Source organism: Pteropus medius, unplaced genomic scaffold, assembly GCF_902729225.1.
Source record: "Pteropus medius unplaced genomic scaffold, Ma_sr-lr_union100, whole genome shotgun sequence".
In the NCBI taxonomy this organism is placed as follows: Eukaryota; Metazoa; Chordata; class Mammalia; order Chiroptera; family Pteropodidae; genus Pteropus; species Pteropus medius.
In genome coordinates, this window is record NW_024348242.1 from 5,873,065 (window position 1) to 5,932,275 (window position 59,211).

General features: G+C 47.4%; 2 protein-coding genes and 1 pseudogene across 2 annotated transcripts; 1 reads left to right on the forward strand and 2 right to left on the reverse strand.

The window, feature by feature from the left end:
* Window positions 1–1,284: 1,284 nt before the first annotated feature.
* On the reverse strand, window positions 1,285–1,403 carry LOC120616154 (uncharacterized; annotated as a pseudogene).
* Window positions 1,404–10,037: 8,634 nt separating this feature from the next.
* On the forward strand, window positions 10,038–35,379 carry CCDC63 (coiled-coil domain containing 63). The gene is made up of 10 exons (XM_039879494.1): window positions 10,038–10,111; window positions 12,980–13,169; window positions 18,376–18,495; window positions 19,435–19,616; window positions 20,397–20,578; window positions 21,297–21,520; window positions 26,545–26,619; window positions 30,064–30,256; window positions 32,932–33,135; window positions 35,197–35,379. Exons 1-10 carry the CDS (start codon window positions 10,053–10,055, stop codon window positions 35,349–35,351), a joined length of 1,584 nt encoding a protein of 527 aa, XP_039735428.1. The 5' UTR covers window positions 10,038–10,052; the 3' UTR covers window positions 35,352–35,379.
* Window positions 35,380–37,162: 1,783 nt separating this feature from the next.
* Window positions 37,163–44,287, reverse strand: MYL2 (myosin light chain 2). Its single transcript, XM_039879495.1, has 7 exons — window positions 44,249–44,287; window positions 42,873–42,962; window positions 41,150–41,225; window positions 39,943–40,047; window positions 39,336–39,414; window positions 39,200–39,248; window positions 37,163–37,543 (listed from the first exon to the last, which is right to left on the reverse strand). Exons 1-7 carry the CDS (start codon window positions 44,249–44,251, stop codon window positions 37,445–37,447), a joined length of 501 nt encoding a protein of 166 aa, XP_039735429.1. The 5' UTR covers window positions 44,252–44,287; the 3' UTR covers window positions 37,163–37,444.
* Between the last annotated feature and the right edge of the window lie 14,924 nt (window positions 44,288–59,211).

Below are 59,211 nucleotides of genomic sequence, written 5' to 3' on the forward strand. Positions count from 1 at the left end.
TTTTTTTTTTTTTTTTTTTTTTTTTTTTTGCCGTTGACTTATTTTCTTAGGAGGATTCTCTAGATTTAGGTTTCCTGGGCTGAAGGGTATAAACATTTTTATTGCTTTTGCTGTTTGAGGCCAAGATACCTTCTGATGGATGTATAGATTCCTTATCACTTCTTTCTTTCAAAAGTCTGCCTCTGAGATTATAATTGGTGATTCTGGCTTCAGTAGGAAGGAAGCCGAGAGGGGCCAGGTCTAGATCCCATTGGGGAGGAATCTGAAACTCTAAATACTGACAATGCCTGCTCCCTTGGTATATGACAGTTGCAAATGACAGAATCCTCCCTGGCTGATTTAGGCAGACATGGAGTTTATCGAAGGCAATTAGGCAGCCCACAGATTCACTGGCGGGCTTGTGCTTCTGCAGCAGGAACAAACTCAGCTTCCCTGCCACTGGGCTCAGGCACGTTAGCTCCTGCTCTGTGCCCTGGATATTCAGCCAGCACCTATCTCAAAAATTCCCCAGCAAACTTTCTCCACATCTCACTGGCCACCCCAAAAGCTCGGGTGGGCACACTTTCTATAAGATTCAGTGTTTTTCACCCAATTCTGGAACATAAACCAGGATTTTCTCAGCAAGGAAGACGTGACAGAAGGACTTTTTGTGCGTGGCCAGCTTTTGAGCAGTGTATACAGTAAAGTAAAATGGTTGCCTCACCCCTGACTCCAACACCCAACACCTATTAGTCAGTCTTTTGTTTCCCAGGGAATTTTGTATCCAACATGGTGATTAGGCCACTTAACAGGGCTGAAGAAAATGGAGCAGGGCTAGCATATGGGTGGCCTTTGCTGAGTTACCCCGAAACAAACTAAGCCAGTACCAAGAGCACCAGCGAAGTAGGGACACCCTAAAGTTTTTTCCCCCGAAATAATTTGTTATTTCATTTTAAAAAGCATCATGGCAGAAGTCAGAATCCTGTTGGATTGCCTGACGCATATCTATGGATTAGTGCTGTTCTTATGTTGAATGTCATAGGTGGGGTGAAATATTTTATACTCTTTTCAGGCTTTAAAGTCCTTAATTTGGCCCTGGCAGTCTGAAGAAGTTAATGCTCAGAGAGGTCAACTGACTTTTTTAAAAGCACACAGCAAATCAGTGACAGAGCCAGAACTAGAACCTGGATGGGTTTTTGTTTGTTTGTTTGTTTTTTGTTTTTTTTTTAGACAAGGCAACCCTTGGTTGATCTCACAGATTGCAAGAACCTTGTCAGTTTACAATCCCTTATTTTTCATTTTTTACGCCTATAGCACCTGGTCTTCCTAGGGGGTCTCCCATGCAAGTACTAACCGGGCCCAACCCTGCTTAGCTTCTGAGATCAGATGGGATTGGGCTTGTTCAGGGCGGCATGGCCATAGACTTAGAACCTGGATGCTTTAACACCTTGTCTAGTGTTCTCTCCATTATACCCCTGTGCCCTCCCTGCCTGTGCCCCATTTTTTGAGAATTATTTTCACAGTCCCTTCAGAGGGGCTATTATGCCACTTAATCATGGCCTCCTGGCCCACGTGTTTGGGTCAACAGTGGAAATCAAATGCAGACTGGGTGAATTGGATTCTCTTCCTAGGAACTTAAGATTAGGACACTGATTTTTTTTAAAACTGGATTCCAAAATGGGAATTTTTGAGAAACAAGCTGATTGGAAGAGGGGAGAGCAGAGAAGAGAGTCTTTAAAAATAAGAGGCCAGGTCGAGAGATCAGGTGGTGAGAGAGAGAGAGAGAGAGAGAGAGAGAGAGAGAGAGAGAGAGCGCGAGCGAGAGAGCGAGCGCGCGCGTGTGCGCGTGCGCTAGAGAGAGGTACCGCCTTGGTTTCTGACAGCTTTCTAGGTCTTGGTTCTTGTTCTCAGGGGGATTTGCCTCCAGATTACACATAATTACCCTCTATTCATATTTAGCATGCTTTTGGCTGTAAGTAATAGAAATTGCAATCCAGATTGGCTTAAACAATAAGAAAACTATTCATTCCTTTAACACGAAGTGCAGAGCCTAGGGGGATTTCAGGCATGGTACGATTAGAGTTCCAGCTACATTCTTGTGCAATTCTCTCTTGACTCTTCCCTCCATTATGTGTTGGCTTTGATCTCATACTGGCTTTCCTCTTGGTTACAAGAGGGCTGCTAGCAAAACAAGGGCAACATACTTCCCTATTCCCGTCCATGGAGCTTGAATAAGCATCTCCCCTGCACTCCTGGACTGTAAGTCCCCCTTTCTGTCTGATTAGGCCACTGTCAGTTATATGCTTATTCCTGGACCAGTTGCAGTCTCCAGGAGGATGCTATATACAGATTGGCTTAAACTTAGATCCTGAGTCTAATCATTCGCAAGGAAGATGGGATAGCTGTGATTGGCTAACAGTAATCGAGATCTCTTGATTCTCAATAATGAAGTGTGTGAGAATTAACTTCTCCTGGTCACATAGGCTGAATGGGAGAAGGATGGTGACCTGGATAAATTGGGATTTGCTAGGACAGAGGAAGGGGAACAGATGCTAGAGGCAAAAAAAAAAAAAAATCCTTTTGAATTATTGAAAGTGGGTTTCTGATTTTTTATTGTTACAGAGTCACTTGGACAATAGACTTCCTAGTCTGTGGCCAAATGCCCTTGCCCAGCCCCTCTGCAGCTTGATTCTAATTTCCTCCTCCGTTCTGTAGCCTCTGCTGTCGCCAACATTTCTCTCTGCTGGCTCATCGTTTTGGCAAGCTGGCATCTTATTCTGCTCCAAGCCCTGCTGATGGAGCTAAAGATCCCTTTAGCAGAATTGATTCTGGCATGTTCTAATTTTAAAAGCCTTGTGCCTTTCTGCATGGGAGATGCTAAGATCTGTGCCCATAAAGTCAGAGAGAGTAAATTTTTCTGAGGAAAACCTATTTTTAACAAGACCTGAACTTAATTGAACTTAGTCATTTTTCAGTTGTTGACAGTTGAAATGTGCGAATCAGTGGGCTGCGTTTGGAGCTGAGGGCTAGAGTGGCCCCTTAAATATCAAAATGATGGTAGATATCAGCTTCCAGAACTGCTCAGGTTTGGAGCTGTGGTTTTACTCAGGGTTGTGGTAAAACATGAGGCTTTAGAGACAGACAGCCCTGGGTTCAAATCTTGGATCCCCCAAGCGTCAGTTGCCTCATCCGTAAAATGAGTATGGTTATATTTGTCCCAAAACATTTTGTGAGCCTTGAGAAGGAATATATCTGCCAAGAAGTACTCCTTATGGTTAACTAGGCACAAATTCATAACCAGAGTCAAGCAGCCATTACTGACAGAGGCCTCCCAAGCACCCTGGATTTCAGGGAAAAGCCAGAGACTGAGCTATCTATCAGCTTCCTGCTGGCAGAGTCAACCCTTACAGAACTCCTGGCATCATCTTTCGACCAATGGGCTGAGACCTGCCTGGTCTAATCTATATCCTCATTTGCATTTATACTCTTTAATCAGAGCTCCTCCATAATGACCAATTAGAATGCACCTTTCCAACTAATCAGAACAGTGCTTTTGGATCTGTCAGGCTGTGCAAATTTGGATTCCTCAACTGCATAAAAATGAACCAATTGGGAAACAGGGTGGGAACTTTCTCTATAAAAGATGGGCTCCCCCTTTCCTGGAAGATCACTTTCTATTTCCACAGGTGGTTGCTTTTCCCTGAATTTGCAAATTGTTCACCTGAATAAAGTTTCTCCTTTTTCCTCACCTCAGACTGGGAACTTTTGTTGACAACTTTGTGTGTCATCAAGGTCTGATATGAGGCTACTCACCATCTTTATTTATTATTCTTGGCATTAACATTCATATGTTTCCTTGCAGAAATGTTACCGTATTTGGTTTTGACGTGTTACCCAGACCCCACAGGTACTATAGTGTAAGACTAACTTCCTTCGTGGTTACAACACGGCTTTCAGCACCAGTGCGGGCAAAATGCTTCCTCGTGTACCATTTTACCTTCCTGAAACCAAAAATGTGGTAGTTTCTAATACACATCTTGTCCTAAGAGTTTAGGGATAAGAGAATGGAGGTCTTAGGATGACTGAGCTACCCTCCAAGGGACTGGAGGTTAGGCTAAAATCACGCATGAAATGATACCCCAACCAATTTTCAGCGATGTGGCGTTTTAGAAGAAGTGGTATGTAGTGTTCCGTGTGTGTGTGTGTATTATTGTGTGTGTGTGTGTGTGAGCGCGCGCACGTTTATCTTTTCTTTAAACTACCAGAATTAGTTAGGCCAGTGAAAAATGCTCGCACCAGGAGGGAGTCCCAGGTGACCTGGGTCAGACTGGGGTTCCCGTGTCATGCTCGCAGAGGGTGCGCGTGGTGCCCCTGAAGAAGACTAGTGGGCAAATTCTCCTGCATTGGTGAAGTTGTCTTTTGAATTACTTCTCTCTCTCCTTCTCCCCACCTCTTTTCTCAGAGCAGGATGAATTGGGTTCCTTTGAGTTAGTGCATGTGAAGCCGGTGGCGAGCAAGGAAGATGCGCGAGCGTGAGAGCGGGAGTGAGGGGTTGGGGTTAGGAGACAGGAGATGGATCAGCAATTGAACCAGCAAGAGGAGGGGCCGAGTCGCGGGAGGAGTTACTGATTGACTCAAGAAGTTACTCAGTGTCGTGAGGGTCCGGCTGGTCTGCTAAGGGGTCGCCGATGAGTGCGTCGCTCTTCCCCTCCAAAGCTTCCCTCTCACCAGCTACTCTGGTCCCTACCTGAGGGCCCTGCGCCCTCCCAGCACGTTCCAGGGGAGAATGCCCCGTCTGTGCGGGTCACAAAGGCGCCAGGCCCTTGGCGCTGAGAGCGCCCTGACGTGGAACTCCGGACTGGCGCAGCGTGGCCGCGCAGCAAGCAGCCCTCCCGGCGCCGTCGGATACGCGGTCGCAGTGCTCCCGCACGCGGCCCCTGGTGAGTCTCCCCGCCCGTGCGGCTGCACCTGCTGCTCCACAGCGTCCCCTGCTGGGGGCAGCAAAGACGTGGCTGTCTCTAGCCCATCCAAACTTTGGGCTGCCTTCTAAACCTGGAAAATTTCATGGCCCCCTTCAATTAAACATAAATAAATTACAGTGTGTAAAAAAACTCCAAGGAAGTCCAACAAACTTTCATTTCACTCAATAATGATCTACCAATTTTTAAAAAATTGTGGGCATTGCTGCATCCTTGCTTGACAAGCCACCAGGTTACGCAGCCCTGGCTCTGTTTTTACACAGGCTCCTCCTCTCTCAGAGCTGGCATTTGTAGTCCATACGGTGGCCTCTCCCAGGGGTCCTGCAGAGCCCTTCATGGGTCTGGCTTTTCTTTGAAAGGCAGATTGTTAAAATTCAGCAGCAGAGGAGAAACCAGCCTCTCCTACCCCAGCTATTTAAACGTTAGACAGTAAAGATGATATCCGCCTGAGAGCAGACTTCATTCATTCAAACGGTATTTGCTAAGAGCTTTTCACATGCCCAAGACTACAGATACTGTAGTAGACAGACTGAGGCCCAGGGAATGAGAGGCACTTGTGTGACGCTCCCAGACCTGAACTTCTATATTTCTCAGCACTTTCTATCACACACAGTGTTCCCCAGAAGTGGGCAGCTTTGAGATTCTTCCCAAGAATTGCACACTCAAATTCCTGCTGGCTCCAGGCAGTTACAGGAAATGTGGAAATTGAGGGGAGGAAGACTTAGGCAGCTGGGGGGATGGAGCCTGCAGCCAGGAGAGTGAGTGCATGACCCACATTCACATTTAAAAACACTACCCACTAAGCCGAACTGAAGGCAGGTTGAATTTACCCCTTGGGCTGTGAGTATGAGACCCCTGAATGAGATGGTAGTGTGCCCAGGGCCAGGATACCTGTGGAGCTCTCTGAAGGCCCAGCTGTGAGAATGGGGTTGGATCTGCCAGCAGGGAACAGCGTGGGTCCAGCCCAGAGGACACAGGGAAAGGCCTGTGTGGGCATCTGGAAGTTGGAGAGAAGCCAGTGTCCTGGGGGAGGCTGGTTCTGTGCATGTGAGTATGTCATTTCCAGCTCTTGGGGGAAAAACACACACAACAACAAATTAACTCAAGGGCAAGATAAACTGATACTTGAAAATCCTGATTCACAGATAAGCTACATTTATCAAACACTTGTTATGTGCTAGACACTGCGCTAAGAGCTTTATGTATGTTATTTCCTGCTGAGGGCGGGTGTGGGTATCCCCATTCTGTAGATGGAGATGGAGATTCAGAGGCGAAATCACATTGTCAGTGAATGTCAGGTATACTTGAGTTATGCTTTCAGGTGCACCACAGACCCGCTTAGGACCCCAAACACCCTTGAATATAAAAAAGCTCTGGGACCATATGAATTGGACTTGCATAAAGTTCCAGAGTTGAAAGAGATCCCAAAGTGAGTATCCTTTCCCCAGACCTTCGCAGTCAGGTAAATCCTGTTACGGCCTCTACGCCCACTTTGAGGGCTCTTCCAGAAATAACCGAGCCATGGAACCATTGCATCTACCCCACTTCTCTGCCTTGGGAACTTCCCAACACTGATATTTTCCTTCAAATGTGATTTACCAAAATTCAGTTAGTCCCCAAACCCTCTAGAAACCATCTAGAACATCTCAAGGAAAAGCCAGAGGTTTCTATATTAGCAGCCTCTATTGTCCTATACCACCTAGCAGCTTGAGAATCATTTTTAAGGTGGTGGATCATGTAAGATAGGAACACACTTGGCTTCAATGAACAAAATACTCGCTAAGACTGTCTTAAACAACAGTGACACTTTTTATTTCATTTAACAAGAAGGTAGGCAGTTCCAAGGATGGGGCAGTGGCAAACTGCCAATGAGGTCCTAAATTTCCCCCCATCTTTTTTTTTTTTGCTCTCCTCAGCATGACAGTGATATTCCTTCTCATGGTCACAGGATGGTTGCTGCAGTACCTATCATCATGCCTTCACAATAATTTCCAAAAGCAAAAGAGCAGGACATGGACAAGCTCTTTTTGTCACCAAGGAATAGGAATAGACTACTCCTTATGTTTCATTGGTCAGATCTGGGTCACATGTCCATCCTTAGACCAATCACTGGCAAAGGGAAGTGAGGTTGCTATGAGTAATGGAAACCAATCACGATTCATCCTCTGGGATTGGGCACATTGAGGAGGGACAAAATCAGAGTCCTGTTAGGAAGAATTTAGAGTATTCTTAGAGCAATGCTAGCTGCTCTAACAAATATATCCCCACGTTTCAGTGGCTTAATGCAACAGAAATTAATTTCTCATTTTTGTAACAGTCCAATGAGGGTGCTCCTAGTTGGTGGGTGATTTTTTCCACCAGTTGATTTGGGGGATCTGTCTTGTGGCTCCGCCCATCTCTAGCTCCTTTTTCCATATGGGGGAAGAGAAGATGGAAACATTACATCCACTTCTTAAAAGTCATGTTCTGAAAGTGACACACTTCCCCTCTGCTCATACCCTATTGGTGAGAATGTATCACATCGCCTTGCCTAGATGCAGGAGGAGCTGGGAAGTGTAACCTCTGTCCGCAAAGCTACCTCAAGCAACAACTCTACATGAAGGGGAAGTGGCTGTTGGGGAGGCAATGAATTGATCTCTTAAGAGCTGATCTTATTATATCCTTGCTTTCAAGGAACATCAGGCTTTTCCAGACCTCTTTGCCAGTCACTTCTCAGTACGTGCTGCCACCTGCACTAATCCACACATCATTCTCTGAACACTCCTTTATTCACTTGCCTCCTAGCTTTTGCCCATTTTTCACCCCTTACCCAGAATTTCTTCTCCACTTTTTCTCTGCTTGGTGAACTCCTAGTCATCCTTCAAAACCTAAATTAAAAGTCACTTTCTTTGTGGAGCCTTTTCCACTATTTTCCCTGGGTAAGATTCATAGCACCTTGAAGGCTGACTTATCACTGAATTCTTTACAGTGCTTAGTGCACAGTAGGAGCTTAGTTTGTGTGCTAAATGGATCTAAGTACTTTGGGCATGAGAACTCATTTGGTTGCAAGCGATAGAAAACTCATCTCAAACTGCTTGAAGAGAATGTGTTGATTCATGTATTAGACATGACCCAGAGGTATCTTCAGGCTTGGCTGTATCCAGGGGCTCAGCTGATGTCCTCAAGGTTCAATCTCTCTTTATTTTGTCTTCTCTTCTCCATATTAACTTTATATTTCCATCCCCTTGCAGAGAAAAGATGGCTGCTAGCCCCTCCCAACTTCATTCACTTAGGTTCAAGTGCAACAAGAAGTAAAGTCTCTCTTCCTGAGTGTGCAAGCTTAAGTTCCACCATTCACTCTGCTTGGACTAGCCAGGGTCATGTGCCCATCCCTGAACTGATCCCCTAGGCCAGGGGGCTGGAATTATGTAGATTGGCCAAGGGTCTGGCACTCTGATTGGCCCATCCAGGGTCACATGTTCCAATGCTGAAGGTGGTATGGTGGGGTCAGCCCCAGGGGACAAAAAATGATCAGGACTATGTGTGTGTGTGTGTGTGTGTGGTGGGGGTTGGGGGCAGGCTGGCTTCTCATGGGAAATCCTGGATATTGTTACCAGGAGGTAGAGGAATGCTGGACACCCCACATAAACACTCATTACACTGGACCTTCACCGTAGGCAACAACCTATACCATATCAGCCTCTGTTTACTAAGCACTTACCATGTGCCAGGCTCAATGCCTAACATGCTCAACAACCCGTGAAGTGCCTTCTAAAATTTCTATGTTGTAGATGAGGAAACCGAGGCCCACAGAACTGAAGTGACTTGTTCCAGGTTCGTAAGTGGCTGAGGAGGAATTTTTGCTGAGATCTGGTGGTTGATATAAACAATGCTTTAAGCCACTGCACTGCAGGACCCCTCGGGGTGGCGAAGCTAGACATTTCTGCCTTAGGAATCTAATTCATGAAGTCTGAGATTTGGGGTGCAGCGGATCTCACAGCCCTGTGTAACTTATAGGGATAGCATCGTCCTCGCCTGTGGTACTTACGGGCCAGATGAGGTTTACGTTATGACATGGTAAAATGGCTCTCATTACCACTGGCTCTTGCTTTAAAAGGTGAGGGGTGAGGGGTCCCCGACAGCTGAAGCTGGGTGAGTCTCACTTTAACCTCAACAGGGAACACACTGTTCTGATGCCCTTTGCCCCATCTTTTCTGGGGACACAGGGAGGGTAACTGACATGCCAGAACCATCTGCCCAGCTCCTAATAATAAATCATGTGAGAAGCAGGTTTCAGGCAAACATTGCTTAAAAAAAAAAAAAAAAAGAAGGCTCTTCTCACCCCCGGGCAGCCATCTGCCATGTCCCCCTCATGTGCCAGGCTGTGGGAGGAGAAAGGGACTGCAGGGCGTGGGGGAGGGAGAAGGTGCCACTAGGTCCTGCACTTCTAGAAAGGTGGCTCACAAGTTCTCTTCCTTTTGTCACTGCAGACAGGGCACTGCAGAGAGAGAAAGGAGCATCTGCTGGCTTTGACCCTCCCGGGTCTGGTGTCTGAGCAGAAGGAAAGCACGATTCCTTCAAGATGCCGTTGGTAGGTAGTAACAGCTCTCATGTCCAGAGAGCTTTCTGTGGGTCAGGCGCTGTGTTGCCCACTGCACACCTATCAGCTCATCTCATCCTGACAACAAACCTATAGGTGCACATTTGTAGATAAGAGACTGGAGGCTCAGAGATGTTAAGTGACTCACCCAAGGTCATACAGCAAAGCCACCTTTTCAGTATGCAATAATGAGGCCTAGCCTCCTCTCCATCCTGGCAACCTGGGGCAAGGGGGAGGCTGCCATGTAACAGATAAGCAGTTGACATCACCCAGGTGTGGTCTTCCACCTCTAGGCTTGCTCTAGGCACCCCCTCCTGCTCTTTGCCCTTGAGTGGAAATGTGCGCTTCTTTAGTCACCTAACCTGTTGCTTATGTGCAACCCGACCCCCTCCCTGTCTCACTCAGTCAAGGAAACACAAGAGAAAAGACTCCGACTATCCCCAGGAACCTTCAGAGAAGACTAAAGAACAGCTGGCCGAGGCGAACTTCGGAAGCTGAGGCAGCAGTTCCGGAAGATGGTAGAAAGTCGGAAGTCCTTTAACTTCCGCTCCCAGCAGAAGATAAAGAACCAGAAGTAAGTGATGGTCGGAGTTTTGTACTGAGTGAACTTGCAGAACATTTTTGGTTTGGTTCCATGGGGCTTGCCTTCCCATGTGGCCTCAGGCCAGGGATCTCTTTCTGAACTCAGTCTGGGGACCACTTGGGATAGCTTCAGTGGGGAGGGGAGATTTAGTGTCAGAATCCAGCGTGTGTCAGGGACTCCAAGGCAGCAGGGCTCAAATGAGAAATCGTTTCTGGGTCCTGTTTCTTCCTCCACATGGGTTTTGTTCTTCTCTCTCTCATTCTCAGCCCCGGCGGGCGGGAGATGGCTGTCCCCAACTATTTAGCTACCACGAGCCACGCAGAGAGACTGTTGTGAATCAATTCCAATCCCCAATTCCCAGGAGAGGGAAGGTCTGGCTCGGCTTGGGTTAGGTGTCTGCTCCTCGTCCAGCCAGCTGCGGTAAAGGGCAGGGGACACTGGGCCATACATAGGACACAAAATGGCTATGGGTGTCATTCCCATGGTTCTAGCACTGGAGGTGGGGAATATCGCGAGAAGGGGAAATCACCAGGCTTTGAACACCCCGAAGGATGATTCCTGTGTGTGCATTCTTATGGGATCTGCAAGATAGACTATTTGAAACTGGGTTGCCCTAGAATTATGGTGTATTTAGTTTCTTTGGGCAGTGGGAAGGTGTTCTCTGGGGTTGAATAAACAAACATTAAACAGGCCCTCTTAGATTCCCTCTAAGGGCATGTTATTCCTTAGCTACATCCATAACATCTATACAGGCAGAAACTGCCCATTATTAGAAAGAAAATCTTAACCGTTAGATGATGCGCCAAGTTCAGAGGATAGGGAAAGGGGCTCTGTAGATTTCCCATGGATTTGACCACTGCTAGTCCATATGGGAATCTTCCTGAGTTAGAAAAAGGTACCCTTTCTCAAGACACTTTACTGCCATCTGTTGGAAACATTGTCATCATGTCGGGATTTTGTTAGAACAAGACAACGTGTCTCTTAGAAAAGTGTAATAAATCAATAAATCAATGGTGTTTTTTTAAAAGGCAAACTGTGCTCCTTTGGGCTGTGCAGTCCACAACCTGGACGTCTGTGCCTGGTGGCCTGATTCACAGTCTACCCCCCGGCGGGCATCAGGAAGAGCTCCTTCCTTGCGTGTCTCTGACAGTTTTTCTTGAATCACCCTTTCGCACCCCACTGCCCTGCCTCAGTCCATCTGATCTGGAGGGAGGCGGAAGACTGGAGATTTTCAGTTCTGCAGAGTGCAGCACCTACACACAGGGCCGGAGCGTGGGTGAGGGGAGCGAGGCGCCTAGAGGGCAGTGTTTAAGGAGGTGCTCTTCCCCAGGGCCGACCCTGCACCTACCACCGAGAGCGAAGAGCGCCTTAGATTTGGGGGCACCTCATTTACCTCGCTGCAGCCCCAGCCTTGCCTACAAAACAGACAGGACTTCCTTTTGCTTTGACTGATTCCTCTGCAAGCCTCGCTCTGGGGACTCTTGTGCTCCCTCTCTCTCTCTTTTTTCTTTCCACCTTAACAAAGACCCCCTTCCAAGAGGGACTTGAGTCGGAGAAGCTGGAGAGAGAAGCTCCAGCTGTCAGGTTTAGAAGATGAGGTGTGCTCTAGAGCTGGGTGCACTAGCCACACATGGCCACTTACATTTGCAGTTAATTAAAATAAATAAAATTTCAGTTCTGCAGTTGCACTAGCCACATTTCAAGTGCTCAAGAGCCACAGTGCCTGGTGGGCGCTGTCAGACAGCGCAGCTGAAGACCTTTTTCATCACTGCAGAATGTTCTGTTGGACAATGGGGCTTTAGGACAGTGGTCAGCAAAGAATGGCCCATGGGCCAAGTCTGGCCGGCTGCCTGTTTTTGTGAATAAAGTTTTATTGGAGTACAGCCATGCCTGTTCCTTTATACATGGTCTGTGGTTACTTAGTTGAGTAGTTGCAACAGTGACATCTGGCCCACAAAGCCTAAAATAGTTACTCTTTGGCCCTTTATAGAAAAAGCTTTGCAGACCTCTGCCCTAGACAGTCTCTGCTGTTCTAGCATGGTGCTTCCAAAATTCTGATGGTCATATGAGTCACTTGATCTTGTTACAAAGCAGATTCTGATTCAGTAGGTCCCATGCTGGGGCCTGAGTGTCTCCATTTCTCCAAGCTTCCAAAGAACATTGAGGCAGCTGGTCTGCAAACCACTCTGAGCAGTGGGGGTGGGGGGCGGGGCAGGGTGGGTGGATGGCTGTGTTTGGCCTCTGTGCCACTTCCAGTTGTACCGTTGTGCAGTCACCCAAGCCTTCCTTTTTCTTTCTGAAATCCCTGTTCGTCCACACCCCCCACCCACTCTTCTCCAGAGTAGACAGAGGGAGAGAAAAGGGGGGGACTCATGTCAGCCAACTTAACAAGTCATTAGCACCCCGAGTAGAGAAACTGGTGGAGGTTAGAGGTTACTGTACATCTCTGCGTTGATGCAGAATTGAAAATTCTGTCCAGTGGGCTTGCCTCTCGTTATCAGAGATAATTAGCTGTAAAGTCCGGAAAGTCTGTACAATCAGGCCAATGCCAGTGAACTGGAGGCAATAGAACGTGAGGGGTCCCACCGTGTCCTGATAATGGGTTTCAACAGGCACAACTGCAAATTGTTCCCTAGAGAAAAATTGCGCCTCAGAGAAAGGCAGAGCAGTGGAAGTTGCAGTGAACTGGGTTGCAGGCGATCTGAGTTCGAGGCCCGGACCCACGGCTTGGGCAGATCCTTTCCACCGTTCAGGTGGCGGGTGCCCCTCTGAGATTCCTTTCATGGGGAAGGAGTCTGGCATGTCGGACCAAGGTAAGCGCTGGGGTTCAGAGTTCCTCATGCACTGCTTTCCCAATAGGGAGAAAATCAAGACCCTGCAAGAGGAGCAGGATGAGATCACCTTGCTTTTGGGTCTCATCAAGTCTTCCAAGAACTTGGATCTGAATAGGAAAAACTACATGGAGCTGCGTTTCCTGCTGCAAACCAAGGACGACTACGAAGCCTTGATTAAATCGATGAAAATACTGTTGGCCGAACTGGATGAGAAGGTATGGTGTTTCTCTTAAAGGGTCAACCAGAACACAGGGAAAGGGGAACAGGCGGGGGAAGTAGCCATGATGTCGTAGGCCAGATTGACACTTCCCTTCCTTCCCCGCCTTGACTTTTCTAAAGGTGACTGTGGTCACTGTCTCCACCACCTGTAACCCCTGATCTCCCAGCCCTATTGATCCATTTTTCCACTGTGATCTCCACTGCCTCCCCGCTACACTTAGAATAAATTCCCAAATCCTTACTGTATCAGTGAGGAGATGTTAGGTTATGCTACAATAACAAACATCCCCCCCACCAAACTCAGTGGTTCAAAACAGTAAAGGTTTCTTCCTCATTCTTGCTTCATGTCTATTAGGGATTAACTAAAGGCTCTTATGCTGTCTCATCCTGGGACCAGGCTGATGGGGTAGCCACCATTTTGAACATTGCCAGGTTTGTAGAGAAAAAGCTCTGGAGAGTCTCACACTGGCACTTGAGTGCTTCGGTGACATGTGTCACTTATGCTTATGACTCATTGGCTCAAAATAGTCTACCAAACCCATAAGCACCCTAAATATTCATACCCAAAGCAGTCGACTCTACCCATCAAAAGAGTCCAGGAAGCGTAGCCCTTCCATGAATCCAGAAGGCAGAGAGCTAGAGAGATTTGCTGGATAGCGTTAATAACCATATCTCTTACTATGACTTGAAAGGCCCTGTATGATCTAACTTCTCCCTACCCCCTGGCCTCATCCCACATCATTCCCTCAATTTACCTCACCCCAGCTGCAAAAGACTCTTTTTTCAAATATGCTAAGCCTTCTCTCACCTCAGGGCCTTTGCATGTGCTCTGTCCCCGCTGTACCCCACTAGCTCCTTATCCTTTAGATCTCAACTTAAATGTGACTTTCTCAGGGAGACCTGAGACCTTTTCTCTGCCTTCTCTTTAGTTTAAACTTACCCCCTCCCCTTTATTAGTCAGACCCCTGGCCAAGAACAAATCACATGCTCATTAGAATACTTTGAGAATTTTATGAAGAGATGGTTTACAAGGGTGTGAGCATGAAGTACGGATGTTGAAGCACTGTGGGGTGAGTGACAGTGGGCAGGAACCTGGAGACAGGGAGCAAACAGGGGGATAAGTACCCCAACCCCGCTTTCTTCTAACCCTCTGATCCCCAGGGCAAGGGAGCCATTGTAGATGCTTCCCAGGTCAGCCACCTGGGGCGCAGAGCAGGGCGAGCAGGGTGGAGAGTGGGTCTCAGAGGCAAAAAGAAGGTCACAGCACACCCCCTTACTCTCTTTCCTGGCACCCCCTTCATAGCTCTGCTCACAGTGGTGATCATGCCTTAGTACGGGTGTCGTCTAATGTCTCCTTACCCTGTCAACTCCATGAGGACAAGGACCATGCCGATTTTGTTCCCCACCATACCCCCATGCCTGTTCCAGTGTCTAGCACTTAGTAGGTCCTCACTAAATATTTGCTGACTGAATGAATCTGGAAATCTCATTGCACCTTTCCTCTGCTTCAGATTCCTCAGTAATTTCTGTCATCCTTATGATAAAGACCAGTCCCCTCAGTGCTGTTTGCAGGCTCTGCAGCCAGCTTTGTGTCCCACCTGCCTCTTCGACCTTCGTGCCTGCTCCCCTCCTCTGTGTTCTGTCCACACTGGCTGCCTCTGGGAGCCACGGTGCTGTCTCTTGCTTCCAGGCCTTTGCACGCACTGTTCCCTCTCGCCTGAGGTGCCCTTCCTCACCCTGTCCGCTTAGGGAGCTCCTATTTGGGTCTCAGCTCAAACACTGCTTCTGCAGAGTAGTCATCCCGTTATCTTTCCCTGCATGGTGTCCCTACTGTGTGTGTCCACAGTACCTTTATTCTCCTAGGGCTAGTCACTGTCCCCTGCAGGTGGCTGACACTGTGCCGTATAGACTTTCCTGAAAGCGTGGGGATAACTGAAGGGAGATAAACTCAGGAACATAACAGGATCCCAGGTGCAGCTCCTGGAATTCCTCAGCCCGAGCTCTGCAGGGCCGTGGCCGGCCTCTGCCTGCCTCCTAATGTTGTATTTTATCACACCGAGCCTTAACTTCCCTCGTCTCAGTTCTGGACTGTCCTCAATGGGAAACCCAAGCCCCTGCCTCTACACAAACAAGAGTACACCAGCTTGTTCAAAATGACAATGTCCCCTTCATTCCCCTCCTGCCTTTACTCACCAGGGTTCCAAAAAAAGGCCTCAGCTTCAAACCCTGAGAGGAGCATGCACCTGTGATGTGCTCAGGAGCCAGCACTCGCCAGTCCTTAAGGGAACGTTTTATCCAATACAGTTCTATAAACTTCTTTAGAACCTTCTGGGATGTAGCATGAGCCAGCTGTCCTAGATGGGACTAAATATTGAGCAGAAAATCTAGACATTTGCCTGAGTGTGGACTGAAGCCACACCGCGGGTCGGCTGTGTGCGCTGTGTGCAGAGGTGACTTTATCCGCTGTGCTTGTATGAGAAACGATGGAATGAGCACTCCGGAAAGGCAGCAGGGGATGTTTGAGCCAGGAGAACGTGGCTGGAGTTACAAGGGTACAGAAAGACACTAAAATGCTTTCCTGCCCGCCACAGCAGGGTGTAGTTCACTTATTTGAAATCACACTCCGTTATCCTCATGGGTAAAGGTCGTGGCGTATCAGTCAGAAATACTTTTGGCTGCAGGTAACATCCAGTACCCAGCCTAGAGGAGCTTGGACCGAAAGGATAATTACTTATCATTTATTTTTAATAGACTTTTAATTTGGGAATCATGTTAAATGTACAGAAGTGTTACATAGGTGGTACAGAGAGTCCTCGCACCCTCACCCCCTGGCATCCCCTGATGCAAACACCTTACCCTACCCTGGGTCATTTGTCAAACCTAAGAAATTAACATCGGCACGGTACTATTAACTGAACTACAGACTTTCCTCTGATCGCTCCAATTTTTCCATTAACGTCCTTTTACTGTCCACAGGCCCAGTCCTGGACAGCACATTGCATTTAGGATATTTTTACTTAGCAAGAAGTCCTCTGACGCAGATGGCCTCAGCATTGTTTCACCTGCTTTAAAAGGTCGTGGCAGCCACACCTTCCCTGCACCCCGAGGCTGCATCTTTCACCCCCTCTTTGCTCTGTCTGTGTGCCTCAGAGGAGGGCGCCTGTTGCCTTTCTGCCAGGCCCCTCCTTTCATGAAGACCTGGCTTCATCAGTGACCATCCTCATTGTTCCCTTCTTCAGCTGCTCTTTCTTTGTCTCTTTTATCTGAAAACAAACAACAACAACAAAACCCTGAAAACCAAGCACCAACAAAGAACAAAGTAAAACATAACACTGCGGCAAGTCCATTACTGCCAGCGTTGCCCCTGTCTAGCAGCGTTTGCTTTCTGGGGTAGGCACTGTCTCCAGCACCACTCCCAGTGGTAGACGCAGCATCCCCTGCACTGAAACTTCTGTTGCCAGGATGGCCAAGGACCTTGGCCTCCAAACCCAGTGGCTTCGCCTCAGTTTCCAGCCAGAAACTTTGAATCTGTGAATAGCGTGCTCTCCAGCAGGAAGGGACCTCCCAGATGCACAGCCCATCTGTGGATCCCCTTAGGATGGTGGCTCTTAAACCTGTCATTCCCAACACCCATCTCCTTCCTTTCTTCTTCCCTGCCCCCCTCCCTCCTTCCACTGAATTATTGATTATATACAGTTGAGTACACACCTTAAAGGTACAACTTGATGAATTTTTACATATTTATACACCCATGTAAACATCACCAAGATCAAGACATAGAACATTCCAGCACCCAGAAGGTCCCCTCAGTCCTCTTCCACTAACCACCCTCCAGGGAACCCCTGTTCTGACCCCTGGAATCATAGATTCAGTTTGCCTGCATATAAAACTCCATATAAATGGCCTCTTCTAGTACATGCTCTTCATGTCTAACTTCTTCCACTCAGTGGTTACCGCGCCAACACCCGATTTTGACAGCAAATATTTTACAGTGCCTTCACGATCCTGAAATGAAATTCATAGATGACATAATCCTTTACCCTACTTATCCTTTTAAATTATTGATGCCCTAATGATAATATAAAGTAGAAATAAAACAAAGTTATTTATCCTGAAATTATTTATTAAATATTTATTTACATAAATGTGGAGTTATGTATTTTGGTACGTGAGTGTTCCGGTCTGACTTACCTAGGATGAAGCTAGCAAACTGTTTCTGCAAAGAGACAGAGTAAATATTTTGGCTTTGCGGGCCACATTGCAACTACTCCACTCTGCCTTTGTAGCAAGAAGACGACCGCAGACAATAAAGAATGGGCATGACTGTGTGCCAATAAAACTTTATTTACACAAATAGGCGGCGGGTTGGATTTGGCCGAGAGGCTGTGGTTTGCAGACCCCTGGTCTAAAATGTAGTCAGAAGCATGTTATCTATATGCAGAGTCACTGAGAACTCCACCCTGCAGACTGATTTGGCCTTGTTTTATCTTCAACTCAAAGAACATGATCCAGATTGTGCTAGTGACATGATTTCCAAAATGGTGACCAACTCTTTGTAAAGTTCCAAACAAATCAAAGAGCATTCTATTGATTTATACAGTGACTACCTTCCTGGATAATTCAGTATCTTTTAGAACCGAATGAAAAATACTGTGTGTTTATCTGTAGAAGACAGTTTGATTCTGGGTACAGATATAAAGAGGTTTTTCACCTGAGTAACATCCAGAGGGGCACTGGACATTTACAAGGGATGGGGGACAATTCTTGGATGTTTGGTGCTGTCTTGCATGTTGCAGGATGTGTGACATGTCATGACCCGACCACTAAGTGCCACTAGCGTCCCATCATTGCAAGAGCCAAAAGCCACTCCACAAGGTTACAGAAGGCCCCCTGGGGAGGGACGGTGCCATCTCTGCTGGAAGCCATGGCTTTGGGGTAAGATGTAATTTATACCCACAGGTGAGTGAAATTACATGCACAGGTGAGAGCAAAAACCCTAAATTGCCTCATTTTACCCCAAACTGGTCAAGACCTAGTTGAGTTGAGCACACATCCAAGAGAAAAATAAAAATTCCATTTATAGGAAAAGATAAAACATTGCAGTTTTGTTTTAGCACATTTGAGTTAGTAAACTGTTGAATTTGTACCCATACAGATGTTAACACAGCTGGGTTCTCTCTCTGTCTCCTCCCCCCTTTTCAGATTGTTCAAATGGAAAAAAAGATTGTAAACCAAAAACAGATCTTCACAAAAATACAGGAGGCCAATAACCCTCGGAAACTGCAAAAACAGATCCACGTGTTGGAAACCCGTTTGAATCTCGTACGTAAACTGTTCTCTGTAGCTTTGCAAACGGCTCTGCCTCCCTTTGCACAGAGCAAAAACCAGCCTCTGAGGAGCTACTAGCAGAATATACCCACTTACTTGGTTGACTCAGGAGATGGTGCACTGTTGACTGAAAGAATGAATTAGTAAATACGTGCAGGATTTAATGACGAGGTCTGTAGAGGTCAGCTTTCTAGTTAGAGGTCTATACAGATTTTCTGTTTCTTCCTGAATCAATTCAGTAGTGCTTTGCTTCTTTAACATTCTACATCTGATCTCGGAAGCTAAGCAGGGTCGGGCCTGGTTAGTACTTGGATGGGAGACCACCTAGGAAGACCAGGTGCTTGAGGTGTAAAAAATAAAAAATAAGGGATTGTAAGCTGACAAGGTCTTTGCAATCTGTGAGGTCGACCAAGGATTGCCTCGCCTAAAAAAAAGGAAAAAACAAACAGAAGAAGAAAAACATTCTACAAAGCACAGGACAGCCCCCACTCCAGAGACTCACCCAGCCCAAAATGTCAGCAGTGCTGGGTTTGAGAAGCCCTGCTCTAAAACAGCCCCGTCCCAACTCTTTTCATGTCATCAACTTGTTGAGGAGACCAGGTCAGCTGTCCCGCAGAAAGTTCTACTTTCTGGATTTGGCTGGTTGTTCCTCATGGTGTCATTTAGCTTGTTCTCATCTCCCCTACATTACTGAAAACTAGAAGTTGTGTATAAAAGTCATAGAGAAATCTGATTTCCAGGAAAAGTAACTTGATGAAGGCCACTGTGCCAGTTGGTGGCCAACTCAAGCCTCTCACCCAGCACTTAAAACCACTGTTCTGTGGGCCTGGGTGGGGGGTGGGGTGAAGACCTTCCAGTCCTCTGGACACCTTCTGGGAGCTTCTCCAGTGCCCCAGCACGGAGGCCCATTTTTGAAGCACAACCCTCCCATAGGTCACCATACACTTTGACAAGATGCTGACCACTAACGCTAAACTCCGGAAGGAGATCGAGGACCTACGGTACGAGAAGGCTGCTTATGACAACGTCTACCAGCAGCTCCATCGGCGCCTGTCGATGCAGAAGAAAACCATGAATACGGCCATTGAGCAGTCTTCTCAAGCCTACGAACAGAGGTGGGCTTAGGGAGAAACCCTCAGGGCAAAAATGTCTCTTAGCCCTGAGCTGAGCAACTAAATTGCTACTCTGGGCCACCACTACCCTCTGTGCTTGTGTTAAGGAACCTTAAATCATCATCATAACTCTGAGCACTGAATGTATGCCAAGCATGATGCTAGGTGCTCTGGGTAGTATTTCAACCCTCACAAGTGCCCTGGGAGTTATATCCCCATTTTACAGAGCAGGAAGTGGAGGCTTAGTGTGCCGATATACTTACCTGAGATCCAGGCAAAGGGCAGGTGTGGTGGAGCTGAGGTTCACTGTGTCCTCCAGGTGCCACTGCCTCTCGTGCTAGACGGTCCTCAGTCCGGGCAATCTCCTGGCTTCACACTCGCACTGTGAAGAGCACACGTGTTGGAGTCAGCAAGACCTGGGTTTAATCCTGGCTCCGTCACTGCTGCATTGTTGTAGGACCTATTTAGGTGGTAGTGAAGAATAAATAATATATGTGCATAAGGGAGTGGCTGGGACATAGTAATCGACAAGTAGCAATGGTGCTGATGATGACGATGGTGATGTGCGTGATGGTGATGATGATGATAGAAAAATGACTTCCTGGGGGTGGTCTAGAGCTGGCAGCTCCTGCCATTCAGGTGAAGAAGTTGGTTCCTCCACTCCCACACACCTTCATGATTAAGAGAAGTGATGGTCATTGGCAGAAAGGCCCCTGGACCGGTGGGGAGAGGGGAGAAGGGAGGATGCTCTAGACCCTCAGGCTCTGTGCCCCCTTCATGCAGACTGGAAGCCATGGCTCGGATGGCGGCCATGAAGGACCGCCAGCAGAAGGACATCTCTCAGTACAACCTGGAGATCCGCGAGCTGGAGCGTGTCTACGACCACGAGACCAAGCTCAAATCCTTCCTGCTCTTCAAGCTAAATGACCGTACGGAGTTCGAGGAGCAGGCCAAAAAAGAAGAAGGTACACACCCCTGAGGGTACAGGGGACCAGGTCTTAAACCACGCTGAGAAGCTTCATCCCACGGATGGTGGGGAGTCACAGTGTGTAAAGGGATGATGTGGCCAGATGTGTCTTGAGAGATCCTTCTGATTGCCACGTGGGGGCCAAATCAGAGAGAGAAGACTGAATTCAGAAGAGCTGGGGCTATTGCAGCCATCCAGGCTGGAGAGAACAAGGCTTGGAGAACTTTCTTGGTTCTAATCCCATGAATTTGCCAAGTTCTGAGCCTCCCTTAGGCCCTCTGTTCCCAGAGCTTCCTCGACCTTATCCTGCTCAAATGTCACCACCTTTGAGAAGATTTCCATGGCCGCCTAACTCCCCCATCACAGCACCTGATGGGTCTCCTCTGTTGCCCAGGCCCCAATGTTAATTAGATTTCTCTTCCTGTTTCCTTGGATATCTCTTCCTTAGATATTTTTGTCTTATTCCTCCACTAAAATCTTTGTGGGACAGAGATTTTGTATCCACAGAGCCCAGCACAATGTCTGGCACAGTAAGTGTTCAGTTAGATACTTGTAAATATCTAACTAAGGAGTGAAGCTCCTGCCCCATCTCCTGGGAAAGTCTCACCCCCGCCGCCCCAAGGCACAGTGTTAACAGCCCATAGCACACCTCTCTCCCTGGTACTGCTCTGAGCAGCTTTCTTGTCAGACTCACTGTTCTGGGTTTTTCTTTCTAGCTCTCAAGGCAAAGAAGCACAGGAAGAAGAGGAACAAGGGTGAGAGTTTTGAGAGCTACGAGGTGGCCCACCTCCGGCTGCTGAAGCTGACAGAGAGTGGGAACTTGAATCAGCTCATTGAGGAATTTCTGGCCAAGGAGGATAAGAACTTTGCTCGGTTCACCTACGTCACGGAGCTCAACAATGACATGGAGATGATGCACAAGAAGACACAGAAAATCCAGGTCAGGGCAGCTCTTCTTTCCTTGGCCCGAGGCTGGCCCACGCTCACAGCAGCCTTTCCCAAAGCGGGCTCCTCGGAACACTCCCTGAGATGCTCTGCTGCAGAAAGGGCCTCAAGGTCAGATCAGTTTGGGAGGTGCTGTATTTCCCCCAGTGCTCCCCCTATATACATACGTTTAAGGTGGTCATGTCCCCTCGCCTCAAGTGACATGTATACTCCATGGTATGTTTTATAATCCAGGGTTTGGTGAACTATAGCCACAGCCAAATATGGCCTGTGGCCTGTTTTTGTACAGCCCACGAGCTAAGAATGGTTTTTATCTTTTTCAAGTGTTGTAAGAAAAAAAAATAAAAGAGGAATATGCAAGGTAAACCATATGTGGCCTGCAAAACCTAAAATATCTATTTCTGACCGTTTGCCTTAAAAACTTGCTGAGCTCTGTTAATCACTAGCTTCACAGAATTGAGACAAGGTGGTCAATTCATCTTGGAGAGACCTGATGTACATGAGCATAGTAAAGACCCTGACAAGTCCTGCAGTAAGAAACCTGTTTGCCTTTGTTGAACCCATGATTTCCCAAACTTAATTGGCAACCTAGACTATTTACTCCCCAGAGCATGCATAAACAGCCTTGAAACGGTCTGCACAGGTTAGAGTCTAAACTCCCTGGTGTGACACTCAGGTCTCTTCATAATATGACTTCGACCAGTTGCTGCAAGCTCAACTCCGATCATGACCTCTAAGGCACCCTCTGCAGCGGCCCAGCCGGCTGACCCGCACATTTCCTCCTCCGAGACTTTCCTCCCAACAAACCCCTGCTTTTCTTCAGATTAAATACTGCCCATTAGTCCTTTCCCTGCATGAATGTCACCTCCTGTGGGAATTCATTATTCCTCCCTCCGAGGTCCCTGTGTTCTGTTTATCTGATGAAAGGAGCCACTTCCTTTTGTAATGTCACTGCGTCGTAAATGTGAGGCATGTATGCTGGCTATGTGCAAGTAGATAGTAACTAGATTTTGGTGAAAACATTTTAACTTGCTAGTGATGAATTAATTTTAATGAGGATTAGGAAAAATATAGCTTGCAGAGCAAACTTGTGACCTGAATATTATTACTCAGTGTGATAAGTAATAATGACAGTAAACAAATGATAAACATAGCAAACAGAATTTGGTTGATATAAAGAAGACTATTAATAGATAATAATAACGTAGATAATAGTATAGGTGGCATGCGAAGTGGTGGAAATGGAGGTGGTTCTATCAGTTTGGGTTGTCACAGGAAACAGATGGCACAATCATATGAGTAAATCGAGGTGAGTTTTTTAACAGGGGTCATTTACAAAGGCCTAAGGAAATTAAGGGAGAGTGCAGGACCAGCAAGAAGAGAGGGCTGGTGAGGGGAGGGAGCAGTTTCTGGAATCGGGAGAGAGATGTGGAGAAGGCTGTCTGTGTGTCCTTCTGGGGGAGATGTGGCCAAACTAGTGACTTGCCAAGGTGTGAGCATGTGCCTGCCCCCCAACCTCACGCTCCTTCCACCCTGTGATCTCCAGCTGGTGCCTCTCCGTGTCTGGGCCCACCCAGAGCCAGAGGGCCAGGTTTGGGACAAGTGTGCCTGATGAGAGATGGCCAGATTCCTGCCCTTTCTGGGTCTCAGCCTCCATCTGTAGAGTGACATACTTGGACTAGAGCAGTAATTTCCAAACTTTTATTTAAAAAAAATCTATAGAACATTTTTTGTTTAAACCCAGGCTATGAGGAAACACCAGTATTTAAACAGATATAATGGAGCAGTCCCAGATGAAAGGCGAAGGTGGGATGGGTGACCGGAAAGGGTGCCTGGGACCTTCCATTTTGCCTTCTTGTGGCACTGCTGCTCAAACTAGGGTTCAGGTTAAAAAAAAAGTTAAAAACAATTAGGATTCTAACATCTGACTTCACCTCTACCTGGAGGGCTAGTGTCAGAGGTTGTAAACTGGATGAATGCTGCCTTCATTCTTCCTTTTCTTGGTTTTTGCTACCCCCCAGATTTAAAATTTATTAGTTGCCAACATTTTAAAATCGGAATCTTTCACATGAAGATCTGGATTTCTGGTTCCTCCTGGACAATCAGATCTGACAACTCCAGCCCACATTCCCCAGGGAAGCTGAGTGCTGCTTTTCCTGTAAACCCACCTCTCCCTCCTTTACCAGAGCAGCTGGGTTTGAGTTTGCAACCTCCGGTTTAGGCGCTTCGCCACTGACCTCTGGTGGCCATTCCAAGTATTGCAGGGAAGATCTTTGAAGGCAGATCTGAAGGAAGGATGGAGAGATGATGGGTCTGGGAGTTGGCGGGACTCAGAATTCTCATTTTCCAGGAGGGAGCACGTTGCTAGTCCCAGTGCAGTAATAGAGACAAGCCTAGCCAGGAAATGGCCCCAGGACTGGATCGACCTAGACCTTCCTCAGTCACCATGATGGTCCCTTCTCTCTTAGCTGCACAGTCAGTCTCTGATGTTAGGACAGGGGTGTCTGACGAGGGACAGGCAGGCCCCTGCCCTCGCTGGGCTTCAGTTTCCCCACTTGCAGAATGATGTTTGCACCAGAACAGTAGCTCCTGAGCTCCTTTTTGAAGTTACAGAAGTGGACCTTTTGGGGTTTAAATAGAGCTGCAAATTCCTGTTGAATAAATCTTGAAAACGCTGATTTCCAATGAGAAGCCTTCATATTTTTTAAATCTTAGAAGACAAAGATATGCTCATTGTAGAAAATTTGGAAACTGCCTAAGGACAGAAAGAATTTTTAAAAATCACCCATTATCCCATTGCCTAGAGATAGTCATTGTTGATATTTTGAAATATTTCCTTCTGACATTTTGGGGGGGGGTGATGCTTTTAAAACTTAACATAGTGATTATTAAATAGTATATGTAAAGTTGTATATTCTAATGGAAAATGTGGGTTTTTTGTTTTGTTTTGTTTTGTTTTGTTTTTGGTTATTCAGCCAGCAAATGTTTATTGAGCACCTGTTATGTGTCAAATGCTGTTCTGGTCACTGGTAGTGTGGCAGTGAACAAAATGAAAAAAAGCCCCGTCCTCATGGAGCTTCTATTCTGGCAGGGAGAAACAGACAATAAACAACAATAAACAAGCCTAATAAATACAAAATTATAGAGTATATCAGAAAGTGAGAAGTGGTGTGCATAAAAAATGAAATGGAGCAGGTTAAGGGGGTTCTGGAGCCAGGTGAGGCCATGGGCCATTGAGAAGTTAAGATCCGATCAGACTTGTAGGTGAGGGAATAAGCCGTGCAAAGGTCCTGAGGCAGGAAAGTACAAGCGGGCTAGCGTGCCTGCAGTGGAGAGAGATAGAAGGGAGGGGGAGGAGATGAGGTCGGAGAGGGGAGAGATGTTGTGAAGTTGGGGAGAACACATTTCCAGAAGAGTTTTTGGTAGTTACTCTGAGAAGCAGGAGCCGTGGGAGAGTTCTGGGCAGGGGAGAAACACCACCTATTCAGATTACCAACCCAGTTAGGAAAAAACTAAAAAGTATAAATACAAATCTCACATCAAGAAGAATCCCATCACCTGGGCGTCACATTTATTAATTGTTTTGGTAGAGTTTCTTCTTGGGTTGTTTTTCCTTTAAAGATGGGAAGGCTCACTTCCTTTAAATATTTCTTCCAAAATAAAATTATTATTTTTGTGATTGGAAAGATAATATACATGTCTGTGGAAATGTAATGCAGAAAAATATAAAGAAAAAAATACAAGTCACCAAAAACATCATCACTCCAAGTTAATGCCCTTTAATATTTTGGCGACATTGCTTTATGAAGGCAGCATGCCCTCAAGCCTTTGCCTGCATGCACACAGACACACACACACAAACACACAGACACACCCAGGTGGACCCCCACAGACGTACACACACACACACACGCATGCACACACACATCTAGATACCCATGTATAGAACTGGGTTCATACCAGACAGTTCAGGCTGTTTTGTAAACTTCTTTCCCCAACAATTCATCGTAGGTACCTCCCAACATCATCTATGTTCTTTTTAATGACTTCTGGGGACCCTGGATGCTCTGTAGTAGAATCACAAGATGCTTCTTAAGAATGCAGGCTCTGTCCCATACCTACAAACCTAGATTCTTAGAGAATGGGCCAAGAGTCTGCATTTTAACAGTATTTTTATTTGAGACCCTTTCCCCCCATGATATGGATGGACCATCATTGATTTAACCGACTCCCTATCAGTAGACATTTAGGTTGTCCCTAACGGGGGCCATTGTAAATAATGACACAATGGACAACCTTGAGCAGCCACCTTTGCCCACTCGTCCTATTATTTCCATAGGACAGATGCCTAGAGATGGACTTGCTCAGTCAGAAGCTGCGTACCTTTTCTACCTGGATGTGGTGGTCCAGCCCAGGGGTTCCCAGATCTGGTTCCTGCACCAGCAGCGGCAGCATCCCCTGGGACCTTGTTAGAAATGCACAATCTTGGGCCCCACCCAGACATACTGGATCAGATCTTTTGGGAGTGGAGCCCAGCATTCTGTTTTCACAAGCTTCCAGGTGATTCCGATTCATGCTAGAGTTTCAGAACCCCTGCTCTGGGGCTATTGCCATAGCCACTAACCATATGTGGCGATTTAAGTTTAAATTAAATAAAATTTTAAAATTAGCTCCTCAGTGGCACTAGCCGCATTTCAAGTGCTCAATACCCACATGTAGCTAGTGGCCAGTTCTCGATGGTACGAATAGGAAATTGCCACCATCGCAGAAAATTCTATTGACCACACCATTCTAGACATTTCTCCAAGTTAATGAACCATCCACCCTCCCGTGCCCTTCCTTTTAATTAGGAAACATCAGAAAAAACCTCCAGGGGCATAAGAGGGGCTCAGGGGATCTGGGGCTCTTTGAATGGATAATTTCAGTTCTCATCAACTCCTCGAGGCGCAGGCTTACTTTCAGGCGTGGCGGGGAGGGGAGCACCCACTTTCCCTCACAGTCCGGTTCTCTCCCGAGCAGAATGAGATCATCCTCTTGCAATCCCAGCAGAAGTCGTCACAGGAGGACAGCCACTCTGTCCTGAGAGAGCTGGAGGTAAGACCAGGGTGAGGAGTGAAGGTTGCGGGAGTGTCTGTTGTCTGTTTATCTCTCAGGCAGCCTGTCAGTTGGTCCCCAGGGAGAGTAAGCTATCTGCCCCATGACTGTCTACTGGCCTGAGTCAAATCCTGACAGGTCCTAACCCTTTGTCACAGGCAGCCTCTGCTACAGGTATTGCTGCAGAATTTTGTCCCAAGGCCTCTTTGTCTGTTTTAAATATTGTTCCACTTCAGTGAGCCTCACCCAGGCTCTTGTGCCTATAAAGTCATCTCAGACTGGCAAATTCCAGACAGATCTCTGCTTCAGTCTTTTCTTCTCCCCCTGCCCTGTCCTGTCTATGGCCTGTTCTCAATCGATAATAGTAATTACAAACATCTCTTGAGCAATTACTACATACCAGGCACTAAACTAAGTGCTTTGCTTGCCCTATCTCATTTAATTCTTACAACGGCTCTATGAAGTAGGTGCTGTGATCTCTCCATTTTGCAGATGAGGAAACAGGTTCAGAGAGGTAAAGTCTCTTGACCAACATCATGGAGCTGTATGATCTTTGCATTGCAGTTAGCTGCTAATAACAGGGACCCAAAATAATAGTGGCCTAGGCAAGATAGAAGTTTATTTTCTTTGTTAAGAAATGAGTCTGGAGATAGGCACTTCAGCGCTGGTCAGGATGTCATTGGTGACCCAGGCTCCTCCTTTCTGTTTTGCCATCCTCAGTGTGTGGCTTACCTTCCCAAGGATGCCTCATAGTTGTATGGCTGCCGATGGTCCAGCCATAACGTATATATTCCAGGTAGGAAGAAAGTGGGCGAGGCATTTACAAAAAGCCTTGCTAGCTGAGTCAGCAGCTTAAAAGTTCCTCCCTGAAGTCTCAGCCAATGAATGACTTCTGTATTTGTACCTCACTGGCCATCCCTATTGCCAAGGAAAGTTGGAAATACAGCTTTTAGCTGGGCACATTGCAACGCCAAATACAATCAGGGTTTTGTTATTAAGGTGTAAAGGGAGAATGAATAGCAAATGTCTGACAAAGATATGAACTCAGAGAGTTGACTGCAAAGTCCCATTTTAATCCAATAATTCCTCTCCTAGGGAGCTTGCTCCTGAGTCATGTCCCTTCCCTTCCCTGTGGCTTATTTCCATTCTTGGCATTTGCCTGGTCGACAGCTATGGCAGTGCCATTCTCTGGCAGGCCACTGCAGGGCAGCAAAGGACAGGCTGCACACTGAGTCTCTGCTGCTCAGAGAGGCCTCCCCCAGGAGTCTGAGTATGGGGAATTAGCCTTTCCAGGCAGGATCCAAGTCCAAAGAGACCCTCCCCAGGCCAGGCTCATGCCTGGGGTCCCATTTCCTCGGCTCAGGGTCACTTGGCATCCAGATGCTTTCTCGGGTTTGGGACTGGTGCTGCTCTGCATCGCGGGGGCAGCTTGGGGAGGCTGACCAGGAAACCCCAAGCATCTTCCCCACCTTTGGCTGAAGTCCTTCCATCAACTTTTTGTTCCTCTGGCTTTGACATGACTTCTGGAGGCTCCTTTCAAATGCAAATGCTCTTAGGGGAGAATTTGTTTTAACAGCAATGGGCTCACAAGGGGCTTCATAGCTCCTGCTAGGATCACTTCCATCTGCTCTGTTCCCGGGACCTTTCCACACACCTTCCATTCATCACCTCCTGCCCTCTGGGGGAAGTGGTGGGGCCAGGCCCTTAATGGGAGGTTTTTGCATAGGAGTGAAGCTACCAGGCCCTGGGAACAAATGCTTGGGTGTGATTCTCAGATCTAAGTCACTTCCTAGCTGTGTGACTTTGAGAAAGTGATTAAACCTCCCTGAACCTCAGTAAAATTGGGGTAATGATCATCCTTATTTCATAGGGCTGTTACTTCCACCTTGTTACTAATAATTGCCCAAGGTTAGGCACGTAGACACCTTGATACAGGGGAGCTAAATACAAGTTCACTTTTCTCCTCTGACCTTAATATTCCTCATCTGAAAACTGGGACAGTTGCGGGGATGGTTGAGATGGTGCATATAAAGTGCCTGGAACATTTTAGGTGTTGGACCTGTGTTATTACCATCACATCAAGCTCCCCTTCCTTCCCCTCCCCCTTTTCAAAAATTCATGTGATCTTTTAATGCATCTATAGAATGGGAGGGCAGGCAGCTCTTGCCGTCATATGAGGCAATGCAGCCCTGGGAACTGAATATTCTAGTAGTCAGGATAGAGGAAGCTGCAGGGTGTGCTGGTTGCGAGACAGGTTGAATCCTGGCTTCATTCTCCTGGCTCTGTGCCTCAGAGCCTCAGTTTTCTAGCCTGGAAAATGAGAGTGTGGATGGTGCTGACCCCTTGGGATCGTTATTTGGGACAGAGCATGCAGAGCCCCGGGGACTGGGGCCGGTCTTCACAAGGCCCACTCCCCCTCTGCATTCTGAGCACTCAGAAAGGCAGGAGGCATTTGGAGCACTCACACAGAGCAGTGATTCTCAGCCCAGGCTGCCAGTCAGACTCGCCTCGGAGGCTTTACAGTTCCTGGTGCTCAGGCTGCACCCCAGGCCAGTGACTCTGAACCTCTGAGGCTGGGGTCTGGGTAGCAAATATTTTAAAGCTCCCAGGTATTAGTAACTTGAAGCCGAGATTGCGATCCAGTGGGCCTGCAGAGGTTCTCAGACTTCATCGAGCATCCAAATCACCTGGATGTTTGTTAAAACATAGATTGCGGGGCCCAGCCCCAGAGCCTCTGGTTTAGCCTGTCTGGACTGCAGCCCAAGAATTCGAATTTCTAACAGATTCTCTGGTGAAGCTGACTGGGACCCCACTTTGAGAAACACTGGGCGAGAGCAATGTGTTTAAACTGTGAGTGGTGAAATCAATTGTTGGATCGCAACCAGCATTTAAAAATAACGACAGAAAAGAACAGAATAGAAAATATTGGGATACAAAATAAGAATATAGATTTGTAAAACTTTAATTTCATTCGATTTGTAAAAAATTAATTTCATTTAATTTCATAAACACACATACACACATGTATGTAGGTAGGTAGGTATGCATTGGGCTGCAGTGTAAAATGTATTTCTTCCTGTGGGCCACAGTTTTTAAAAAGAGCCACCAGCTTTTAAAAAACACTGTAATCCAGTACCCATGTAGACATATATACATATACATACGTAAAACAAAACTTACATTAAATAATTACTTGCCCTTATTACCTACAATGCATACTAGTATTTTTCTCTGCCTTTCTTTCTGTTCTATTTAATTTTTTTAAGGTTGATTGAGGCTCGTTAAATTGATCTCGCACCCTCTCTGAGATTTGAAAACTGTAGTTCAGAGACCCTAACCCCAAAGGTTCCTAAACCCTCCTCCCTACTGAAAGTCTTCACGGGTGGGCTGAGCCCAGGGGGGCAGCCTTGCTGACCTGGGGTGGGAATCGGGGTCTGCCACCAGGAGAAACTAAAGAAGACCACAGAGGAGGCGGATAGGTATGAGAACAGCTACCAGGAGATCAACAGGACCTTGGAGAATCTCAAGGGCTCGGTAGAGAATCTGTTTAAGAAGATTAATTGTGACGCCACCAAGATCCTGGTGCAGTTAGGGGAGACGGGGAAAATCACCAACGCCAACCTTCCACAGTACTTCGGTGAGTCAGTCGGGGCCCACCGAACTCATGGGAACTTTTGCCAGAGCCTTCTGTGACCAGGCACGAGGACTTGTTCTTTTGGTGGTAGTGAGCCGGGTGGTGAAGCATGTGGGCATGGATGCCAGCCTGCCTGGGTCCAAATCCTGGTTCTGATCTACTAGTTGTATGACTTTGGGCAACTTTCTCAACCTTTCTGTGCTTTAGTTTTTCATTAAAAAAAAAATGAGATGGAAACCAATATCTACCTTATAAGGTTGTTGGGAGGATTGAATAAATTAATAGTTCTTGGAGAAAAACTTTGTGATCATCTCAATAGATGAAGAAGCAGCATTTACTGCAATTCGACATTCATTCATGATGAAAACTCTCAACAAACTCAAACTGGAAGGAAACTTTCTTAGCCTGGTTAAGGGCATCTACAAAAACATCTACAGCTAACCTCACACATAATGGTGAAAACCGAATGTTCTTCTAAGATCAGGAATAAGGCAAGGATGTCTGCTCTCTTCACTCTTACTCAGTATTGTATTGATTTTCCTAACCAAAGTGACAAGGCAAGAAAAATAAATGAAAGGCATACGAATAGGAAAGGAAGAAGTACAAGTGCTCAGACCAGTGCCTGGCATGTAGCAAATGCCTCTTAACTAGAACACACATTTGTAGTCACAGGCCCTGAGCTCAGAAGAAAGAGGGAGGAATGCACCTATAGATCATTACATTGCGGTGTGAACGGCTTCCGCTGCTCTTACAATAAAACCTAAGGGTCCTAATGATACAATCTGTATTTCGGAGTTTCCTACCAGCTTCAGTGATTTGCTAGAAGGGCTCACAGACTCAGCTCATAGTTGTACTCAGGGCTGTGATTTATTACAGAAAAGGGATACAAAGCAAAATTGGCAGAAGGAAAAGGGGCATGGGGTGAGGTCTGGAGGAAACCAGGAACAGTCGTCCAAGGGTCCTCTCCCAGTGGGGTCACATAGGATGTGCTTCATTCCCCGGGCAATGAGTCGTGACAGCACATGTGAAGTGCTGTCAACCAGGGAAGCCTGTTGGAGACACTTGCCCAGGGTTTTGACTGGAGGCTGATTACCCAGGCACCTCCAGCCTGGCACGTACCCAAATTCAGACTCCCAGCAAGAAAAGCAGATGTTAAGCATAAACCACATTTTTTTTGGTACAGACAGTTTGGGCATAGTGTGAGCTGCTCTTCTCAGTTACTGGGGGTAGGATCCTGCTTACAGTCCATCTCCCTGCTGCCCGTCTGCGGCCAGCCTGGTGAGCAGGCCCTTCATGGGACAGCGGTCAGGCTGCTGCATTCACTTTTTCCTGCCCACAGCCTGTTGGGGTCTTCAGAGCCTGGCCCCCGCTTACATTTTTCATCTCCTCTTGCTCTCCCTCCTTGCTCACCACCTCCAGTCACACTGTTCTCCTCTCTGTGCTTCCAACCCTTCCCGCAGTTCACTCCTCAGGGCCTTTGCATGGGCTGTTCCGGCATTCTCGTCCAATGCTCAGATTTCAGTTTAAATGCCTTCTCTCCAGCAGGGCCTCCCTCTCTGCCCCATCTGAAGCTGGCTCCCCACCCCCACTATTTATTCTGTCTCACGGCAGTTCGCTTATTTAACATTCACCCAGTTCGTCTCCGTGTACAAATAGTTCTCACCATCTCAATCTGTGAGGTTCTTGAGATGTGATAGCAAGTTCCAGATGCAAATACTTGTGGTCCTTGATTTACAGAGAGAATAGCAGCAGTATGGGTAGTATGACTTTTTTTTTTTTTTAATTATCCAAATCCAGTAGTTGCTGAATTCAGATAATGAGCATCTGGATAGTGCGGGAGACAAGTATGGATTTGTTGAGTGTGTGTTCCTCTCCATCCTCCGTACACACTGAAGCTTATGAGCTTCGTTAGGACAAGGACTGCATCTTTGATGTCATTTTGTTTTTCCTTCATGCACCTATAGCCTCTAGCACAGTGCCTGGCACGGTAGGCCTCCAGTCATCATTTGTCGAATGAATGAATGAGCATATGAATGAATGAATGAATGAATCTGGAGACTGCATGGAGCTAAGGAACACAGCAGGAGGGCAGCTTCCCCAAACTCGGCAGGTCAGAGAAACATTCCCGCAGGTAGCAAGGCTTGACCAGAGTCCTAAAACGCCCATAGGGATTATTCAGGGAAGGGTGTAGGTAAAGGCATTTTAGGCAGAAGGAACAGCATGAGCAAAGGCCCGGAAGCCTGAGGCAGAGAAAGCACTGAGTAAAGGTCAATAGTTTAAGACAGGGCTGCCCGTGCCTCTCAACTTTTGGTGTTTCTCAACCTTCTTTTCATTATTGCCTCCTACGGAGCCTTTTTAGACATTCTTTTCCTAAATGCCCTTCCTCATGAAATTTTAATACTGTTGATATACTGTATAGGTATTTTTGTCCTGTGTATCTGTATTTTATACCTTACGGTGTCATGAGCTTTTTATTTTTGCTTCTCAAGAACCAAAATTTGCCCTCTCAGGGTGGTACTGCCCCCTCATGAATGTATGGTGTAACTCAAGAGAAAACCTTTGTCCTTATAGGAGCTCATGACCCCCACTTCCTGTTCTTTCCCTTCCTCTCCAGTGGGGGGCGCCACTGGAACCAGGTCTCTGGGCAGCCATCCTGGTTCTTTTGTTTTTTTCCCCAGCCATCATTGAAAAGACGACCAACGACCTGCTGCTGTTAGAGTCCTACAAGCGAATCCTGGACATAGAAGGGGCAGAAACCGAGCCCCCGCCAGCCTTTGTCAACCCCTTCTGGGGCGGCTCTGCCTTCCTCAAGTACGCAGAGCCCATCAAGGTCAACCCACCAGTGCTTGGGGCTGACCCCTTCCATGACAAATTGGATGAAGGTGGGTTCTCTCTCTCCCTATCTGTGCGGGTCGCTGGGTCGGGGTTCTTAGGGAGCCTGTGTCCATGAGGATCTGTAGCATTGAGCCTCAGTTACCCTCTTTTTATGAGCTTCATGGGCCCATCTGTTCCATGGGTACTGTCTTGGCCGTGGCCACGTGATGTGGTTTGCTTAGGGATGCTTCTGCCTACCATGCAGTTGCCCAGCCATGAATCCTGAAGTTGAGTTTTCCTGGATATTGTTTTAAAAATCACGATTACTTTGTGGCCATTTAAAATGACCTTAAAATGTCCCAAATTTCTAAATTGGCAGGTAATGGACTCATAAGATTAGCTGATCCTGTCTGTCACCCTCACCCTTGAGTCTCACTCTACCCGTGACCTCCCTTGGCCCAGCCCCATCCATGGTTGAAGCAGCAGCGGCTTGGTTCCTGCTAGAAGCCTTAACTGGGGCCCTTGTGGTCCCAGTTTTCGGAGGCAGAAGCTCATGACACGCTCCCTCTCAGCAGAAACCAGCCGTTCTCTCTGAAGGTGGGGATATAATCAGGCCCACCTGGTTTCTGGAGGAAAGTTTGGTGACACCTGTGGAAAGCCTGAGCCATGGATATACCTGTTAGGCCTATAATTTCACCTGTGGGAATTGGTCCTTCAAGAAAAACTTATTTAAGGTCTAAGATGAAGGTAAGAGAATGTTCAGTGCAGCTCCAAACTGGAAACGCCTGAAATGTCCACCCATTGGAAACTGATAAATAAGTTATGGCTCACTCATCCTTACAGTGGAATACCATGCAGCCTCTAAAAGGAGTGCAGTGGTATATAATACATATGTATATATTCAGTGGTTCTCAAACAGGAGTGATTTACCCCTTGGGACTTTTGGCGGTGTCGAGATATTTTTTGGTTCTCACACCTGGGAGGAAGCCCCCCTGGCCTGCTGGTGGCCCTGGATGCCGCCAAATACCCTACAGTGCACAGGACAGGCCTTCACAACCCTGATGTATAATAGGGAAAGGGAGATACATGCGCTGAGAGAGAGAAGAAAGGAGGAGGCGGGGAAAAAAGAGGAGGAAGGGAGGGGAAAGAAGTCGAGAGGGAGAGAAGGAGGGAGGTGTGTCGGTTATGCATGTGAGCACAAAGGACGTGTTGGCTGACTTACAGTGGATATTTCTCAGTGGTGGTTTGCAGAAAACTTTGCATTTCTAAGTTAAACAAATTTTGTATTGTTTAAAATTTTCTTTTACAGTGACCTTGAGTCACTTTAGTAATCAGAGAAAAAAGTAGATTTTTTAAAAAAACTGCCCCACTTCTCTGAGCAGCGTTTCGGATGTGCAGGTGTGCCAGGGGTGAAGGGTGAGCGCTGCCAGCACGTGTGCACGCGTGCGCCTGCCGGATGAGCCGAGGCCACTGGCACCTGCGGGGGCTGGAATCTGAGTCTGTGTCAGCCACCTTACACAGCTTCCCTTGGCATTTTGAGCTCCTAAAAGAGGGGGGTGGCGGGCCACAGATGCTGGTAATGTCGTCCTCACAAGGTCAGGAACTTACAGAAGATGTCTTCACTTCCGTCCAGGGGAGTTTGGTAGACACTGGGCTCTCGCTCGGCTCACTAGCCCCCGTGGTCTATATGTGTGAATTAGAAGAGGCACCCCTCTGGGTAGATTCGTGAGGAAAAGGTGCCCCTTATGGTAGACATGGCTTGGCAACCAAGTGGGGGCTGGATTTCAGCCCCTCCAGTCATCTGTCTCTCCCTGGTCACCTTTGTGCAGTCTACATTCTGAACAACTGTACATGGTGGCCCTGTGTCCTTGAGATTAAACCAAACTCACCTGGGAGAAAAAAGTTATTGTCTGGGCATCTCTGAGAAGTTCATCTCTGCCCATCCTCCCCCTCCGTGAACCCGAGAATGCTTGTACTCCAACCTCCAGCATTGTGGGAGAACCCTAAACCAGGCTTGGGCCTCCTCACCTTGGGTACCTGTGAATGAGGCAGAGAGTCACTGTCCCTGGGAGGGAAGTGTGTTGGGCTTGCTTTCCACACTCCTCACCTGAGTCCTCTGTTTGGCACAGTGGATCAGCCCCTGGACCACGACAGCCTTCGGCAGATGGTGCTCACAAACTACAGTGTGAAAGTCTCGAAAAAGGACTCTCGGACAACAATACACGCGGATGGCATCTCTACGAAAGGGGACGATCTGAGGCCTAAGAAGAAGATCGCATTCTGAAGTGGATGGGGCCACATTTGTACTGTAACTAGAGAGAATAAATGTTTTGTTCCGTAACTCTTATGCCCCTGCACACTGCCTGCTGGGAGACAGGGGCCTGGGAGCCACCCAGGCCTGGGCAGAGGAGCAGGAGGGATTGTGTTCAAAAGCCAGCTCAGGAGGCAGCGGTTGTGTGAGGTCATCCTGGCCCCTGAGAACCTGAGATGGTGATCAGCATAGATCAGCCCTCACCATGGTCCGCCAGATGAAGCAGGGACAAGCGAAGTGTAGGGGCTGGAATAACACGGCATGCGGCAGCAGCTCACAGGGAGGGGCTGGGTGCCACAGAGCTTCAGTGTCTGTGTGTGTGTGTCTGCGTATTTCTGTGTGTCTTCATATCTGTGTGTACGCTGTGGATGACTGGCACTGTAGAGCTGTTTCCAGGACATCTTGCCCGGAACCATATGCTGCACTTAGTGACCTGAGCTGGGGTCCCATGCAGGCCCCCTGGAGCCTGGCCACATCTCTGCAGAAGCCCCAGGTAGCAGGTTCTGGGTGTGCGGGACATGGGTCATTGAAGTGTGCAGAACATGGTGGATCATCATGGCTGGGGGATGCCCTGGGTCCCTGCCTGCCCAGCTTGCTGTTAGCTTTGAGAGGAGTCCTATTTCGTGGCAGCTAGGGGTGAGGGCGGCTACCAGGGGGCTGACCTGAGCCCCACCTGCAGGGGCGCTGTTGTTATTCTTGAGCCTTGAAGACTCACTCCAGTTCTATCTGTTCCAACCGTCTGGACCTCGTCATTCCTTCTAGGTGACCCCAGCTGCCACTCCCACCCCCAGTGTTGGCTCTTTGCTCCCATCACCCCAGTTGCCTTAGCTGTGTCCTGATTTCTTGGGATTCTCTTGAGAATGAAGAGTGCCTGAGGTCTGCTCCGCCTTCTTCCTGAAAGACACCTGGATCTTCTCTTGGGGAACAGCCATGTGGCTCAGGATGAGGGTTAATCATGTGACCCAGCTCTGCCAATTAGAGCACTGTATCTCTTTCAGGGTTAGTTAGGTACCCCATAGGCCCTGTTCTTGGATTTGTGTGGAGCTAGGAGAAAGAAAAGTGCCTCCTTTCCAGTAAGATCACTGAGGGGATAGATGGGAGACATTCGGCCACTGAGAGCCGAGCAACGTGAAGGAAAGCAGAGCAGTGGAGAGGCCTCCTCAGTTCTGCTGGCACCGTTTGAGCTCCTGGATGCAGCTATGCCTGAAGCCCTTGGACTTCTTAATTATGTGAACCCATTTGTTTCCTAAGTTGGAATTCTTACAGCTTTAAATAGTGAATGCTTTAACAATGACTTTGGTCGCTCAAAAGCAAGTCAGTTCATGCCCAGGCCTAGTACTTGGACCTTAGACAGGGTCAGAAGTCAGTACCCCTCCCCCAGTTTGCCAGGAGAGAAGTACAGCCAAAGTCTGCTTTATCTAAAATTAGAAATTAACCTCTTAAAATGAACAGTTATGATTTTTTTTTTTTTACCAAAATGAGCCATATTGTTAGCATGCCTGTGAGGCCTCTTCCTCCTACATTGTCGTGGGGCCTAAGCGCATCTGCGGGAGAAACATTCCAGTGGCATCCTAAAGGAAAGGGTGTCATGGCAGCCGGGCCCTACAAACACCTGAGCTCCTTGGAAGAAAGGGCTCTGGTCCTCTAGTTCACATTCTAGTAAAATATGGCCCTTGATAGACATAGTCCTGAGTAGCTGCAAAGGTCTATTTTAAATAAAGAGTCACTGAGATTTAATAATGACAGCAGGGCCCTGACTAGCTCACGCCCTGCCTTTGTGGGAACTAGCAAAGTGCCTTCTTACTCAGAGCACATCTGTCAGAGAAACACTGAACGAGTATGTGACCTCCTGTTTATTCGAGCATGGCCTCTGGATGGATTTCCATCTGCGGGACGTGTGGCCACGTGGCATCTATACGCCACCCCGGCTGCAGAGAAGATGGAGGTAGGTAAATGAGGCAGCCACACAGCTGGCGGGCAGGGGCAGGGGTGGCGGCGTCACTCGGTGAGAGCAAGAGCCACCCTCCCCTGCAAAGACAAGCCCAGGTCAGGCAGGGGCCCCTCCCTCAGTCCTTTTCTTCTCCGTGGGTGATGATGTGCACCAGGTTCTTATAGTCCAAGTTGCCAGTCACGTCGGGGGGGAAGGCGGCGAACATCTGATCAATCTGCAATGAACCAGCAGGACGTGCTGAGGATGATGGGAGAGGAAGTGGGAGGGTGGGCTGTGTTCGGGGCAGGCCTGGGTCGGGGTGCAGTTGGGATGGGGTGTAATAGGGTCATCAGGGAGAGTGGGGTGTGGTAGATATGGAGACATGCCACTTAGATCCCCTCCAGAAAGTCCTTGTCACCCAGTTGCTGCAGAGACGCGGGACCCGAAGTCACGCCTCCCTGGGGCAGCCCACAGACAACCTGACTAGTGTGCGGCCTGGCCTGGGACCTCTCCCAAGGACTGTTACAGCGCCAGGGGGCATCGACCGAGACACTCTTTGGGCCGGAATCTCGGGCCACTGTCTCTCTCTGTGCCCTCCTGCTTCCTTGCCCTTCCTTCTACAGGTGCTGACCCCAAAGGCCGCCCTGCAGGGACGTTTCTGGGAACCCGACCTATGACAGGTAAAGCAGGATCGCAAACTCCTGTGCGCAGAGGGTGCCGGGTAGGGGTATAAGGGAGCAAGGTGGGCCTTGTGGGGACTGTGGCTAAATGGAGACGCACAACCCATCCGCAGAGGTGACAGCTGCTCAGGGCCAGCTAAATGTGGCCACACAGGCAAGCAGGTCAGACTCTGAGGGAAGCTGATTCTTTGGGGGGAAACTAGACATCTTGATTTTCAAAAGAACATGCGATTTCCACATTTTAAAAGTATTGGCTAATTAGTTTCAAAAAAACATACTGACTATTGATAGCTAGCACTTAACATTGTCCTTATCATGTGTCAGCACTTGATACGTATTAATTTATTTCATTCTCACAATGTACTATGAGGTAGGTTCGGTTACTGTCTCCACTTTACAGATGAGGAAATTGAGTCAGAGAGAGGTTAAGTAGTAGCTTGTCCAAAGTCACAAAGCTGGTAGGAAGTGAAGGCAGTTGAGTTTTGGAGGGAAAAATCTAAATAAAATGTTTAGTGAAATGTGGAACTTGATAGAATCAAGCCTGAGGAGGGGTTATTTTAAATAGACTCCCTGAGGTTCAATAATAATATTGACAAGACTGTTGCTTGTTCATACAGGACCTTTGGCTAATTAGCATAAGTGTCCCCTCCTCCAGGCACATTACTGCCACCTGCCAAAAAAAGTCATATATTCTGATTTTTTAAGAAAAATTGTAATGAGACACTTTACTGCCATCTGCTGGAAAACAGTCGCAACCAATACATACTCTTCGATGTATATTACCAGAACGGCATACAGGAGAATTGTGCAGTGCACGGCCTAGACAGCAGGACGTGGTGCCCTGCGCGCCACCCTTACCGCATCAGGAAGTCAATGCTCTAACCAGGGCTCCATGCATTATGAGGAAGGTAGACCTGGGGTCAGACAGATCTGAGTTTGAATCCAGGCCCTGAGATTATCATTAGTGCTTTCCTTTTAGGCAAATGACTTGACTTTCCTGGGCCTCAGTTTCCCTATCTATAAAATGACACTAATGCTAATCCCTACCTCACAGGGTGATGAGAGAATGAAGTGAGATAAGGGCCCAGTAAACAATAGCAGATTCTCTCTTGGTGTGGGGTCAGAGGTGTTTTAAGAGAGAGACAGATGGAGTCCCCAGAAGGGTAATGTCAGGAGCCGGGGTGCAGAGAATGGCCAAAGGGCCTTGTTACCTCCTCCTTGGAAAATCTCTCCGCCTGCGTGGTCAGCATCTCCTTAATGCTGCAGAGAGACAGGAGCAGGTGTTGGTGACAGGCATGTGTAAGGCGAACAAGGCCCCCCACAATCTCCCCCACAGAGCCTACTCACTAATCAGCCTTGAGCACCCCTTTGCCTTCAGGATCAAACACTTTGAATGCATTGAGAATGGTCTCCTCGGGGTCTGCCCCTGAAACAGAAAACGGTTGAAACGTGCCAGGAGCAGCTGGGAACCTGTGGTCCCCCAGGACAAGTCCCTAGTCCCCCCAGGATGGGGGACCAGAGCAAGGCTGTTTTGCTTGGAGGAAAGATCCTGCCTTCCTCTGAGCATTGAGCCTTGATATTTCGAAAGAGTGGGCCAAGAATCCAGTTATTTCTGAGCAAACCCAAGGTCAAACATGGATCTAGATTTAGACAGATTGAGATTTGAATCCTGACTCCACCTGTTAGCTGTGTGGCCACAGGCAAATGACTTTCTGTCTCTGAGCCTTGGTTTGCCATCTGTAGATGGGATGAGAATAGACCCCACCTCCTGGATGCTGTTAAATGAGGTGATGCATGCAAACGAAGTGCTACCATGAGATCAGGCTCGGATACACCTTGGAGCAATGTTAACTGCTATTTTTATTCTCCCCGCCCCAAAAGGTGAAGACATAAAGACAGAGAGAGAGGAGAGAGAGAGAGAGAGAGAGAGAGAGAGAGATGCACATGAGCTTACCTTTCAGTTTCTCCCCAAACATCGTTAGGAACACCGTAAAGTTAATGGGACCTGGAGCTTCCTTTATCATGTCATCAATTTCCTCATTTTTCACATTCACACGCCCTAGGGCAGGAAACACACACTCAGGGCCTCCGAGCTGGTACAGAAACAGCTCTTAGGACACTGGGATTTGCTCTTGTAATTTCACTTCAGGGAATCCAGTCTAGGAATAATCAGAGATGGAGTAAATGGGCCAAAGATTCATGGGAGAAGATGTTCTTGACAGTGTTATTTATAATAGCCAGACAACTGGAAGCAGCCCAAACATCTGATGTGGGAGGGGTTAGTTATTTTTAAAACAGTATCTTCAGAATCTAGAACACTTTATACAGATATTTAAATATTTTACTCGAATGAGAAATGCTCATATACATTAGCTCTCCTAGCCGGAGGTGGGAGAGACAGATCAGAATCACTGGAGGGCGCTTGTTCAAGTTATCCCCACTATACCACTATTCTGCTATACCTGCTCTAGCCCTTGCCACAAGCCCATATAGGACAGGATCTTTTTGAAAATTAGAAAAAGACAACCCTTCTTAAGATAATTTCTGTTTTAAATACAAAAATCTACAGCGGCTACAAATATGAATAGTACTCTGTAGTACTGGGCAGCGCGTGACCTGTGCTGTTGTTCACGGTGTCCCTGAGTCCTGGTGGCACTAGGGCGGTGGTGAGTGGTGGCAGGTTAGATGTGTGTATTTTGAAAAAGCTCCTCACACTCATGCCCACACCGTTGACATGTTAAATTTTAAAAAGCTAAATATAAAATAGAATGATTCCAATTATTTAAAAAAACAGAACCCCACCACCCAGATATATCTAGGAAGACCCTAGAGGCTGAAATGTTAGCATGGAATGTGGCCTAATAGGTAATGTTTATACTTTTCTAAATTTTCCAAGTTTCCTATTGTGAGCTGGCATTGCATTCAAAATTACACACACACACACACGAAAGTTATTTCAAAAGAAAAATAAAAGATATGTGAAGACGAAGATTAAACCCTTCTTTCCTATCCTCTGAAATTTGTCTTAAAAGCCAGTTGTGGTTGAGCTGTTTCTCTGGAAAATGACAAGCTCTTCACCTTTGCAGGGGTCCCACCACCCGCCCCTTGTGGGCATGGGATGAGGAGGACCCTCCTGCGGCCTGGAGGGCATGGTGACTTACCGAGAGCAGCAAAGGTATCCCGGAGATCGTTCTTGTCGATGAAGCCATCCCTATTCTGGTCCATGATGGTGAAGGCCTGTGACAGGGAGGTGGTTGGCTAGTCAGCCCGGGAGAAACTGGGCGGCAGGAGGGGAGTAGCCCAAGAAGCTGGGCCACAGGCTGTGGGAAGTGGGTTTCTGGGATTATCAAGGAGCATCGAAGGACACAACATCCAGAGTCAAAGATTTAAAGCAGTCTGGCAGCTCCTCGAAATGCTAGGCATAGAGTTACCATATGATCCAGCAGTTCCTCCGCTAGGTATCTAGTCAAGAGAATTAAAACATCTGTCCACACAAAACCCGAATACGAACATCCATGGCAGCACGATTCATTATAGCCCAAACTGGGACCAGCCCACATGTCTGTCAACAGACGGATGAATAAACAACATGTGGTCTAGTCATACAATGGAATGTTATTCAGCCATAAAAAGGAAGGGAATAATGACACATGCTACAACATAGGTGAGCCCTGAAACATGATGCTAAGTGAAAGAAGCCAGACACAAAAGGCCACGTGTTCTGTGATTCTTTCTCTCTAAAATGTCCAGAATAGGCAAATCCATAGAGACAGAAAATAGATCAGTGGTTGCCAGGGGCTGGGGGAGGAGGGAAGTGGGGAGTGGCAGCTAGCGGGTCTGAGCTTTCCTTTTGGGGGGATAAAAATGTTCTAAAATTAGATGGGGATGATGGTTGCAAAATTCTGTGACTATACTAAACACCCACTGAATTGTACAGTTACTTTAAAATGGTGAGTTTATGGTGTGTGAACTACCTTTATAAAGCTGTTATTGAAAAAAGTCAAAAACTGGGGTCTCACCTGCCCCTCAGACTCACAAGCCACATTATCTATTAAACGGGGCTGGTAATCTTTGCCCATTAGCTGGCAGGGAGACTCCAAGAGCTTTGTAAAAGCCCAGGTATTTTACAAATGATGTGTCATCTCTTCGTTTTTTGAGTTCTTCGTTGCAGCTGGTTCCTGAAGGTATTTGCAGCCCCTGCCCACACCCCCAGCAGCTGATCTCATTCCAGAAGCCGGGACAGGGTGAGGGAGAAGGGCTGGTGTACTTTTCTGTCTGGAAGGTGACTATTTCAAGTTCAGATATGACATTTCATCCCAGGAATTCCTCTTTCCCTGGTGGCCTATGGGACATGGCATTCCTGTGATCTGAATGTTAATGGGGACAAAAGGCACAAGTGTTCATGTCCCATTTGGAAACCCCAGTGGGTTCCCCTTTGATATAAAACGCACTGGCCTCTCTAGCATAGCTTTAGCATATTTTCCTCTGAGGGGGCAGGTGGGAGTGTGGATGACCCAGTGAGAGCCATTATGACTGCTGGAAAATATATTCAGTCTGTCCTTCTAAGCCTCCCGGCAGTGGCTTAATTTTGCCTCTCTGGTCCTTAGGTTTGTTTAATAAGGCACAGTCCCATAGAATGTGATAGAGTTTCATACCCAGCTGGTATTCAACAGTCAAAGACTGTAAAATTTAAAATCCAAGAGATACTGCTTTTCATCTCTCAGATAGGCAAAAATAATATTTTAGATAGTTAATGCCTCTTGGAGATGTGGAGGATGAAAACATCTAAGCAAGAGGTCCCTGCAGAGGATGCAGAAAGAGAGGACTGTGCTCCCTCACGGCCGAGGGTCTCCATCCTGGCCAAGGACTCAGTGCTGAACCTACCTCCTTAAATTCCTGGATCTGGGTCTGTTCGAACATGGTGAACACGTTGGAATTGGCGCCTTCTGCTCTCTTCTTGGCTTTCTTGGGTGCCTGGGGGACAAAAACGACAGCGATGGAGAGTCGGAAGCTGGAAATTAGAAAACTAGGCCAGGCCCTATCTCTGGTGAGCCTCAGCTGCTCATCTGTGGAATGGGGATATGGTGCCCACACTCGTCTCAAAACTGTGACGCTGGCAGGATAAAAGGACACTAAATGACATTTCTCTAAGGCCCCCTGGTTCTGGTGGATCGTGAGAAATTGTGGATCCTGCAGCAGCTCTTTTTAAAAACTGGAAGAGGTGGAGCTGTGTCTCTGGGGATGGAGGCCACGCTTCCGGATCAGCCCTGGCAGAGTCCAGCCACTTTTGTTCTGATGCATTTCACAAAAAGTTCCACAATGCACAGGAGGAAAATTGATTGGAGGGGGAAAAAAATTCAGGCTCACTAAAGCATGAGGAATGCCGAGATGAAATGACACTTTTTCAGGGTGTTAAAACCTAACCGCTCCCCCCACCCCACAATTCTGTCTTGATCCAAATGGCAGCGAAATCTTTCTAAATGGTCTGGCCGTACCCCATGCAAACAGTACAAGGAGCGAGTCAACATTCCACCCCCCATTCTCTCCGGCTTTAAATAGTTACAGCAGACGGTTACCCACTGTATGGATGTTATTTCATTCAACTCTCAGAACTACTCTGTCAAGTAGATGCTGTTCTTACCGTCACCATTCTACTGCGGAGACAACTGAGGCTCAGACAGGTCGGGTCCCTTGCCCAAGGTCACACAGTCACAAAAAAAGCAGAGCTGAAATTGAACTTGGACCGTCTGACTCCAGAGTCTGTCTGCGCCCCTTAACCACACTCCTATGCTGACCCTAATTTGGGGGCTTCCTGCTTTGGGAGGGGGACACCTCACCAAACAATACGTGGAGAAAGGTTTTAATTTTGCAAGTTCAAAAGGTGAATACAAAAAGATCTTTTCCCCAGCTGCCTGAACAAGAGACGAGAATTACAATTTGATCCTTAAAAGCATTCAATCCCATTTTGCAAGCCCTGGGAGTTATCGATTCCTCGAGAGGTCAGTAGACGAGCCATAAAAAAGCCAACTCTCTTATTTTGTTTTTGCAAGTCCCGGGAGCTGCTGTTATTTGTGGCTTATCAGGGCATTGATTGGGGTTCCTCTGTGTGCACACAGCGAGCAGCACTTTCTTCACCAGAACCTGGGGTCCTCAAAAGCCGCCTCCCCCCTGCTGCCTTTGCTCTGGTCCTTTGCTTGTAGGTGGTGTCCCCTTCTAGCCCACCCGGCATCAACTCACCTCGCAGAGCCCTCGATACTCACCATGGTGAATAGGACACAGTACTGGTTCCTCAGGAGAATCCCACAGGCTGCCCACTCTCCTCGGCCGGAACAATAAATACTTCCTCCCCGTGTTTAAAAATAACCCCATGACCACTTTTGGCAGTAGTAGGTGAGGTAGGCACCACCTAAGGCCCCCCCACCCCATGCCGTTCTTCTGAAGTCAGGGCAGTTCACCCGCCTCCTAGTGACACTTGAGACCCACAAAGGCATTCAAGGTTAAAAAGACAGGCGGCTGGGGCACGGGGAGAGATGCCGCACACTTTCTGCAGTGCTTGGGCAGGCGACACTTGTGCTTGTCAATTTTGAGAGACAGAATGGTGGGGAGAGGAGACTTAAAATTCTCTAACAATATCAGGCACGGGGCGACCTCAGGGCCTTTGCACTTGCAGTGTCTTCTGCCTGGAATGCTTTTCCATCAGACATCTGCAAGGCTCCTGCCCTCGTTTCTTCAGACCTTTGCTCAAATGTCACCTCAGTGAGACCTCTCCACCACTCTTTTTAAAATAGCCCTTGACTACCCGCCCTCCAGATCCCTTTCTCTGTTTTTCTTCAAAGCATTTATCACTCCCTAACACAATGTGGAATTCACTTCTTTTCTTCAGCGTCAGTGGACAGGGTCCTCTTTAGTTTTCCTCACCACTCTCTCCTTGGCTCCTAGCTCATGACTGGCACAGAGCAGCTGCTCAGCAAATACTTGTTGGTTGACTGAAGAAATAACTCACTTACAGAGCACTTGGTCTGTGCCAGGCACCGTGTACAAACGTTTCATGCTCATATTGAATTTTCCATCCACCCTGTGGAGTGGGGACCACCTTATCCTCTATGTTCCCATTTCGCAGATGAAGAAACTGAGGCTAATAGAGGAAGTGAGCCTCCCGGGGTCATGCAGTGATGGAGCTGGGAGTGGATCCCAGGCCCATTTGCTCCCAGAGTCCAGGTTCTAAAGGGCCTCGGAAAAGGCACCTTGCTCTCTGAACGTGAGACTTTTTAATTATTACTCTCTCCCAAGATGGCTTTTCTCCTGTGTAGAGACAGGTGCCAGGGACGGGTGGGAGCCATCTCATAGGGTCTCAGGGGGCCTCTCTGAACAGAGACTAGGGAAGAGTGCTCCTGGCAGCAGAGGCCTCAAAGGAGGGTGAATTGGGGGCCTATAGGAGCAGAAAGAGCTGAGTGAGTGAGGGGTTTCGAGGCACAAGGTGAGGCCAGCGAGGTGGGCAGGGCGGATCACGAGGTACGGCCTTGGAACTTCATTCCAGCAGCAAGGGGTGGGGGCATAGGGAGTTCCAAGCAGGACCCTTTGTCTAACCAGCCCCTGGACAGCCCCCAGAAGGAGACCCTATTAACCAGATCAAGCCACAGATATGTTCTCAGTTGCTCTGATGTGCTGGGACCTGCTGGGGATGTTGGAAAAAACTGGCAAGACCTTGAGTGGACAAACTAATAACAACAACGCAGACTTCCCCTCCTTGCCAAGGGCCTGAGTGGGGATTGCTGGAACATTTCTATTCGACCTTCAGCAGTTTGAGGCAGGGGAGTGAAGCGAATTAGCCCTCAGGCTGGGCAGTCCCTCTCTGAACATGTAAAGCGGGAATGATAAAAAGACCTTCCTCATGAGGTTTTCCAGAGGGTGACAGGAGATGAGGCCCAGTCAGGTCCTCAGTAAATGCAGCCATCCCTCACGTACCTTTCTCAACTGAAAAAAAAATTCAATTTGGGAGCACAAACTCAAGAACCATTTAATGCCATGACAAAAAAAAAATTTAAAAAAAGATGTGGGATTTTTCACTCTCTCTAGTCACACATGGGTTAGAACTACCCAGAAGCACCTTCTAACAGAAGCTTTACTAACAAAAAAATGTGTTTTCCTGTGCGTGCACAAGCCCATGTACACCCGCACTCAAGTGGGCATATGCGGTACGCACATATAGGTGCACACGCACACGCATACACAGATAAAACACCCACACACTTATGGACACTCATGCACATATTGGCACACACACTCACACACACTCATATGCACATGCACAAGCACAAGCACACATAGGTCGAGAAGAGCTTTTCTGGCCAAGATTCTCTGATAACGCCAAAATAAATGTTTTCCTAGCTAATAAGCACATCATGGATTTTCATTTAAGCGTTTGTGTGAACAGTCAGGAGCTATAAATGGCCAAGCGAAAAGGTTGCTGCAGCCACAGGAGATGTCGTGGGGGAAGAGAACCCCTGGTTCTGGGGTTAGGATGGGCTCAGGCCCCCCAGAGGCGAATGGGGTGTATAGGTATGTCCCTCAAGGGCACCCGTAGAGCTAGGCCCTCCTCTGAGGACATAATTTATTCGACTAGGCCTTTGGGAGGGGCGCTAGAAGGGGGCTCATGGTTCAGTAGGGAGAGGTGGGGGGCTTCAAATAGGACACTAAACCTCTCAGGGCCTCAGTTCCCTTATCTGGGAAAGAGAGACCATTATAGTACATACCCCTTTTAAGGCTGTGGGGAGGATTAAGTGAGATTATGTGTGTCAGGGGGATTCTGGGAACATAGTGGCCTGAATAGGGCCTGGGGCCACATGGTAGCCAGGGCTTGGGGCCCATAGGATATGAATTAGGCCTTGGGCTCTGATGAGAGAACTGGAGACCCAGAGGCTCCCCGCTTGCCAATGGGTTGGATCACCACAGGGAGCTCCCGCCATCCCCAGAGCGCTGGGACAAAGTCCCGTGAGTGGAGAATCTGAGGTGAGGGGAGGGAAGAATGTGAGTAGTGCTTATAGATGTTCACTGCTCTAACCAAGAATGAGTTTGACCCCAAATTCAAAGGACGTTAATTACTTATTTATTGGTGCCCTACTATGTGTAGAGCCCTGTTCTAAGGGCCTGATGAACCTCAGTAAAACTTCACTCAGGTAAGGGGAGACACGCATAATAAGCTTCGATTTGAGAAAAGTAGTAATTTATGTTCAACTAATATGGCACAATAATCTATTTTGAAAATGTAGCAGTGTATTAATTTGATTACTTTTTAAAGCCCAAGTATTGGATTACTACACAAAACAGAACTAAAGCAAATAAAACTTAGGGACATGCACATGAAACCCCCAAAATGACTTCCTGATTTCTGAACTAAAACAAATTAGACGAATTGCCAAAAAGGATGGTCCCTGTTGCAAACCAAAGAATGGCCTGAAAGATGATGTGCGGGGAATACCTCAGAACAGAATCACGAAGAAACATTCCAGAAGGAGAGGCAGAAAGTGAGCAAGTACAGTTTACCCTTGAACGACGTGGGCGTCACATCTGCAGATTCGACAAACCGCAGATCGAAAACAGCATTTTCCCTACCCGCGGTTGCGAATCTGTGGTTGTGAATGCGAAAATAGCGTTTTGGCTCCCTCGGTTGAATCCCCGGATGCGGAACCCGCGGATAAGGAGGGCTGGCTGTAGGATGTGAGGGAAGAAACCCACGTGTAAGTGGGCCCGCCCAGTGCCCACCCAGTGGCGTTCAAGGGTCCACTGTCATGCAAGAAGGTTTTCTTCAGCTGGGACGAGAACAAGATCCATGGATGGAAAGGACTTTCACGCTGAGGAAGAAACACACACCCCACTGAGAAAGCTTGGTGAAATTCACAAACTCCGAGGATGAAGAGAAAACCTGACGTACTCCCCAGGCAGGAAGAACATCGCTCCAGGGGAGAAACTCTAACTGGCACCCGACTCTCCCTTGGGAACCCGGAAGCAAGGAGGCAGGGAACCAAGGGCCGCAGCCCGCAAGGTGCCCGTCACCCGCCAGAGTGAGGACAGACAGGACGAAGGTTTGCTTTTGATTCTCCTCAGAAACGCCTACTGTGACCGATGAGGGTTTTGGACTCCGAGGAGCCAAGGTGTGAGGCCCGACAGCTCTGTGTGGCCTTACGCAGGTTTCTTTTCTCTGAGCCTCAGTTTCCTCATCTGTAAAATGGAGATAATTGCATTCACCTCATAGGGTTGTCAGGAGGATGGAATCGGATAATACATCGTGAGCATGGGATGTCAGCCCCTGTGTTTTGGGGTGCTTGGCGGTTAGACCCTGGGAACCCCCCACTTGGGACCAGGGAGTTTCTAACATTTCCCAGGCCCGGAAAACATGGTCTATCCAGGTGGAGGGGAATCCTTGAATGGGGACAGTCCTCTTTCCACCCACCATTTGGAGCCGGCCATGCAGCTTCTCAGGGTCAGTACCTGCATTTGAACTTGGATCCAACGCCTTAGCCTGAGGCGATGTGTTCTCAGGGGAGGAAGGAGGGCTTGGAATGAGAGGAGCCAGGTAAGGGACATTTGCATTTCTATAAGCCGTCGATTCCTACTTTGCAGATCACCGCTCCTGATAATTTTCTAAAGTAAACGGTAACATTTTAAATCTCAAAATGTCATGCGGACAAACCTGCAGAAGGAATCTGTGCTGTTAGGCCAATGGGAAGTGGTTCCTGGGATGGGCCATTAGGGGTGCGGTTGCCAGGTTTAGCTAAATATATATATTGTATATAGAATGCCAGTAAAATCAGAATTTGAAGTAATGAGTAATTGGGGTTCTTTCCAGGTGCTTGGAGGGTTCTGTGTCTTGATCTGGGTGCTATAGATGTGTTATGTTTGGGAAGATTCATCGAGCTGCACTTTTACGATCTGTGCCTTTCTCTGTCTGCATGTCACATGTCCATAAAAAGTTAAATTAATATAATGTGAATGAATACATCCTTACTATTAAACAGTTAGAAGTGTTCTAGAAATATTTTGACTGAAAGACTTCCTTTCTATCCCTTTGGCCAAATCCTTTCCAGAGGGAACCAGTGTTTGTGGTTTGGTGTGAAGTCTTTCAGATTAGAGTTTTTATTCATTGTGCTTTTGTTTTTTTTTAATTGAGTTACACCTGCAGTAAAGTGCACATTTCTTAAGTGCCCAGTGCGATGAGTTTTTACATATGTATGTACCGTGTCACCACCCCCCAAATCGAGACATAAGACATTCCAGCTCCCAGAACTTTCCCTAGTACCCTGTCCCTGTCATCACCCTCCAGAGTAACCATTTTTTTGGCCTCTAGCACCGTAGGATAGTTTTGCTATTCTGGAACATCATAAAATTCCTTCCAGACTTTTTTTTTAAATAAAATTTTAATTTTAGAATTTACAGAAAAGTTGCAGAGTTCCCATAGACCCCTCACCCATTCCACCTAATATTAGCATCTCACGTTACTGTGGGACGTTGGTCAAAACTAAGAAACAGACACTGGTACATTACTGTTGATGAAACTCCAGACTCTTTCTGGATTGCACTGGTTTTTCCACTGTTGCCCTTGTTTCTGGTCCAGGATTTATTCCGGGATACCACGTTGCATTTCCCAACTCCTCTCACACCCCCTCACATGCACACACAAATATACATTTTTTTTCACGTTAACATCATACCACACACATACACACATGCACGTATAAATACACTTTTTCACATTGATGGCACATTTCACATCCCCCTGGCCACCTGGGCCTCTCTACTCTACAATGTGCCTATAGTCCTTTCCAGAAGTCCCTGGCCCTCACCTCACTGATGAGGATTGGATGTGTGTCCTCTCATCCGTAGGCGAACGAGAGGCTGGTGGCAGAGCCAGGTCACACAGTGGGCACACTGAATATACGCTTTGAGCACGAGTTGAGCAGGAGTGCCAAGAACGAGACAAAAACCCAACGACGAACTTTTTTTCGGAAAGGAGTAGATGTATTTTAAAAAAGGATTAAAATAATCACCGTGGGGCAACTGGGACATTGCGGGATGTTCTTCCTCCAGTTTGGCTGTTTCGAGCTGTTATCTTTCATTTCATGTAAGGAGGTGGAAGTCATTTCATGAAAAGAAAAATGCATCTTTTCATTTTTTGGGTCTTTTAGAGGTTTTAATGCAGCCCCAGCTGGGAGCATTTAAAAAATTTCTTTCCTTTGCAGCCACTTTTTCTTCTTTAGCTCCCTGAATTCAAGTCTAAGCCATTGTATCCTACCTTGTAAGGTAAAAAGGAACCCCTTCTCTATGTGGTTGTTTTATAAAACGCTTCAGCAGGTCAAATGAGATCATATATTAATATCGGTGAATTTAAAGTTAATCTAGCAACATATTTATATTTAGGACGGAGCCTGGCACAGAGAAGTGCCGTAGAAGTGCTCACTGGGAAACCATGGGGAAGCGACTGGCTTAGCGAGTCAATTTGCTTTGGGGTGTAATACCCCTTTAAGGGGCGGTGGTGAGGTCAGCTGTCTCCAGATAGAACAAAGGCATACCAGCCCCTGCCAGCCCAAAGTGGGGTGGCTGATAGACTCTGTCATAAGTGATAGTGCCTATCTCCTTGTGTCAGGGCCCCCAGGCGTCAACGAGCATAGCCAAGTGGGAAAGGCGACTCCTGCAGTAAGTCAGACCTGGGTGGACCAGGCCTTGTGCCCAGTGGAGGTGGGACAGCCACACGGATTGGGGGCATCCAGTGTGTATCGAATGCAGCTTGGGCAAGCAATGTCCTCAGACCGTGCCTTGGTTTCCTCATCCATGAACTGGGTACATTTGTGGTCCTTCAAAGCGTTCTCGTGAGAGCTGAATAAGTTAACTAATACTTGTAAAGTACTAGGACACTGTTGGGCACACAGTGAGTGTTCATAAATGTCACCTCTTATTCCAGAGTGCTGGCTCTCACCCATGTCCAGGAAGATGAGGGTAAAGGGGATAACATCTTTGAATGTGAATTCATTTTCTCTCCTCTCCTTTTCCCAGACACTTTCTTTTTAATGACTCCACCGCTCTCTTGGGTACCCAGACCAAGATCCTCAGTCATCTTGAGTCTGCCTCACAGGCGACAGAGTCTATCTATTTTGCCTCTAAAATATGTTGCAAATCCATTTCCCCCAGTCCTGCTGGGGATCTGGCCTATTGTTGGAGGTCTTGATTGGTTCGGGGCCTCTCCTCTCGTGCCTTTCCCCCACTCCCACTCCAAATACTTTCCCCCACACCCAGCTCTGATGATGACGCACACGTGTCCCAGAACACTCCATGGCTCCTACTGCCGCAGAAAATCTCCTCCTAGGCTTGACAGTGAAGACCTTTTGCCACTTGACCCTGACCTACCAGAATGGTGCAGTGATTGAAAGCTAGGTTCCAGGTCAGCCCCTCCACTGCCTTGACTGTGGGGCCCTAGACCAAGTGACTTAACCACCCTATACCTCAGATTCCTTACTTGACAAATGGAAGAAACAAAGTGCTGACCTTAGGAGATTGTTTTTAAGGTAAATCTAGATAATCGTGATGCTAATGATAGCAGCTAACATTTATTGCGCGCGTACTCTGCCAGGCACTGTTCCAAGTGCCCTCCGCATGGTAAATCACGCAATGCATGTAAATGGCTTTGTGCAGTGCCAGGCACAGAGCACGTGAGTTCACATGGGTGCGTGTGTGGTTATTATCGGTTACCTTTCCACCTTCATTTCCTACTCCAGCCCCACCTCACCCTCTGGGTCCCTCACACAGAGTTCTTAGGGGACGATGCTCTGTGACACTTGTTGGATACATTTCACTCACAGAGTTGTTCCTACTTTCAGTGATAGCTTCACAGTGGAGGACGGACACACACCAGCTGGCTGAGTATGAGCTGGCATGAGCTGGGTCCCGGAGGGGATATTAAAGCTTGTGCTGGATCCTTGGGGATAAGGAATGAGGACCGGGGAAAGCAGGCCTGCCCGTCACAGCCACCATCCAGCCATTTGCGAGCTCGCCAAACCGAGGGCCCCAAATAAATCAAATCATCGCTGTCTCACTGTGCTGAGTGCTTTGCCTATCATCTTATTTCGTCCTCACAAATACACCATAGGAAGGTACTAATATTAGACCCATTTCCAGACGAGGAAACTGAGGCTCAGAGAAGGGCAGTCACTCTGCGGGGCCCCACTGCCAGGGCCTGTCAGACTCCATCTCTGCTTTTCCTTGCCCTGGTATTTAGGGCTTGGGGTTCCGGACCCCAGCTCTCCCCACTCCCAGGGAGCCCAGAGGTCGGATCAAGCCCTAGGCAAGCAGACAACCCTTTGGTGGCTTTTTCTCTCCTGGTATTTTTAGCCCTTGGTCATCTGCCTTGCCTGTGTGGGGACAGAAGCACCCAGACAATTCCATTTTTACTGGTGCCCTTCAGATACCCGCCTGTCCACCGCCACCCCCACCCGCTCCTGCAGGCTCAGCTGCCGTGGTGGCGTGCCTGGCATTCTGGGGCCATTGTTCCTCCCGGTAAGGCCTGAGCCCAGCAACAGCTGCTGCCCTGACCTCCCCCCACCAGTTTTTCCGCACTCTCCTCCACCCGCTTGTTGGAGCCTCTTCGCTGAGACTGTGGCACTATGACAGCCGAACCTGTCACTGATGCCCTGCTCTGGGGCTGAGGGAGGCCGTGCTCCCAGCTCATTAGCCACCCGACCCGAGGTTCTCAGGTGAAGGACCTTTCAGCACGTTTTCAGCTGACATGCCGCGTTGCAAGGCCCCTTCCTGGCATGGACATGGGTGTTCATGGGACCCTGATTCCAGAGTGGGAGTCACAGCCTCAGATCTACCCACATTTTGGGCCAGAGCATTCTTCGTTATGGGGCAGGGGGTTGTCCTGCACCTTTAGGACACTGAGCAGCATCCCCGGCTTCCACGCAGCGAATGCCAGTATCAACCCCTCCACCTCAAATATGTCACCAGATATTGCCAGCTGGCCTCTCGGGGGAGAAATTATCCCCACTCGAGAACTGCTGACCTAGAGAATTATTACTGTGATGGAAGAAACGGGTTCTCTGCCAGTAAAAGGTCTGAGATGGTTTAGAGGCAGTGAAGTCCACTGGCCGCCCTTGGCTTTCCTGTGGATGTCTCCTGGGAAGCAGGGAAATTTGGAGCAAGGTCTCAGATAGAATGACACCTCTGCCACTTGCTAGCTGGACAGTGGAGGGCAAGTGGCTTTTCTTTGTCGAACCTCCGTTTTCTCATCGGTGGAATGGGTTGGGTGAGAATACCAACTGCGTGGAGAAGCTGTGAGGCCGAATTGAGATAACGTTGAATAAAATGCAGCTTTGTCTTTGCCTTTCGCGGTCTTCATAAATCCTGTTTCTTAGGGTAATCTATGCCCACCCTTGGGTAGAAAGTCAAGACTTTTCTGCTTGTGCCTTTTCTGTTCACTCTTAGGTAAAAAGACAGCCTTGTGGCCTTACTTCAGAATTTAGAATGCCCAGCCTCAAATGATAACTAAAATTCAAAACTTCTCCCCGGAATTCCTGTCGATTCTGTGTCCTCCCTCAGCACAGGCCTGCAGTGAGCACACAGCTGTCCCAGTCACATTCCTGTGACTACTCACCTGAATGACTCCTACAGCCTCCCACGGGTCTCCCTGTTTCCTGTCCTTGGCTTTCAAGAGCCCACCGGCATATGGCAGCCAGAGAGACCTTTTCAAAGTCAGTTGTCACCACCCGAACTTTTAAATGGTTGCCCGCTTTCTTAGAATAAAGACTCTTCTGTCTGTCTTGATCTAGGTCAGAGTTTCTCAATGTCACCATGCATGGTCCTAGAACTTTCTTTTTGTCTCAGGTCTCAGAGGACACCAACAAAGGAGGAGTAGCAAATACATGGCACATGGCACGCATGCACCACTCCCTAATCCAGCGCCCGTGGCAGACATTGGCGATCAGTCACAGCACTCTCTTACTGAGCCGTGGTGGCCAGCTCAGTTGGATTTGGCAGGGAAGACGAGCTGACATCTTTGGCCTCTCCAGCCTGGTTGGGGGTGGGGGATAGAGGGCGAGGTCATTAGAGATAATTGACATTCAGGGCCAGATAATTCTTCTTCGTGGGGGGCTGCATTGGAGGATGTCAAGTGGCATCCTTGGCCTCTTCCCACTAGACACCACCCAGTTGTGACAGTCAAAGATGTCTCCAGACATTGCCACATGTCCCCCAAGGGCATTAAATTGCCCCGTCAGAGAACCCCTGATCTAGTTAACATTCGTTCATTGTTCCCCAACTCCTCAGATGAAGGCCTCCAGCACTGGGCTCCTCCCTCACGTGCCACAGCTGCATTTCACACTTATTCGTCTGATGATTTGATGAGCATCTGACTCCTGCTTGGGCTGTAGCGCCCCAGGGCAGAGACTGTGCCTATCTTGCTCACCATCTTGCCCCAGCACCCAGCACAGTGCCTGGCGCATAGTAGGCACTGAATAAATATTTGTCAAGCGACTGAATGATGCTCTATGCAGCATTTACTGCTTTCTGCCTCATTGTCTTATTAGTCTTTCCTTTCCTCTAGAAGCTTCCAAGACAGAGGCCAGAATTCATCCATCCTTCTAGGACCCTTGGTCCTGGCACATAGTAGGTGATCGCTATAGACTTGTTCCATGGAACTGAATTCAAAACGGACTGAGGATGGTGCCAGAGTGAGTCCAGAACACACGTGAGAAAGGCCTGGACAAAATTCCTAAGCAATGTCTCTGGGGGCTGATGTCACTTCTCACACCCAATCCTACCTGCCCAAGGCTTCAGGCTGGACCCCCCTCTGGTTGACTAAGAGAGCATCAGGGTGACAGCCCTCAGAGGAATCTTCTTGAGTGTGAATGCCCCAGTCATGCTAGAGAGGTCAAGGACAACATCAGCTTATCTCCCCTGCCAGCTTCAGTTGAGCATGGCCATCCTGGCTTGATGAGAGTGCTGTGATTGATTAGCAATGTCTTCCATGGGTGCTAGATTAGGGAGTGCTGCATGCATGCCATGTGCCATGTATATGCTATTCCTCCTTTGAGACCTGAGACAAAAAGTTCTAGGGCCACATGTGGTGAGGAGAATAGGAGAGAATTTGAGGGTTGGGACACACAATGGAGCAGTTTGATTTCCCCAGGAAAAGCCAGACAGAAAAAGCCAAGTTTGCCCTCTTCTCCTGGGTGACTTTCAACAAGGGAACAGGAGCCTAAGGGATTAGGGCGGGGTATGTACTCATACCTCTGCATCCTAGCCAGGGGCCAGGACATTTTACAAAGAACAAAAATAGACTGGTGAAATGAGAAAGACAAAGAGTGATGGATCATGGAATCTGCTCTGGAATGAAGGTGTGAGGCCAGCAAGGGCCTCTGAGGTGACTCTGGTTTTACAAGGGGACAGGCCCCAGGGAAGAGAATGGTTCTGCCTGCTACAGTGCCCAGGACTGTGCTCAGAGTAGACGAGTAGGTATTGATACAAACGGAGAGAGCCAGGCTGATCTGCATTCTGAACAGACGGCTGGGACCCCTGGGTCAGTGGGGAGCACTTTGGGTTGCAGGCGATAGAAAACAGTTAGTAGCTGCTTGAAACCAATGCGAGATTATTTTTCTCTCACAACGAGGAGTTTGGTAATAATAGATAGTTCCAGGTTGTTCAGCAGCTGGACGTGGTCAGGGATCCTGGTGTTGTTTCTGTGATTCTGTTGACTTTCCCATCATGCTCCCAAGATGGTGTCCACAGACCCAAGTACCCTGTTGTCACACCTCCACATTCAAGGCAGGAGGCGGGGGTTAAGGGTGGGAGTGGGGCAGGGGTAGTGTTTCTTTGCGTTCACATCTACTTTTTTAAAAAAAATTTATTTTTCAATTATCGTTGACATATAATATTATGTTTGTTTCAGGTGTACAGCACAGTGATTAGACATTTATATACCTTACGAAGTGCTCACCCCAATAAATCTAGTACCCATCAGATACCATACATACTTATTATAATATTATTGACTATATTCTCTATGCTGTACTTTACATCTCTGTGACTATTCTTATAACTGTCGGTTTGTACCTCTTAATCACTTTCACCTTTGTCACCCATCCTCCCTAACCCCCTCCCATCTGACAACCATCAGTTTGTTCTCTCTATTGATGAGTTTGTTTGTTTCATTTGTTCAGTTATTTTGTTTGTTAGATCCCACATATAAGTGAAATCATGTGGTATTTGTCTTTCTCTGTCTGACTCATTTCACTGAGCATAATACCCTTTAGGTCTATCCTATTGTTGCAAATGTTAAGCTTTCATTCTTTTTATAGGGCTGAGTAATATTCCATTGTATATATGTACCATATCTTCTTTATCCATTCATCATTTGATGGGCACCTAGGTTGCTTCCATTGTAAATAATGCTGCAGTGAACATAGGGGTGCGTGTATCTTTTTGAACTAGTGGTTTGGGTTTCTTCAGATGAATACTCAGAAGTGGAATTGCTGGGTCATATGCTACATCTACTTTTTAATTTTTTGAGGAGCACATCTACTTCTTATCAGGGAGAAAAATACCTTTCCCAGAAGCTCCCAGGAGACTCCCCATACATTTCATTGGCCAGAACAAAGTAAGGTGCCCATGTCTAGACCAAGCCTTGACTACTTTCTTTGAGATCAAAGCCTCTTTGGCTAAATTCTAAACATAATCAAAGTTCTGTTGGCAAGGAAAAAAGATGGCAGACGGATCTGGGGTAGGCTATAAATAGTGTCTACTTGTCTCTCCCCCCACCCACATAGCTAAGGTAATATTTCCCAAAAATGTATAGTGGAATACAAAGTGTTCTATAACCAGAACTTTTTATAGCCAAAGAATTAGTCTGGTTAAATAGGGTCATAGTTTCAGAAGTTCTCAGAGTCTTTAATAATAACAGTTAGCACTGACTATTTGCCAAGCACTGTATCAATTGCTTTATTTCTATCATCTCATTAAATCCTTACAATAACCCTTTGGGACAAGAAAGGGGAAACTAAAGAAGAGGGCAGAGCCAGGATTTGAACTCAGGACTCTGATTCTAGACCACTATGCTATACCGTACTGCAGAGAGCAGACATTTACTAAAATGGACACATCGTTCCTCGCTGGGGAGGTATTTGGCCAAGGCTGAAAGCCTGCACATTTCCTCCCTCCCCCTAGACTTCCCCTGGCTACTGGGAGAAAAATTCAAATTTAAACATCACGTCCTCGAATGGACTTCCCCAAACTGAAGTCTACCCCCATTACTCTTTTTCATATCACCCTGTTTTTCAGAACACTTACTGCAGTTTTAAATTAGGTATTTGAATTTATTTATGTGTTAAGTATCTGTGTCCCCCACTAGAATATCAACTCCGTGACGGCTGAGAGATATTTATCTTTTTCTCTGCCGTATCCCCGGCACCTAGAACCAGGCCTGGCAGACAGTTACTGTTCAATAAAAATACTGAGCCAGTGAACCAACTCGACTTGGCCAGTCTATTCCCACTTTCTATAACTAAAAGTCTGGGTGAAAAGTCTGAGTGGAAACTGTGTTTGACATTCTTGTGTTGTGGGACGAGTTGGATAAAAGAACACATGCTAAACACAAAACCCAAGAAAAATCGTGGACTTGAACTGACCCCAGGGAAGCCGGAAATTCCAAGAAGAATCCCTGAGGAGTTGACTCCTCTGACTGAATCGGGACCCCCACATCTGAGAGCCTGAGCCCCGTTTCCTTCTCAGCCCCTCTTCCAGCCTGAAAAGTTCCCCACAGACCTATCTGGTTTCTCGGAGGAAAACATGGAGGCCTCACCCCTGATAACCTTTCCACCTGGTTCCTTTCCGAATTCTCAGGTTTAATCACTTGAAATGTATCTGGGACAACAGCAGAGCACTGCAGTTCTTCAAACTTCCCAGCAGGGGGCGATGCTAGTTTAGGGCTCAGCACCACCGTCCTCTCCAGGCGAATGAAGGGAGCAGATCTGGAAAGGGAGAGGGACATCTTTTCTGCCACCTGCCCCTCACCAGGCCTGCCAGATCCATCTCATCCACACCACATCGGAAAATCAGAAGGGCGAGGACGAAAGTCTTCGTGAAGGAAAATCATTTGCTTGTTTATATTCATTCATTAATTCCTCAGATATATATTGAGCTTCTTCTATGCTGCAAGCCCTGTTTTAGGTTCTGGGAATCAGCAAGGAAGAAAACACAAACATTCTTGCCCTCGTGTCGCTGACTTTCTGACTGGCAGGGGCTGGGGCGAAGGAAATAATAAACAATAAACGTAATAACTAAGCAAATTACATATTAGGTAAGAAGTCGATAAGTTCTTCCATGGACTAAAAGAGGGAACTATACATGGTAAGAGTGAAGAGAGAGTGTGAGAGAGAGGTGTGCGGGGACAATTTTAAATGGAGTGGAGAGGGAGGGCTCCTGGAGAAAGTGGCATTTGAGCAAACTCTTGAAGAAAGTGGAAGATACCTGGGGAGGAATATTCCAGGCAGAGGGAACTGCCAGGACTAAGGCGAGGTAGGAGCGGGCTGTCATGTTTAGTTTTTAGTTTTAAAAAGTACAAAGTAATATCCACTTCTTGTGGGAAAATTAGATGTTGGAAAAGAAAAATATGACTTGTAATTCCTACCTGGAAATAACAACTGTTAATATGTTATGGTCTATTTTTAAGCATTTATGTATACAAATGCACAAATACATACTACATATATATATATACACATATATATACACACACATATATATATACACACTATCTATGTATATTACAAAATAAGGTCATTCCATACATACAGTTTCATAACCACTTACTTGTTTACTAATATAACAGATCATTTTGTGTCAATAAATATTGATCCACATCATTATTTTAACAGCTATAGAATGTCCCATTGTATGGATGTCCCGTATTTTATTCATCCATCTCCCCCTTTTAATGGGCATTTAGGCTTTTTTCTACTTTTCTCAATTATAAATGGTGATGCAGCCCCCATTCTTGTAACATTTTTCATTGTACAAGTATCTGATTCTTTCCTTAGGGTGAGCGTCTATAAGCAGAAATGCTGGACAAAAAATTGTGTGCACTTCAAAAGCTTTTATATGTGAGACCTGTGTGTGTCTTGAAAGGGCCTTTGGGAGGGTTTCAGGGGTACTCTACAGTGGCCCAAGGATGTGCTTCTTGGTA

Bases quoted from the DNA above. Each gene is read 5' to 3' on its own strand.
- CCDC63 (XM_039879494.1), top strand. From the start codon at position 10,053: ATGGTAGAAAGTCGGAAGTCCTTTAACTTCCGCTCCCAGCAGAAGATA. The intron at 10,112-12,979 runs GTAAGTGATGGT...CTTTCCCAATAG, and splicing joins CAGAAGATAAAGAACCAGAA to GGAGAAAATCAAGACCCTGC. The intron at 18,496-19,434 runs GTACGTAAACTG...ACCCTCCCATAG, and splicing joins TGGAAACCCGTTTGAATCTC to GTCACCATACACTTTGACAA.
- MYL2 (XM_039879495.1), bottom strand. The intron at 41,226-42,872 runs GTAGGTTCAGCA...TCCCTGTCACAG, and splicing joins AGATCCAGGAATTTAAGGAG to GCCTTCACCATCATGGACCA. The intron at 40,048-41,149 runs GTAAGTCACCAT...TTCCTGCCCTAG, and splicing joins GGATACCTTTGCTGCTCTCG to GGCGTGTGAATGTGAAAAAT.